The sequence below is a fragment of the Triturus cristatus genome, chromosome 4_1 (genome assembly GCF_964204655.1).
Source record: "Triturus cristatus chromosome 4_1, aTriCri1.1, whole genome shotgun sequence".
NCBI lineage: Eukaryota > Metazoa > Chordata > Amphibia > Caudata > Salamandridae > Triturus > Triturus cristatus.
The window spans coordinates 231,983,177-232,055,265 of record NC_140585.1 but is presented as its reverse complement, the minus strand read 5'-3'; the positions used below and the strand labels follow the sequence as shown (position 1 = coordinate 232,055,265).

At 46.3% G+C, this 72,089-nt stretch overlaps 1 long non-coding RNA gene and 2 other non-coding genes across 3 annotated transcripts; all 3 read right to left on the bottom strand.

Moving 5' to 3' along the window:
- Positions 1-14,393: 14,393 nt before the first annotated feature.
- On the bottom strand, positions 14,394-70,828 carry LOC146854168 (uncharacterized). Its single transcript, XR_014981165.1, has 3 exons — positions 69,780-70,828; positions 17,116-17,175; positions 14,394-15,557 (listed from the first exon to the last, which is right to left on the bottom strand). It is a non-coding gene; the product is annotated as an uncharacterized LOC146854168 (long non-coding RNA).
- Positions 24,081-24,179, bottom strand: LOC146854170 (small nucleolar RNA U13). The gene has a single exon (XR_014959006.1). It is a non-coding gene; the product is annotated as a small nucleolar RNA U13 (small nucleolar RNA).
- On the bottom strand, positions 46,981-47,083 carry LOC146854169 (small nucleolar RNA U13). The gene has a single exon (XR_014959009.1). It is a non-coding gene; the product is annotated as a small nucleolar RNA U13 (small nucleolar RNA).
- Positions 70,829-72,089: the final 1,261 nt, after the last annotated feature.

The following is a 72,089-nucleotide window of genomic DNA, read 5'->3' as shown; positions in this document are numbered from 1 at the left end:
AATCCAGCAATGGCATAGAAGCCTTGCTTGTTTTCCAGTTGTTTCTGCTGTGTGTTGGGGAACATGAGGTACTGGAGTGTGAGGTTTATGATGGCATCCAGGACAGAGGGTAGGAATGCTGAAAAGTATGGCTGTGACATTCCAGCCATCTGGGTGTGGTGGGTTGTAATGATCCAGATTCCATCATTAGTAGTACTGCCATCAGCTTGGCCTGCAGAGGGATGTTGGTGCATCTCTGGGATGTTGTCTGCAGCTTTGGTGCAATCTGGTGCAGTGGTAGAACAATGGACCCCCTCCTAAGCCTGTAATGGGTGATGACCTCATCCTCCCTGAGGTCAATGAGGTTAATCCTCTGCCAGTATATTCACTCCTTTCTCCTGCGCTGCCTCTTTGGTGATAGTGGAGGTGGTGGTGGTGATGGGGATGGGGGGGTCGTCGTCATTGTCTTCCTGCTCCGAGCTGCAGTATGAGTAGCTCCATGGTATAGGTATGCTCTGGGTATGTTCTGCTTATGTACCAATGCCAATGCATCATTTTTACGCCTGATTTGCAGATTCTCAAGGATTTAGTTGCATTTTTAACTCTTCAGGACTTTTGCCAAAGATGTGTCACTTTGCAAAATACTTGTAAATATGGATGTGTCAATTCTTCCTTTGATCTTACGGGAAAACGCCCACCTTGCATGTAATTAACGTAACCTGACTCATCCATTATGCAGGACCCTGAAAAGTGATTATAGGGTCTAATTCCTCATTTTGTAAATATGGAGCAAGGAGTGCACCGTCACTGCGTCAAAAAAAGGTGACAGCGGCGGCGCAAGCTCCTTGTAAATATGCCCCTTACTCCATACATGGAGCGATGGCCCCTTCTACTTACCAAAGCATAATACTAGCCCCTAGTCCTGACATAAAATCTTCTAGGATTATGCATGTTAGCACCTGGCCTTCAGTGTATCAAGCTAATTTAGAAACAAGCATCGCAAGAGCAAAAAGGTCTAGCTTTACCCGTCTTTCAGTTTGACACTCTCTTCATCTAAAACCGAAAGAAATGCAGATTACTGGTATGGATTGTGAATTTGTTGTTTAGCTCTGGGATTGCTCTACAGGTCAGGAGCCTGAATCATGAAAGAATATCTTTGTTTTCACATTTATACACGGTTAAATGTTGCCAGCAAAATTCTATGGCTAAATATTTCCTCTGATATATCCTAGTGAATCATCGCTATACAGAGGACGACACAGCACACTCTGTGGCTGAGATTATTCTCAAAGACAGCGCTATAAGAGCTTGGGGCCAGATGTACCAAGCATTCTTCAGATCGCAAACGACCCATTGGGCCGTCTGCAACCGGTAAAATGCTTTTTGGCATGTACCAACCTCATTTTGCGAGTCGGTGAACTATTACTGACTTGCAAAATAGGGTTTGCAAGTTGCTGCTAGGAAGGGACGTGTTAAGGGCATTCCTTCCTAACAGTTAGTAACACTGGTATATAGGAGTGTTTTGTAACACGGAATGTGGTCACAAAACATTTGCAGTTACCAGCAACTTCAATTTGGGGGTAACCCATTTGCAAATGGGAAGGGGTTCCTTAGGGACCCCTTCCCCTTGCCCTTTCTGAATGTGGGCACCAACATTTTTTAAGAGCAGGCCGTGGTTCCACGGACCACTGCCTACTCCTAAAAAATTAAAAGGTAGCTTTTTATTTTTATTTTGGAAATGTATCCCGTATTCCTTTAAGCAAAATGGGCTGCATTACAAAAAAAGTTGCTTTATTTAAAAAGCAGTCACAGACATGGTGGTCTGCTGACCCCAGCAGCACACCATCCCTGCGAGTGCAGGCCATTCCCAATGAGTTGCAAAGCGAGACCTACCGCATGAACATTAATGAGTTAGGTCTATGTGCGACCCACTTGGGATCACAATATGTATGTAAGACACATATGTACATGGGTGTTTGTGATCTCCGAATTGCGAATCGCAAACGTTCGAAATTAGGAACTTTCAAACCGACTTTTTTGTACATCTGGCCCTTGGACTTGCTAATTTTTTTGGCAATGGGTTATTTGGAACCCATCTCCCAAAATGTGTAAATGGAACTTGAGCATTTCATATGCCGACTAGATGGCATGTTTTTTCGTGCTGGATTTATTCTGAGAACAATATCTTTCCAGCTCTTTTAGGAAATGTTCACACCACATAAGAAATTCTCATTTTGATGACTCAGGGCCATCTAATTTACATTACTCAGTCACCCATTAATCATCCATGTATTCAATAATTCTTTTCTATCCATCCACACACTCGCTCATCCATATAAGCTTTTACCCATTCTTCTGCTCACCCACTCATTCGCACAACCGAACAAAGTTGCCAAAAATATGCAATTTCCTATAAAATGTAAATTTAAAGTGCTGCATTTAGTTAGGTTGGTATATATACAAAATAAACACAGAATTATGATTATTTTTTATAGACACAGTCCAAACCAAACGGTTTTGGGGACTCGATGACTGGTGTCAATTAAACTACACAATCAAAAGAATGAGTTATTAAAACTTGCTAGGATTCAGGCATATCCCTTGCAATTTACGTGGTGGTGTTTGCAGGAGGTACGTAACAGACTCATCCATTTACTGTGCTTGGAGCTTGTGTCTAAAAAACATGCACGAACCCAATCAAATACAATACGGATCTAGCAGGATTTTTACAATCAGTTCTCAGGACATTGCACTACCGCAGTAAACGTATCAACCACCTTAGCTTCTAAACCAGTATTTTAACCTGAGGCTTGCAGATTTTGAACATAAAGCCAAGATCAGAGATCTCTGCGAAGGTTGACAGCGTAGATGACCCGATTACGAGAAATACCACGTTTTTCCAACGTTTACGGCGAAGTCCTGTTTTTATCGCTGCGGTAGCGACGTATTAACAACGCGCCGCTACCCGGCGATAGCTATCAGTTCCGGCGCCAATGGATGGAGATAAAATCTTAGCGGCGGCAAAAAAAAACACACGCTAACGCGAGAAAAGTCGCAATGGGCCAATTATCGCCAAAATTGGCCCGATAATTGCTAACAGCCCTGCATTTTGCATGCTGCAAGTGGGAAAATGCACTATAAAAGGCCTCCAAGCAGGGCAAAAAAAAATAGAAAAACAATATGGAGATCACGGAAGAGAGCAAGAGAGACATGGAGGAAGATGGGACAAGTGCGGTGCCAACAACAAACCCCACAGCCAGCCAGGAGGAGCAGAGTGAGAGCCAGGGGAAGGCCAAGAGGAGGAGGAACCCCAGGTTCAGCCACCAAGAAAATCAGGTCCTGTATGGCCTGGTGGCTGAACATCAGCAGGAGTTGTTCATCAAGCGCACAGTGCCATTGTCAAGAAAAAAATATATATGGGAGGACATCACAGCCAAGGTCAATGCTGTGGGAGAGAGCAAGAGGAGGACAATGGACGAGGTAAAGAAGCGCTGTAATGACAGCAAGAAGAACACCAAAGAAAAGATAGCAGCCAACCGGAAGGCAGCTATGGCGACTGGAGGTGGGAGTCCTGGGCCCCTGCTGGAGCTGGATGAGCAGGAGGAAATGGTGGCGCAAGTCATCACCGAGTAAACGGTGGTTGGAGTGCCGGGTCGGGACACTGCTGAATGTGAGCAGACACAACCACAGGGTGAGTACAAACTATGGAGTGGGTGGACGGGGGTGGATGGGCACAATGGCACACATGTACAATAAAAAGCATTGCATACCCACAATTACTGTGGTTCAGGTCCCAGATAGCCCTATGCATGGTGGCATGGACACACATCACCTGATTCAACATAAACATTGCTAGACACACATTGCCGGACACACTGACATTGAAATCTTCACTGAAAAATCAGAAAAACACAGTCTAGGTACAACATTAGACCACAAAATAAGTGCTAAATCACATAGCAAAATGCCACATCACATAGAGACGCAGCATGCAGCCAAAATGCACCCCTTGCACCATCACAACCCATATCCAAATCATCTTCACAAGGCTGCATCTCCCATGTGCCAAAATGAGTATACAGTGTGAATGTGACTGATCACATGCACGAGTACGCATGCCAACAACAAGACCAGCACACCTGCAAAATAGCACATGTGTCTGACTCGTGTGCAAGATGTGCGTGGCCATCAAGGGTGACTTGGAGGGCCACACACAACCTTGCACACGAGCCAGACACATGTGCAATGTTGCAGGTGTGCTGAGCTTGTTGCTACATGCTTACTCGTACACGTGATCAGTCACATTCACACTGCATACTCATTTTGGCACCTGGGAGATGTGGCCTTGTGAAGAAGATTTGGATATGTGTGGTGATGAGGCAAGGGGGACATTGTGACAACCTCATGCATTTTCTACAAAAATGCCCCCTTGCCTGTACATGCTATGCAGTACTGCATACAGCAAGATGAGAAAGTAAAGAGTGAGTCTGCATACCGACAACACATGCAATGTCACAACAAAAATACAAATTTAATTGTGTGCTCTCCATTGCAAAATGCGATGCAGGGCGCACCATGAAATCCATTCAGTCATCCAAAGTCTACTTACCTGCATTCACACATTCCCCTGTCCATACTACCCACCACACTCCCCCTCCCCACGTCAACGCCTGGCATGTACTATTTCCTCTTGCAAATTAAAAACTCATTAGGTCTGAGAAAGCTAGATCTTGAAATCTACCAATAGCACCAACCTAGTCCCTCTCCCTTTACTATGATGTACAAGTGTCCGAGCATAGGATCCTTGGCTCGTTACTATTTCATTTCCCCTCTACTACCTTGAAGATGAAGAACCATGTAATAAGGGGAATAACAACCAATATTCAACACAGGCCATATAAACAAACATCATTATCACAAATAAATCCATCCTAAAGTCAATTTCACCCTCCCTCAAGGCATGTCACAACCCATGTTACTCTGTACTCTTTGATATCCATTAGCAGTGCATAATCTGTGGTATCCAGAAGGTAAACACTAAAAACCCAATATACAGGCTGCCGCTTTAGATTCACCCATCATGCATGTCTACAATGGTGTTGAATGGTTACATCTACTTACTATAAAGGCTCTACCCTGGTACCAGCTCACCTGGCTCAGTGTTGACATCGCTCTCACTGTCTTGGTCTACTAATAGTCCAAATAAATGTTCCCATGCCCTAGCCGCCTCATGTGATTCCTTGCTCACGGTACCCTTGACCAATAGTAGCCTAACTATCCCATAACACTCTGCCCATTTGGTGAACTCTCACTTCCATTGGTCTAAACTCGTGGCCCCATTTGCCTTCCGGTGCATCGTAATTTCCCTCATGGCCACTAATAATCCCCTATCCATAAACTTGCTGCGATCCCACTTTGAGCTGTGTGTGGGAAGCAATGCAGTATATAAGCCCCCAACGCCAGATCTACCTCCCTGTCCGTCACCACCTTCAATAGTGCCATCACTACGGTCCAATAAGTAGCCCAAAGTGGTCACCCCCAAATCATGTGAGGGAAGTTTGCCCCCTCTCCCCGAACCCTTGGGCATTCGTATGAGTCAGTGTTGAAACATGCATTGACTCTTTGCCGGTGTGAGGTAAGGCGATGTAAAATATTAAAAAGAAGCCATTGAAAGCTGGCGTGCCTGGTGCTCCTCCACACTTACTCTACATTCTCAGCCCAAGCCCTTTCCGGTATCTCTCTCCCTACATCTACCTCCCATTTCAATTAAGTATGTCCAGAGGGGGGCAGGTTCTCAAGAGTCATGCGCATGTACAGGCATGTGCCTGCCTTAAAGTTTCCAGGTGCTGTCAATATGTATTTATATACGAAGAAACAGTGGTTCCAGTGGATAATAAAGAGATGATTTAAGCTATACATCTGCACAATCGCGATGAGTAGGTAAGGACTGATAATGTCAGGGGGCAAAATTAAATCTCTACACAGTGTATTCAAGATGATATTTTATAGAAAAACAGCAATTAGTATATACACTTCTTTAAATCAAAAGCGCAAAACTTTGTGCATGGTGTCCCCAAGTGCAAAATGGAACCAAAAAGTGACTATACATTGTGAAACAAACACATTTTTAGTACAAGGTTTCCATAAATGTATAAAGAACGACCATTCAAATGCATTTTGACAACAGTCCACATGTACAATGATGCAGGCTGGGTAATGGTCCGTCCTATGTACTGGTCGACGGCGTTTCGACCCTTCTGCGAATGTAGGGTGTCTTCAGGACTAACAGTGTAGGGACATCTAAAATAAATTAATATTTCATTTCAGATGGTCACTATTACCAACAGTGTTCTGGCACCAATATGGGAGCAATTTTCGCTCCAAATTTAGCGAATATTTACATGGACCATGTAGAGCACAAATTTGCTCTTAATAATGACAATATGTATCGCTCCAACATTAAATGTTGGAAGCGATACATCGATGATATTTTTATTATTTGGACAGGCACGGTCACAGATTTTAATAACTTTGTTACATTTTTTAACACAGTTCAAACACATCTTACATTCACATCCACCGTTCATTCATCCTCCATAGCATTCTTAGATCTTAATATCAATCAGGAAAACGGGGCAGTTTAAGCCTCCCTTCATAGAAAGATCACGGAAAGGAACACGCTGCTATCATATCGTAGCCACCATCCACGAGCCTTGAGAGACGGTCTGCCATTCGGGCAGTTTCTCAGAATCCGCCGCAATTGTACTCACAAAGCAGACTATATGAGAGAGGCGGAAATACTCAAAACCAAATTAGTCAATAGAGGCTACCCAAACAGACTTGTAAAAAGATCACTTAAACGAGCCTGGTATTGTCCAAGAGAAGAACTACTGAAGACCAAAGAGAAACCAGACATGGACAAAATAGTATGTGTTATCACTTTTGGAACACATACAAATCAATTGCATAACCTCATAATAAGCAACTGGAATATCATCAGAAGTATAGATTCAGCTTTTGACACACCACTTTTTGCCTATAAAAGAGGGAAAAATATAAAAGACCACCTTGTAAGATCTGCCACTGATAAAAAAGTGAACTCACCCAATACTCTCATTAATGCATGGGGTTTACCCATAATTAAAGGACACCATAAATGTGGCAACTGTGAGTCTTGTGAATTCACATTCAGGATGGGGCACCGCTCTCTCCGTCGGTACTCCGGGCCCTGAATTGAGCCTGTGACCGGACACAGGCTCAATTCGGGCCCGGAGAGAGCGGTGCCCCATCCTGAGCTGTTGCCAGGTTGAGGTGAATTGGTTACCCAGCAGACTGCGGGTAATGGTTTTTAGAAGAACAGATGACTGATTTAAGATCCTGTTCAAGTATCCTTTTTTGTTAACATCACACCCACACTTTTTGCAGCAGCATCACCAATGGTCCTGATGAAAGCTTTTCCCAAGACGGGGCTGTAGGCTGAAACATGTCGACCACTATTTTCCACCTCACCAAAGCGGTTTAAATCTATACTGCTGGTGCACTGTTATTTTTAATCCTAGTAGGGCGTGTACTAGAATAAAGTTTGCGTTTCACACACTCTAACTAGTTTTAATCGCACTTCTAGCACATTTAGCTAATTTTTTGTTGCGCTGCGTTCCTCCTCACATATATCATTTACTCATCATCTGTGGATTTAGTAAATTCCATTTAGGCGTATAAATAAAAACATCCCTGCGCTCCTTCCTCTAGGGAGGAGGTTGTAGGCCCCTGAGGAACTAGGCTTTCCTCAGGGAGGAGATTCCCATATGATGAAGCATGTCACCTATGGTGAGTGAGGGAATTCGTCCTGTAAAGGGATATGCCCACAGCTTTATACTGTGAGGTTTAGTCATTTGGTTCAGATCTAAGAGGTTGATACCCACTTTTATATTTAAGTTCTGTTTAAGCTTGTTCATTGACCCCAAGATTTCATACTGTTTTGTGAGGTGATTGATATCGCCTGCCTACCAGAGAGAGGAGGAGATATTACAAACATACTGCAACGTACTGAATGTAGATGGATAGATAGGGTTAATTCAATCGAACAGGGCCTTAATTCCGCTGAGGAATGGAGAGGCTATGTCACTACCTTACACTGAGACTAATGAATGAATAGAGCACCATCTGTTTCATAATCCATCACAGAACGTTACTGTAACCAATGCCCCTACCAACAGTCATATATCACCACTCTGTATATATTCCCAACACAACAGCTCAGACGCCACATATATGCAGCCCATGTTAAAGAAACCGGTTCTTATCTAGGTATCCTTTACATTGATATCTATATTAAAGTATGAATAACATCAATTTCATTATTGTGTGTACTTTGCAGTAATGAGGGTTCATAGAATGTGAGCAAACATCCTCTATAGGAGGGTGTATGACAGACATCCTGTTGAAAACAGAGGTCTATCATGTCCAAAATATAACGTTCCTATTAAGGCGCGTGTAAGCACTGTGTACACACTGTAATTTTGCTCTGATCAGACAGAGCTGTCAAATGCTTATTGTTACGTTTTTTTCCCTTACTATACGCAAAGAGTAACATATTTACTAGAACATTAGTTCACGTTCGAAAATGCAATTATAGCAGTTAGAGCATTGTTCTGCATTATCGCCGTAAAAGCACTAGTCTGTTTTCTGGTTCTATTCCTGTGGCATCCTGAGTAATGGATCGCTCGCAATTTCGGCGTTCCATTGTTCGAACTGCCGACCGATAGGCGGAAAAGGCGGGACTCCGAGTATATTAACACGGCAGCGCATTCACTCGTGGTCATCGCACCAGGAACAAACCCAGATCCAGGGAATAACAAGCGTTACTCGCGGAGACTCGTCCGCTCGCTTTGTCCAAAGTAAGTAATAACGCGATATAGGCGCTGTGTCAGCCATAATTCCCCTCTATTCCAACTGCTTTCCCTCACACAATTCTTTAACTTTTACAGGTACCCTTTTGCGATTCCACTAATTGTGAATATGTGGCAATATTGAGCGGAGCTCATTAATGGAAGACAGAGCGCCACAGCGGTAGCAACAATTTTGAAGATAACATTGACATATACGTATCATCGTAGAGCCAGCCCTCCACCACGTGAGGTATCTTTATTATTTTTATTATTCACATCGAGTATTATGGCTATTGCGTCCAGTAATTCAATTATTTGCCATCAATCATTCACGCGGCAATAACATTCTTTGTTTCCCTCTCCTTGAACACACCATTGAAGAACCCGGCTGGGTCCTCACGTGAGTTCGTTTTCTTCTCTTTCTTCAACTTTCACTAAGACACCACACCTTTACTAAGACAGCGCTCTTTTTTACAATCCAGGTAATTAGTGTACATTTAAGTCCTTTTATAGTTTCTCGCATCTGTGCCGGTATATGGGCCTTTTGCTTATTCCTATTAATTTATTTTAGAGGCCTGTCTCACCATTGGATTCTTCATAACATCATTCCACTGACCTTCCCCTTCCACTGTCTTCCGACGTCCACCAACACTCAGCTTGGACCCACACATGGATCTGCAGAAAATCTTCTTTTCCTTGACAATGGCACTGCAAACTCCGCCTCTTGCCTTGGCTCTGTCACTCCCAATGGACTCTGCCTGCCACTCTAAGGAGCATCCATCCAATTCTGTGTAGTATGGGCTACTTCTGGTCCAGTATAACCCTTGTATTGTAAATAAATTCCCTAAAATCACATAGATGCGTGTTTCCATGACCAATCAAGTATTTAACTAAGGCAATAAGTAAGGGGCTGTGAATACACAAGAAGGTCTAGCAATGGAAATACAATCAATGTACATGTGTCACCTGACACGGATAGGCAGTGAGATGACCGTGTATGTGCAAAAGCAATCAATCAATTTATCAATCAGAACATCTTTAAAGTGCACTACTAACCCGTAAATGTCTCAAGGCGGGAGTCTGCCACTGCTTGAAAAACCCGGTTTTGAGGAGTCTTATTAAGGTGAGCATGTCCTGGGTCTGCCGTAGGAGGGTGGGGAGAGTGTTCCAGTTCTTTGCAGCAAGGTGGCAGAACGATCTTCCACAGGAGGTCGCTCTTCAGATGCGTGGGACTGTGGCGAGTGCGATGTCAGCAGAGCGGATCTGCCGGTTTGGGGTGCAGAAGCTGAGTCGTCTGTTGAGGTATGCAGGTCCGGTGTTCTGGAGTGGCTTGTGTGCGTGGTTCAGGAGCGTAAAGGTGATCCACTTGTTGGCGGTGAGCCAGTGCAGGTCTCCCAGGTAGGGTGTGATGTGCTTGCGGCAAGGGATGTCGAGGACTAGGCGTGTAGAGGCGTTTTGAATGCGTTGAAGTCGTTTCTAGAGTTTGGCCGAGGCTCCTGCATAGAGGGTGTTTCCATAGTCAAACTTGCTGCTGTCGAGTGTCTGTGTGACTGTTCTCCATGTTTCAATGGGAAGCCACCTCTAGAACTTGCCAAGCATCTGGAGGGTGTTGACCTGCTTTGTCATGGAGAGAGTAGAGTTGATGATGAACCCCATGTTGCGTGCGTGGTTGGTTGGTGTTGGACCTATTCCCAGCGCGGACGCACACCAGGAGTTGTCCCAGGTGGAGGGGGTGGATCCGAGGATGAGCATTTCTGTCTTGTCCGAGTTTATCTCCAGTTGGCAGTTCTTCATCCACTCGGCAATGGCTTACATTCCTACATGGTGGTTGGTTGTGTAATTGAGGGTGGCCTTGGTGAGGCAGAAGATCAGCTGGCTGTCGTTGTCATAGAAGATGATGTTGAGGTTGTGCAGTCGGGTAACGTGTGCGAGCGGTGACATGTACAGGTTGAACAATGTTGGGTGAGGGATGAGCCCTGGGGTAAGTCGCTGATGATTTATGTGGATTCGGAGCAGGAAGGGTGGAGGTGGACACCCTGGGTTTTGCCAGGGAGGAAAGAGGTGGTCCAGTCACGAGCCTCGTCTTTGATCTCGGTGTCATGTATGCGTGTGCGTAGTGTGCGGTGTAAGACAGTGTTGAAGGCAAATTACAGGTCCTGGATGATGAATGGCGCTGTTTCTCTGTTGTCCATCCGGGCCATTATGTCATTGGAGGCAGAGATGAGGGCAGTTTTGCTGCAGGAGTTGCGCAGAAGCGTGAATGGGACGGATCCAGGATGCTGTTTCCATAGAGGTAGTGGTCAGTTGTCTGTTGACGGTCTTCGCAATGACTTTTCACAGGAATGGTAGCAGGGAGATTGGACGGAAGTTCATGAGGTCCTTGGGGTCAGTCTTGTGTTTGTGGAGTAAGGGGTTTATCTCGGTGTGCTTCCAGCTCTACGTGAAAGTTGACTTTTCGAAGGAGATGTTGATGGTTTTCTGGATATGGGGTGCAATGGTAGTGCTGCCTTTGTAGTAGATTTGGTGTGGGCATGTGTCTGACGTTGATCCGGAGTGGATGGTGTTCATGATTTTGATTGTGTTTGTGTCATTTATGTTGGTCCAGGAGAGCAGGGGGTTGGGGTGGATGGTGTCCATGGGGATGGAGGTCTCAGTGCTATTCGTGGCGGTCGTGACGTTGGAGCTGTTGTGGATGTCTGCACTAGGGGTGGGTGGAATTCGCGTAATCGCGTTACGCAAATCTCCGCGAAACGGTAAAAAATCTCCGCGAACATGTAGAAATTCCGCCAACACGCGGAATTGCTTGTTCGCGATGCTTTTTTCCTGTTCACAGTTGCTGTTTGCGTGCTCGGGGAGAAATATCTTGCGAACACGCATTTTGAGAACGCGAACAAGAAAAAATTTCGTGAAGTCGCGGAAAGCAGAATTTTGGGCAGTTTCGCGTTCTCCGCGGAACGCAAAATTACCGAAATTCCGCAAATTCCGCGAGCGGAATGGAATTTACCGCCCAGGCCTAGTCTGCACTCTTGCGATGGACGAAAGTGTCAAGGGAGTTGCACAGGTCTTGCAAAGGTGGGAAGTTGTTGGTGTTGGAGCTGGTGTTGGAGAGTTCATTCACTATGTTGAAGAACACTTTGCTGTTGTGTGCGTTGTTGGCTATGCGGTCTTTAAAGGAGGCCTTATTGCGGATCTGATCAGGTGATGGTGTCTGCGGGTGGCGTCTTTGTGGGTTGCTTAGCTGTCCAATGTCTGTTCACGGTGCCATTTCTTCACTAGCTTATGGCAGGTCTGCATTGAGGCCTGGTGGTCTGCAATGACCCAGCTGGCTTACTTGCTGGTGTGTCTACTGGAGCGTGTCTTAATCTGGGCGACGGTGTTGGTGCAGTCGCTGATCCTTTGCTTGAGGTTCTGGGTGGTGTCGGTGGGTGTGCTCCGGGCGAGGCGGGTGGTTAGCTGGGCTTCTGTGACATTGCTCCAGCAGCGCCGGTGGATCTGTTGGGTGTGGTGGTGCTTGGTGTCTTTCTGGAAGGCGAAGTTGATGCATCAATGGTTGTTCCAGTGGAGGTTGGTTGTGTGGTTGGAGTAGACGTGGGAGCTTGCGGAGAATATGTGGTCAAGCGTGTGGCTGGCGGAGTGGGTGGGTGTTGTGACGAGTTGTCTGAACCCGAGGTTGGCCAGGGTGTTGATCAGGGTGGTGGAGCTGGTGCCGTTGTTGTACAAGAGGTGGAAGTTCAGGTCAACGTGAAGGAAGTAGTCTGTGGCTGTGAAGGTGTGTGTACTGACAAAGTCGGCGATAGAGTCGCTGAACTGTGTTTGGGGTCTGGAGGCTCTGTAGATGAGGGTTCTTCTGAGGGTGGTGTTGGGATCGGTGTGGATCTGGAAGTGCAGGTGTTGGGTGTTGCTAAGGATGTTGTCGGTGTTGGTCGAGACTCTGAGAGTGTTCTTGTTGACGATGGCAATTCCTACTCCTACTCCGTTGGTGCGATCCCTGTGGTTGATCTTGTAGCTGCACAGGATGGCTATGGCGAGGTAGTGTTCCGAGGAGGGGTTCATCCAGGTCACCGTCATGAAGGCCATGTCTGGGGAGGTTGAGTCGAGTAGGTCCCAGGGTTCACCGGCAGGTTTCCGTCCGTGGCGGGTGTTGAGGACAATGCATCTGAGGTAGTTGGGTTCCTACCCAGTGGGTGGATTTGCTGATCGGATGCTGGTGATGATGATGTTCCGGCAGGCGAAGGGTCCTTGTGAGCGTTTTGGTCCGGGCAGGAAGCAGGTGTGTGATCGTCCTATGTTGAAGGCGTTGAGGGTGCTGGCATCGTAGCGGCAACGTGTGTAGTTGCGTTTGCAGTGCCAAGATGTTCCTGCACTTTGCGTGGTCCAGGCGTAGACGGACGCCAGAGGAAGGGGAGGTGGGAGGAAGGATCAGCCTGGCGTGTGGGCGGTACGAATGGGCGTGTTGCTGTGCGGGTCAGCAGGGGATACTGCGGCAGGAAGGGAGAGCAGAGATGGGTGGAAAAACACGTGTCCGAATACAGGGTAAAAAAGGTAAATGAGTAATACAACTAAACCAGGCAGAAGGGGGCACAGTGGGCCAAACTAAATTACACTTGCAACGAAGGTACAGATGAAAAAACGGAAGGCAGACAGTGAAGAAGGGGCACAGGGGGTTATACGAGATTACACTGGGGCCAAATTGCACTGCCCACATTGATCAGATAGCACAATCTAGCAATATACCAACTGTGACCCACATCCATGTAGGAAATATGCATGTGTGACAACATGTACAAGTCTGTTGCAGGACACAAGTAGTGTCAACAAGAAGGATAGCAAGCATAATCTCCTGGCATATCGCCTTACACAGGACGTGTTGGTCAAAGATTGTTGCGATGTAGCACATTGCATGTCACATCTCTAGGTGTTCACAACAGATTCACATTGCTGATGAGACCCAAGGGCACAGGTCTAATATACATGGAACTACAAAGTAAGCCACACTGAAGTTGAGTCTACAATAGTGACTGAAGACAAAGTGCAAAGCGTCAGTCAGCCCCTACCGGTGCACAAACAATGCCAAACAAACTTTAGAGCCCTCGCATGAATTGCCCACATATCGGCCATGTGCCCACGGATGTCAGTTGAACTGCACTTAGCATATAGTCTGAATCAGTGGCAAGATTACAAGGGTGTCATCACTATGAGCCAATGCTAAAGTTACAGCTGGGATGAGTGGCTATGACACTGTTGGTACAGGGAGCAATGCAGCATGTCACCACTTGTGTGCAGCAGAACTGTGTGCCTGCAACCAAACATCATCAGGTACAAAAGCATAACACAACTGATTAAGGGTGTCACAAAAGGAAGAAACTCGAAGTTAAGTCAGTATACCGAACCGTGCAAATCCAAAAAGACACCTGTGAATTACCTCTATTCCAAAGTCATGACTCAGTCTCATATAACTCATGTGACTCACTAACACTGTTGTGCCATATGACGTTAACAATGGACACACAAATGACCAACTGCATGCATGGAATGGAGATTTATTGACCATGCCCAGGAACATGTAAGGCAAAGCTATCTGATGCACTGGCACCACGCATCAAGTGTGCAAAGGTCTGTGCAATGGAGTTGTAAATGTGCACCAATGTGCAGTACAACTCTATGCATCACATTTAAGATGTTGTAGGTCACAATAAACTGTCACCAGAGTAGGCCGTAAACCATATTTGCAAATCTATCAGACATGCAAGCTCATTGTGCTCACATCTAAGGTATCTGGACTCCATCCATCCGGCTGAGTAACAGGTCAGGACCATAGTTACACATACAATGATTACTCCAGTGATGGTATGAGTTGTATACAATGGAGCAAGCCCCACTACCCTGCATCAGCCATGATATAAATGCAAGCAGAAATCAAAAATAACAAGATTTATTTCACAAGATAAAAGTTCAAAAAACCCACACTAACACTAATCTATTACCCTAACTCTAAACCTAAACTAACTACAAATATTTATCCTAACAAAAACTATCTACCCTAACTATTTACGAACACACAAAATGAATAAAGACATCAACCCCCCACCCAGCTAAATGAAACCTATCCCCAAATTCTATCACATTGAAGAAGTAAAAATGTCTAAATCTGCAACTAACTTTGCCTATACTAAAACTATTCTAACTAATACACACAACAATGAACTAACACAACATAACACAAAAATAGGGACATTGTGGGAAGGGAGAAGAGGGGGATGGATGAGAACATGGGGAGTCTTTACTGCAGTCCCAGGTGAGTACGTATCTCATGTAGGTGCCGGTTGAGATACAACAGTTCTCTCCGAATGTCCTTCAGAATGACATTGTTCTGTGTTACCATCTGCATGAGTTGGCCAAGGACCGGATCACTTTGTGCAGGTACAGGTGCTGGTGCAGGTTGGACTTGCACCTGTGCGGGTGTGGTAGCAGGGGAATTAACTGTGTGGGACCCCACACTGGCACCTGAGTTCGAGGGGATGGTCTTGCTGCCGGTCAGATCACATTCCGGCAGCGACTTCCAGGTCCCAGCCTTCTTCTCGTCCCAATACCTCCTTGCCATGAGACGATACCCCTTGTGGACCTTCTTCACGTAGAGGTACCAGTCCTTGGCAACCTGGAATGTGTGTTGCTCCTCAGGTGTCATGTTGTCTGTAAAAATAAACTCAATGTCATTTTTCTGTCCCCTACACTATGTAAACGTCCAACATGATATCTGTATTACAAGTTCAAAACAACATTGGAGGCAACACACCCACTTCACTCTGTTAAGTCAAAGACTGACCTGTTAAACCCAATGTCTAAGCATGATTCAATCACCACATGCTGTTGAGACTGACATGACAGTGCATGGCATGGGACATGCACTGACACTACTAAAAGCTAATGACACGCTACAAACATGGCACCATTGGACAACCGGGCTGTGGGTGACATGTACAATTGACTTGAGTCGGGAGGCATAACCCCTACGTACACAGCACCACCCTCTCCTATCCTGTGACAGACAGCTGCATCAAATGTACAATGCACATGTACAGCCATGTGTGTCCCCCAGGAACTGTGTGCAGTACATCAAGTCAGTGCCAAGACAGGCACTCTTGCACAAGCGTACAAGGGTGTATGTGTGCAGGTGTGAATATCAACCTATTGTAATCTCACACTACATGCACAATAACATGATTGGGACTACCCTACTCACACTTTCAATCATGCTGCATCATGCCGCACAGATGGAAACATGCTTGGTGTATGAATGCTGACTTAGGCACTTACACACTCCACCATTACTATGCAATTGGTGATAGTTATTCACTGCGAGGGGGAGACATCATTGAACCACAACTGCCACTCATGCATGTCTTGTAACCACTATTCTCACTCCATAGTAGAGATGAACACGCATGCATCAACTACGCAAACTGTTACAATGGATTACACATTGTAATGGCACACTGGGGTCATGAGGGTTGTGTAATTGTTATGGCTAATGCGTACCCACGGATATTGTTGGTGCAGGCAGGATTGTCAAATCTATGTGACATTAAAGGATGCATAGCTAATTCCTGTGTATGAAATGTGTGTTGAGTAATGTCACCAATTGTGTCAGCTGAGTTGGTACACATGATCCTGAGTCCAGCATGGACTGTCCCCACGGACACAGCCTTACAACACCATTGCAGTGCACAAAGATTCAATTTCAATTAACGTGCACATCTATTGAATGTGCTTGTGTAACATGCCATTGACAATTTTGGCTCTGAGCTACCTTAGAAATCACTGTGCCAACATGTCTGTCCTTGGACGGACATAAATGTACTGCCTCCTTGTGCTCAATGCAACACCCACTGCACGCCTCTTGGACGATGTACACAGCATGTAAGTGTGCCTTCTTGACTAGGCTGCGCAAATGAACATGGGATAAAATGCAAGTGGCCTATTATCAACACTACTTCAGTGTAAATGCCTAGTTGGCACATAAATTGACATGTCTACCACTGACTGTTGATGGACAAAGTCACAACTCTGAATAAGATGCATTGTACCCCTTCAAACTACCATTTTACACAAATATGAAATGCAGAATACCTCTGCACATCGTAGGCAATTGACATGCGATACACACCCATACTGCTAATCAACAACGTGTTGCATTTGGCACAGACACTCATGACCCCGCAACATGCCAATATTTGTTGTCACTACTCACCAGTGGCGGGTGGGTCCCGGAATCTGTCAATGTCCCCCTGGGTGATAGGTTGACGTCTATCTGTGAGAGGACAAATGTAAATATGTGTTGTTAGCAAACTTTAACAAATCTGGCATTCTCACAATGTAAATTATTACAGTGACAGACAATGCTACATCCCTGTGGTGTTGACTTCATTTTGGCCACATAACTGGGTCTACTTTGAATGGCATTCACACACGACCTGTGGAAGCAGAGGCTGCCCAGCCAAAACATCACTGCTGGCAGATCTGCACATATGAGTTGTGTTCCGCAATCTCAAGGCACCTTCTCCACAAGGACAGAGGTTGCACTCATCAACCTTGACCTATCGCTGCGGCGTTCACCACTGTCTCTCAAAGCACACCAATATGCAGACTCCACAACGCAGGGATCCAAGACAAGGCCCTCAACTGGACCTCACTCAGCCCTACACTCTTCAACATCTACATGGCTCCGCACGCCACAATTGTGATTACCTATGGACTCAACATTGTATCATATGCATACGACTGACAACTCCTCCTCGACACATCCAAATAACACAACTCCTCCAAACACAAGTATTGAGAAGCCATGGAAGACCTTGCTAAATGGATTTCAAACAGCTGCATACAAGTAAACAACAACAAAACATCAGTACCCATCATGCTCCAAAACCTCCACGCATGGAATTACACAGGGCCCTCCCATGGCATAGGGAACCCACACCCCATCACGAACAAGGCACGAAACCTGGAATCCATCATGGACTCCGATGTCGAAAATAATCGCAAGATCTAGCCGGTCTCATCATCCTGCTTCCACACACTCTGCCTCCTATGTCAAACCATCAAATGACTCCCACTCAAACACACATAGACAGTCACTCATGCCCTGTGCAACAGCTCACCCCACTACGGCACCACAGTCCATGCCGGAATTTAAATAAACCACATCCGCAAGCTGCAGGACATCTCAAATGCAACCGCAGGACTGATCCTCACACTGTCAGGACACTGTCACACCTCCCACCATCTGCGAACACTCCACTGTCTCCACATCAAAGCTAGAGTCACCTTCAAGATGTTCACCCAGGATCACACAGCCATCCACAACACTGGGCCAACATACCTTAACGTCCAACTCACTTTCCACGCACATCAAAGGTCCCGACGATCAGACCAATTAGCCTATGCCGTGTTCCCCTGCACCAGAGAGACCAGATCGTGAGTCGGCTCCTTTTCCTATCTTGCAGACATAGCCTGTGACAACCTTCCGCTCCACCTCTGACAGGCTTCGTTGCTCCTCATCTTCAAGCAGTAACTCTGAACATTGCTCTTCAACAGACACGCCCCTTGATATACTTCAACATGCAAACACCGCCATGCACCCTGCAACCCTTCCTGCTGAGTAGACGCTCACAATAAGTATTTGTATTTTTGGATGGTTAACACCGGGGATTTTCATTTCAATGTGGTATTTACAGTGGCAAACTTAATCTACGCGGTCATTACAACGCCAATCTTCACTACAACTTGCACTGCATGGTGCTCATCAATAATGGATATTAGACTTGATTATTCCAACACCTTGCCTAGTGTTGTTGCACACACTGTAGTGGGAAGAGTAAGTCATACAAGTCAAGTCCATCATGCGCAAGTATTTTTTGCAAGTAGCATTGTATTAACCATGTTATTACAGTGTCACGGTCATGAGACCGCATAAAGACGTCATACCTTCTTGTCACACACGTCACTTATATATGTACGTAACATTAGTCATGGACAAAAAGGGGATAGGTACTTACCACAGGGATGCCAGGCATGACCCCTGTGTAATCCAGCAGGTCGGCCTCCCACGCCAGCATGTCCTGCCAGCGGTGCTTACACTGGCACACGGCCTGTTCGACTTTGAAGCAGCGGAGCATCTGCGCCCGCACATGTTCCTACTGCACCTTCCGCACTGAAACATTGAAGCCCTGGAGGATACGTCCTCCCCTCTCCAGGTAACAACACACCAGCCAGAGAAAGCCCCCCAATGCCCCCTCCGACATCCGCACTGACCTTCCCACAGTCGGCATCTCCCTTCACCCCAGTTCTCACCCAAGCCTAACAAAAGAAAACCCTCTAATGACTCTAAAATAAAATAACTCACCACAAACACAAGACTGAGGACAGTAGACAGTAAAAACTAATAAAAGTGTAAAAAAAAAATTAAAAGACTCTTTAGACAGGACACAGCAACACAGCACCACTCCCAAATTCATTCTCCAGAACCACAATCCACCAGACACCTCCTTCACTCAGCAAAATCAACATCAAGATGCTCAAAAGAGAAACTGAAAGTGAATGCCACTCCCCTGGGAGACAGGAAGCATGCATACATCACTTCCTGTGTGTTAGCGGCACGTTTTATGGAATGCGATAAAAATCTGCACGCTAAGAGACCGCTAATGTCCTCAGAATGATACTGTAATGTGTATGCGGCCCGTTTTAGGATATGCAATCATAATCTGCACACTAAGATACGGCACATGTCCTTAGGCTTACCGTAATGTGTATGCGGCCGGTTTCATTGAATGCAATGTGTTTCTTCACGCTAAGAGGCCACTAATGTCCTGATGATGATACAGTATTGTAGAGTGTGTCCAGCGATGTTCTCAAATGAGACCTGCACAAAAACCACAGACACCAAAAGCCAGCCTGGCTCGCCTAACATCTAGCCTTGGCAATGATCCACACTCCTCGCAGTCACTGCAATTTGAATGTTCAAATGACATAGGGCACGCATGACACAGATCACATTCAGACATGCATCTCATGCTGATGGCAGACCTGTGACACCACACAAGCCATGCAATTGTATGTCCAGAGCTAAACCAAAGGAACAGACAGCAGCCACCTCACCTGCAGGGCCCACTGGGGACAGTTTGCACACACCATCAACAATAACTTGTGACACAACGTAAACTTACTGGCCTGTGTCATCTGTCACTAGCAGAGCATCAAACTCACATGACACAACTTCTCAGAATCATTTACACTATGTGGTTTATCTGACAAGATCAGACTGTCCACACACTTCACCACGCTGATACACATGGCATGGCTCACCTTTGCACACTTCTTTGCATTTGTAATGGATTAGCATTTAACAGATCAATTTCAACACACAAGTGGTGACCGAATACACATACAATTACTCCTCGGGCAACTACATGACACACCATATCACAGGTGTGAGAATGAGAAATATGTGTAGCTGAGTCAGAGAGGAGATGCTACTAAACTCCATCAACAGCAGCACCCACAACAATGCAGTCAACACCAATGGTGCGAGATGGTGGTTTCATAACACATTTTTCTGCCAATCCATGCACATTTGCCCCACAATGCACTTGCTACAATCAAAGTGCACTGTTACAACCTTGGTCACAACAAACCGCTGATTTGACCCACTTCTTTTACATGTGTGAGTACTTATGCAACGTTGGGTCACCCGAATAGGTCACCAGCAACAAGAACTTCCACATAATCATATTCCTCAACAATGCGACCACACACTGGACAGGGATACCAGTAAGAATGACTTTGATTATCTACATAGATGGTCAGGTGATGGTGGTTACTCTATGCCATGCGTACTCACATACTTTCTCTCTGGGCCCAACTTTACAGTGTGGTTTGTGGCAAAGTGCTGCACCGGTGGGGGCGGGGTCAGTGGGGATAGGGGTTCAGCTAGTAAAAAAAAGGAAACTGACCATGTCGTTGAACACAGGCCCCTGCAGCGGACGCTCTCGTTCACTGAGCCACAAGACCCGACATACACGCATCTTTAACTTTCTCTCTCCCTCACTCTCCCTCACTCCCTCCCTCCCTCTCTCTCTCTCTCTTCCTCCCTCCCTCTCTCTGTCTTTGTCCCTCGCTCTATCTCTCCCTCCCTCACTCTATCTCTCCCTCCCTCTGTCTCTTTCCCTCTCTCTCCCTCTGTCAACCTCTGTCACCTCCCCCCCCGGCAGCCTGGGCTGAGACAGCTTACTGGGCACTCACACACAGCTGCACCCCAGTACTTCATAGGTCTATAATGGACCATTTACTTGTTAACGAGGTTTTGTCATGTTTCACCTCTTAGCGCACCTGCGTCTTCACTCTGACTATCGCTGGAATCGCCTGGCACCCATTGAGCAGAGTCTGTCAGAGTCCGCACTGCTGCAGCGGTGTTTGGTGCCATTCTTATGAAAAATTTAAAAAAATGAGACACATGTACAATGTCTGCAAGGTCCACGGGCCACCAAGAAAGGTTTGCCGGGCCGCTGGCAGCACGCGGGCCGTACTATGAGTACCTGTGCTCTACGCAGTGGAGCCTGTATACCTCAGCCTCGTAAACAATACATCAGCATGTGGCACGAAGTGATGAGCCCATGCCTTTTGTGCCCCCCATCAGTACCTAGGCAACGTATTTACATCCTCCCTCTTGATGGGTCAACATGATTGTGTTTTTTGGGCATGTGGTGTGTTCAGTTGGTACTTACCGACAAGCAATGCATTTCCATATGTGCCATCCTGGAAGCACTGGTTTATGATGCAGTGTCGGAAGATGAATGCATCATGCAAACTCCCTGGGAATTTGGCAATGACATTTGTGAACAGCCCGCGGTGGTCCACTATTGCCTGCACATTCATAGAATAGGTGTGCTTCCTGTTGCAGTATATGTGTGCGCTCTCTGCAGGGGGCACAAATGATACATGTGTGCAGTCAATTGCGCCCACCGCCTGTGGTAAGCCAGCAATGGCATGGAATCCTTGCTTGATGGCAATCTGCTCTTGCACAGTGTTGGGGAAGTGAAGGTGCTGGGGAATCAGGCTGAGTATGCCATCCAAGACAGTCAATCAATCAATCAAAGCATTTATATAGCGCACTACTCACCCAGAGGGTCTCAAGGCGCTAGGGGAGGGGGATCCGCTACTGCTCGAACAGCCAGGTCTTGAGTTGCTTCCTGAAGGCGAGGTGGTCCTGGGTCAGGCGGAGGTGGGTCGGGAGGGAGTTCCACGTCCTGGTGGCGAGGAAGGAGAAGGACCGTCCCCCTGTGGTAGCTCTTCGGATGCGGGGGACGGTGGCGAGGGTGTGGCCGGTCGATCGAAGCTAGCGTTTGGGAGCGTAGAAGTTGAGGCGGCTGTTGAGGTATCCTGGGCCTTAGTTGTGTAGGGCTTTGTGTGCGTGGGTGAGGAGACGGAAGGTGATTCTCTTGGTGACCGGGAGCCAGTGCAGGTCTCTCAGGTGTCCGGAGATGTGGCTGCGACGGGGGATGTCCAGGATGAGTCGTGCTGAGGCGTTCTGGATCCGCTGAAGTCTTTTCTGGAGTTTGGCGGTGGTTCCGGCGTAGAGGGAGTTGCCGTAGTCCAGACGGCAGGTGACGAGGGCCTGGGTGACCGTCTTCCTGGTCTCGGTGGGGATCCACCGGAAGATCTTTCGTAGCATGCGCAGGATGTTGAAGCACGACGAGGAGACTGCGTTGACTTGTCTGGTCATGGAGAGGGTGGAGTCCAGGATGAAGCCCAGCTTGCGTGCGTGGTCTGTTGGTTTGGGTGTGCTGCCTAGGGCGGGGGGCCACCAGGAGTCGTCCCAGGCGGAGGGTGAGGATCCCAGGATGAGGACTTCCGTCTTGTCCGAGTTCAGTTTCAGGCGGCTGTTCTTCATCCATTCGGCTACCTCTTTCATCCCTTCGTGGAGGTTGGCTCTGGCGGTGGCGGGGTCGTTGGTGAGGGAGAGAATCAGCTGGGTGTCGTCGGCGTAGGAGATGATGATGAGGTTGTGCTGGCGTGCGATGTCTGCGAGGGGGCTCATGTACACGTTGAAGAGGGTTGGACTGAGCGAGGAGCCTTGAGGAACGCCGCAGATGACTTCGGTGGCTTCAGATCTGAACGGGGGGAGGCGGACTCTCTGTGTCCTTCCTGCCTTCTCCTGGATTCCGACGTTGCGGAGTCACTGCACTAGTGTACGGTGGCAGACAGTGTCGAAGGCCGCGGAGAGGTCTAGGAGGATGAGGGCCGCTGTTTCTCCGTTGTCAAGCAGAGCTCGGATGTCATCGGTGGCTGCGATCAGGGCGGTCAGTGGGGAGGAAGGTTGAGAAGGCTGCCCGTGATACTCCACCAACTCTGGCTGTTGTCTGGAATGTCCCAGAGGCCAAAAAGTGCAGCACAGTGAGCAGTTTTGTCTGCGGAGGGATGTTGGTTGTCCGCTGTGTTGGTGGCGTCAGCCTGTGCGCAGTCAGGGTCAGGATATGCTGGATGTATGTCATTATGAGCCTGTAGTGGGCTATGACTTCCTCTGGCCTTAAGTCTGCAAGGTAGACACGTCTGCGCAGTGCCCGCTGTCTTCTTCGTCACTGCATCGGTGGTGGTGGTCCTGGAGGTGGTGGCATTGGCGGTGGTTGTTGTTGTTGCTGCCTTGGTGGGACTCCAATCTGCATGATGACTACCTCCATGGCTTCTGTGGCTGTTCTGGGGAAGCTCGGGCCTAATCTCCCTTATATACACCCAGTTATCTCCAGTGTGAGTCAGGTTTTTATCAGGTGTTAATAACTGGAGTTAGCATGAGTTTTTTTGTAGCTAAGCGGGTTGGTGATATCCTTGATAATAGTGAGAAGCTGTGTTAGCACCTTTTTTTTCGTGAAATTTCAGTCAGGAATGCCTACTTTGCATGTCATTAGCGTTGAATATTGGTGCCTTGCAAGGCGATAAATTTCCGGTCGCTATCGCCAGAAAAATAACGCTAAAGGGGGTTAGCGACACCTTGTTGATAGGGCGATAAAATTATCGCCACTTTATTGTCAAAAACCGACGCTAACGTGGCGATAAGTCCCTTGATGATATGCCCCTTAACGATTACACAAAACAACTACACTTGTTTTATTCCTTTCATTAACTCAAAGGATGCCTCTAAAATACAAGGAACCTCCCGTTCAGGCTCAGAAGGGTAATGTGCTCAGTCGTGACAAGAATGAGAGGGCACATGTCACGCATGCATATGAAATCCCACTGATCACTTGCAAAAACCAGAAGCATCACTGTCAAAAGGTGTCCGAGGAACACCGAAGAATCCAATTCCCTCATGAATGTGAGGGCGAGAATATTTTGCCACTCGTGTCTGTCCACATCCACCCGTGTCAAATTCAGAGCTTATAATGAGTTGTCTACGATGTTTGATAAGAAAAGAGAGTCCACTACAGAAAAAGTTGTACTATTCACATGACTGCATTAATATGCTAATTTCTATGCAGCATTGTAGCCAATCCGTGTCCGGTTTGTAGATTCCCACCCACAATAGGTTCTATTTTTTTAATGCAGATTTATATAGCGGGAACTGCACCCTAAGGTATTGGAGCGCATTACGTGAACACCGGTTAAGCTACACAAGGACACATTCTGGTACGTGGAGATTAAGGGGCATATCATCAAGGCGGCAAAAAGCGGCGATAATTTAATCGCCTTATTAGCAAAGACACGCTATCGCGTGTTTTGCTGACTTAGCGCCCTTTTTCCCAACGCCCAGCTTTGCATCGCTAATGAGATGCAAAGTGGGCGTTCCTTCCCAAAATAACTGGAGACATGTCGCTAACCAACATTTCTCCAATTATCAATGGGCACGCTAACAAGCATAGCGATAAGAAAAATAGCGCTAACCGTGGTTATCGCTACTTTCCTTATGCCTGCTTTTAGTTTGACTTAGCCATGATATCCAATGGAAGGTGGATATCATGGCTGAGTCTGCCCTGCCCTATCAGCAAGCTATCGCCAAACGTGCGATTATTGCTGGATTTCCAGCGATAATCGCACATTTGGCAGCTTGCGCCTGGAATTTTATTGCTTTTGAGATAAGCGTTGCTGATAGCACGCTATCTCAGCGATAAAATTCAGCGTTATCCAGCAATAATCATCCTTGCGCTAAGTGCGCTTAGCGATAATTATCACCGGTTGTTGCTGATATGCCCCTAAGTGATTTACCCAGAATCACAGGATGTGGACGCGACCCCGTGGATCGAACCTTGGTTTCCATCACCAAAGTCGACTAGATTGGCAATCTAGCAGTCAGACCACATCCTCTCCTCTCTGTAATTACAACATAAAGAACAGACTACATTGTATCCTCAGCAGACATCATGAAATGGTAACATTTATGAAAAAGCATTTACAATGCAATAGGTCTTGCATTTGTGAGAGTTTGAGTTATTGGCATTGTAAATGACAATACCTTTCATTTATGTGTTTAGGAGTTTGTGATGTACATGGGACCTCCGAAACGCGCATCGGCGCTTCTTTCTTTTCTGCTTTAGTATTTGTTGACTATGTCTGGTGTACTTCTGTTGTTTTAAAATGTATTTCAGTCCTGTGTTGGGTTTTGTTTTTGTATTTATTGTCTTTATGTGGTGATTGGGGTGGTAACATGTATAGTTACAAATAGACCTTTTGATTATATTACTGTGCTAGGCTTGTGGTCATAATTGTTTTATTGATCTCCTATCTCAATATTAATCAGATATAGAAAAAAAATGAAAAATGATATGATTTGATAAATAAACTAAGTAAAAATCTTTGCTTGTTTTGCGCCCTTCAAAGGAAAAGAATAATAGGTCCTTACTTGCTCCGCGCTAACTTTACTCATTATAGGCTGTCACTGTTACATTTCCAACAGCTTGAGAATCTTTTGGTGTGCTATGTACTTGCGGCTTTGCTTTGGTCCCCAGTGAAATGCAGAAAAGAACTTTAGACCTGTGGAATGGGGAATGTGCGTCCTAAGATTGCAACTTTTAACGAGTTCCTGGGAAGTCAAAATGGACTGTTTCCGATTCATTATAATTAAGCCTGGGCAAAGCACTACGTTACGCTCGCGTAGTTTGCGAAGTTCGCGCTACTTCGTACTACGCGAATTGCACGTAGCACAGTGCGAACACGCGTAGCGTAGTGTTGCGTAGTGCTGTGGTCATTTTTTGCTTGCTCGCGGTCCTCAACGTCAAGTTGGGTCCCGCGAGCAAGCAAAATGACATCCCGGCGAGACTTTTTCCTTGTTCGCGATCAGCAGCATCAAGTTGGCGATCGCGAGCATGGAAAATAAACCTCCCGGCGAGATTCCCAACGCGAGGAGGTCAGGTTTCTCATTGCAAGTGGTCGCGTATGATCGCGACCGCTCGCGATGAGAAACTACCAGTTCGCGTTGAGAAAGCTGCCGCTTGAGTAAAAATCTACTCGAGCAGCAGAAAACTACAGCTCGCACTGTGCAAGATGCCATTTTCAACGATTGCACAGTGCCGGTTGCTTGTCCGCACTGTGCAATCATTGAAAACGACATCTGGCACAGTGCGAACAAGGTACTACGCAGTTCGCGAAGTGCTACGCGTCGCTCGCGTAGTGCGAACTGCACTTTGCGTAGCTTCGCGAAGTGCTACTTCGCGAACTACGCCCAGGGTTAATTATAATTCCCTCTCTTGCATTATGGTTAAATAAAAACAAAATGTACAAAGTAGCCAGGACAGATGACTACAGATTGCTGAGCCAAAATATTTTAATGTAACTTATAGAGTTGTTGGCTATTAGCCCCTGAACACTAGATCGAGGTTTTATGAGGATTAATAAATTACACATTGCGATGTACACCGTTTTTATGCAGCAGAAACAACGCGAAGTAAAGTTTGTAAAAAAAAAAGTACTGAGACATGGATGAACACAATTTTTCCTTAATGAAGTATGATGTTGTTTTGTAAAACCCTAATCATTTTTTGGGGGGGGGGAAATGATTTGTTAGGTTTACACATTAAAATGTTACAACCAGTATACAGTATATTGCTCACATCTTATTGCATTTAAGCTCTGGAATAGATCTACTTAAAGGAGCATGGAAGGCTGGCTGTTAAGGTCTGTGATTCGTCACATCTTTTCCTAAATAGTTCATACCTGAGCTGTCTAAAATAGTGCCCTGTGAGCTGGATTCACACCAGTTTTTCATAACAATCGCCAAGTATGTCAATGATTTTCATAGAGACTCATTAAGTGTAAATTTACTTTCTGTGGGTTTTCGAACAATCGGACATGGATCTGGCCCTCCAGAGCCTACGCTGGACACTCTGGAGACATTGTCCACCTTCATGTGATAGGTTCAACACTCCGTGTGTCCTTGTACTGTGAATGCACTTTAGAACACATTACAAGAGGGCTCTTAATATCGATTTTGGGGAAACAAAAGTTTCTCCCCAAATTAGTATTACTGGCTTTGCAGTAATTGCGCATGTGATATTACCACATTCAAAAGTACAACAAATGATAATAAGAGCAAACTCACCAGGTCAATCTGGGTGGAATTTGCCCCTGCAAAAAGGTCAGAAATTCGGGAATGACATGCATAAATCGTGAGGTAAATTACCAATAAATATGGTATCAGAAATACCGGTTCCAGTATTACCACACTGCATTGTCACGACACAAGTTATTCAGGCATCTGAACAGGAAGCTCTGTGCTGCTCCTGTATGCCTAAGGCTTGCTATTTCTCTATAGTAGATGGGATAACAATCCAATCCCTTTCTTTGTGGATCATATGCTCCTGGTAGATCACAGCCCAAGTGGGTTACAATGGAGATTTGCCAATGCCCTCGGGCTTTAGTGCAGAAATTAACAGTTATGCACCAATCTACAAAAACAAATAAAAATGTTTGGTATGGGCTTGAGTAGATTTTACATGTCATTAGGTCGAGAAATATTAGAGCATTCTAAAAAAAAGTCATTGAATGTATGAAACCACCATAATTTAACATAAACTATGGAAAACGTTCCTTCATATATGAAAATGTGCATTCTTGCTGAAAATGAAAGTGTGTTAAGGCCGCTGAAATGTGGTACCCCTCTGAATGTCTTAAGGGAGGCTGGCACCGACTCCAGCATTGTGCCTTCTTTTCATACTGCAAGCACAGTAGGCTCGGCAACTGGTCTCAAACCCGAACTGTGTCCTGCTAAACACAGACTTCCAGTACATCCAGAGGCTTTGTTAACTGGACTTGCGTGAGATCTATGTTCCAGTTTTTCTTGGTGGATTTTTGAGCTGTGTTTTCTTGGGATCTGAACTGAGTTGGAGCTCCAGTCATATTAGGGAATGACTCGGAGCCAGGGGAGCCGCTTCGTACCCTGAGACTTTGCTGGGGAGCCGCTTCGTACCCTGAGACTTTGCTGCTGACTTTCCCACCTACCTGCGAGGACTACATTGCCCAGGGGGCCCAGCGGGACTCATCACTCGTTGCACCTGTGTCCAGGGTCTCAAGGCATTCAAAAACAGCTTGCCGCTCCCGCTGTGCGGGAGCCGCTTCGTACCCTGAGACTTTGCTGCTGACTTTCCCACCAACCTGCGAGGACTACATTACCCAGGGGGCCCAGCGGGACTCATCACTCGTTGCACCTGTGTCCAGGGTCTCAAGGCATTCAAAAACAGCTCGCCGCTCCCGCTGCGCAGGAGCCGCTTCGTACCCTGAGACTTTGCTGCTGACTTTCCCACCTACCTGTGAGGACTACATTGCCCAGGGGGCCCAGCAGGACTCATCACTCGTTGCACCTGTGTCCAGGGTCTCAAGGCATTCAAAATCAGCTCGCCGCTCCCGCTGTGCGGGAGCCGCTTCGTACCCTGAGACTTTGCTGCTGACTTTCCCACCTACCTGCGAGGACTACATTGCCCAGGGGGCCCAGCGGGACTCATCACTCGTTGCACCTGTGTCCAGGGTCTCAAGGCATTCAAAAACAGCTCGCCACTCCCGCTGCGTGGGAGCCGCTTCGTACCCTGAGACTTTGCTGCTGACTTTCCCACCTACCTGCGAGGACTACATTGCCCAGGGGGCCCAGCGGGACTCATCACTCGTTGCACCTGTGTCCAGGGTCTCAAGGCATTCAAAAACAGCTCGCCGCTCCCGCTGCGCGGGAGCCGCTTCGGACCCTGAGACTTTGCTGCTGACTTTCCCACCTACCTACGAGGACTACATTGCCCAGGGGGCCCAGCGGGACTCATCACTCGTTGCACCTGTGTAAATGGTGGTAGGACATAAATTCATCTCATAGGTCACGCATCGCGGAACGCGCGCGGGCGCGTGCCGGGCGAAGCCCGGGCCAAGGGCAGGCCCGTTTGAGCCCGTTAGAGGCTGTGTGAGGCTGGGCTGGGCAAACCCTCTTTCCCGCACCCCGCGGCGGCCTCGCTGCCTATGGTCCGACATCGCCCCTACCTGTATATTAATTCCATTTCGGTTTCGACCTGATTGTGATACACGTAGTTTGTGAGTGTTGCTCTTGGCATAGGCATTATGGCTACTGGATCTACGAGACTGCCTTCTAAGGGTTGCAACGTTGCTGGGACTCTGGAAAATTTCATCACCCGTTCTAGTAACGTCCTTGCCTACGAGGTTGCTGCCACAGAACGCCGTTTATCATTGGACCCACTATCAGGAAAGCGTTCCTCACTGGGAGACCTTATGCTAGTACCTTCCCCCGAAAAGTCTATGACTTTGCATTCTGATGGTCCATTAGACGAACCACTGCTAACAAATTTAGGCTCCGTTCCTGGCCCTAATCTATTCACTTCCTCTGACGCAAAGCCCACAGAGTCCAACCTATTAGGTCCCGAGCCCCTTCCATCCGCCCCCATCTTTACTAATTTTGCTACAACTAGGTCAATGTCGGACCCGAGTGCAAGAAGTAAGTGCTCAGGCACGAACCCACCAGTTTCAAAGGGGAAGAAACGAGAAGGGGGCCCTACGAGAAATTCTACTAGGAAAAAACAAAAAAGCTCCCCTAGTATAAATTTTGGTCCTAACACTTTGACACAGGAAAATGGCTCGCCCAGATGCCCTATGCTGGACCTCGCGGTCCCTACCACACTTCTACCGATAGGGGAAGAGGATCCACGGGGCCCCACTAATGATGCCTTGTGGGCAAAAATTGAATCCGTAATTGCTGGGAGCCTGTCCCCTTTAATTAAGCGTTTATCCATACTGGAAGATAAAATAACGTCGATAACCAATGCCACTAATTTGAACTCTGCGGCAATGGCGCAGTTGGGACAGAAGGCCCTTTTTTCACAAACTGTCCCCCCATGTTTCGACAAACCAAGTGAGCTAGCTCAAGTCCCTAATCCTTCTTGTAATTCACCTCCAACTGGAAGGGACATATTATCCAATAAAGATGGAAAAACTGTTCTTCCACTCCCCCCCCCCCAAAATGTGCAGGCCCCACGAGACATGAGTCGAATAGGGCGGCCTTTACAACAACTCGTACCACCTTTTCCTAAGGATTCTTGCAAAAATATACCCACAAGTCATAGGGATCTGTCGAGAATTGATTTGCCCCCAGAGTGCAGCCCCTATGTTGTGGTTCTAACAGGCGTCCCTGAACTGCCCCCCGATAGAGCTGAATCTTACTTGTCCCTGAAGCATAAGGTAATCCACTGGTTCAACACAAATAGACCCCTCCCGCCTAAACTTAATGGAGAGATAATGATGGTACGCAGAGTGGCGTGGGTAGGCCGGGGTGTGAAAGCCACAAGGGGAGATTGCATGGTTGTTAACTTTAGGGACAAAAAGGTGGTTAAGTACCTGGGGGGTGGGGGGTGGCCAAGAATAGTCGATGGAATCCAAACTTCCTTTCTACCACACTTTTACCCGTTGGAAGTATTTAATTATAGGATGGGCCCAGTGAAGCCATATGAGGTCACAGGTGGGATGGGTTCAGGACCGCAAGGAATCCCAGAGGCATTCCAACATGATTTACGTTTTAATATACCATGTCACAATAGATTCAGCCTGCTTGATTGTGTCGATTGACTGTTGCCAGCAGTCGATGCTGGACCAAGCGATCCTGTGCACCCAGGTGAAGCCCTCACCTGGGTGAGTGTGCAGGAACCCCCTCTCTGTCAGGTTAGTCCAAGGATTGAAGGTGTGACATCACGGAAGGACAGGAATGTCAGGAGTTTAGAACGGGGTGACTGCAGTCTCCTCGTATCCGCCCTGAGCTAGATGATAGTTGTACCAAAGGGGTAAACCACCAAACAAGGGTGAACAAATTGGAGTTACGTTACCCAAAGATAACGGAGATCTACCCCGTCTCTTCTTCCAACTATTCGACACTTCCTAGGCTTTCCACTCCTCCAGGGCTAACCGACAACACTAGGGAAAATATAAGAATTCCATCTGGAGATATTCCCCCCAACCCATACATTCTGATATCCATTGCTCAAATCATGCTAAGGGGCTAAAAATGTTATGGAATGTGGCGGGCTTATCCTCCTTGATGGACTCCGACGATTGGGGGGAGTTCATTGATGAGCACGACATCTGTCTTTTTCAGGAAACATGGGCATTGAAGGCCTACCACCGCCTAGGGTACGTTACCTATTGGGAATCGGCAGTGAGGTCCAGAAGGGGGAGGCCATCTGGTGGGCTGACTATATGGGTGCGAACGCACCTGGGCTGCGTAATCAGGAAGATCAACACTGATTCGGCTGATATTATGTGCCTAGCAATGACCTTTCAGGACAATCACGAGCTGAGTTTGATTAACATCTACTCTCGCTCAGTGAATTATGGCCAGGTTTCCAGTACCCTCACTAACCTAGAGGAATTCCTGAGCTCATCTACCAACCTAGGACACCTGATTATCGGTGGCGACTTTAATTGCCACTATGAACCCTTAAATGGGCTGTCCATTCCAGTGTCACAGGAAGAGGACCAAGTATGGGCTATTCCCTTATGTACACTACGAGGGGTTGGACACCTTTGGTTCTCCAACTCACTTCGTTAACCCTCACTTTTTCATTAAGAGCATGCAATGGTAGATTTCCGGCAGATAATCCAGGCAAGTTTACATTTGAGAGGAATGGACACGCTTCCATCATCAACTACATAATGTTTAGTATGGGATTGTGGTCTAGGATCCTGGAATTCGAAGTAAAACAACGCTGTGAAAGTGATCATAGCCCCATTGTCGCAATTATGGAGGGTTGTAGAAATAGTTCTCAACTGGGCAGAGACTTGGTTCCTCTAACGGCCATGGTTACAAGTTGTGGTGCTCGAAGAGTTAGATGGGAGAAGATCGCCCAATCCCATACGGAGTTAAAAGATACGTATAGGGAGATCTACCTCCTTCTGGAGAGGGTGCTGGGTGATGCTGCTTTGGGAGAGGGATCCTCAGCTCAGGCAACGATAGGATCTACACATGCAGATCTCTGTGGCATCCTGGCGACCCATTTTTATCGGGAAACTAGGAGGAAACCGGAAGCAGCCACGCGGGGGAAAAACGCATGGTACAATAAATCCTGTAGGTAAGCCAAGTTAGTTCTCCTAACAAATCTAAAAAAGGGAAATAAGATACTGATCAAGGAGGCGAGGATACATTTTAAGAAAGTCACTGAGGAAGCTAAAAAAGATTGGGAATTTAATAGATGGGAGGAGATCTCTATCGCGTTAAAGAAAAGGGACTCAAGGTCATTTTGGAATTTGGTTAAAACAGGGTCATCAGGTTCCCAACAAGCAGTACAACCTAACTTAGGGGAGGAAATATGGCGTCATCATTTTGAAGACCTTTATGCTTTTAAAACAATAGAACTAGACGTCCCTGCTTCCCTGCCTAATGAAATCTTACCCCCTAATCTGGGTGCGGTTCAAATGTGTACGCTTGCTGAAGTCAAAACGGCTCTGAGTAAAGTACTCCCAAATAAAGCCCCAGGCCTAGATAGGATCCCAGGTGATCTATACAAGAGTGAGCCGGACATCTGGGTTCCCTATCAATTGGCTCTTTTTAATGCAATTTTGGCTGGAATGCCGCTACCCCCGACTTGGGCCGGCGCCGAGATCATACCCATCCACAAAAAGGGCTCCCCTCTTGATCCGGCAAACTATAGACCAATCAGCTTAATTGATGTGGCCCAGAAGATTTTTGCGCGCATTTTATTACGGAGACTCCAAGAATGGATGGATGAATCCAACATTTTAACACCACTGCAGGTGGGCTTTAGAGCTAAAATGTCAACAATAGATCAACTGTTTAGATTACAGATGATCCATTGGAAATCTATTATTCTAGAAGGAGGCAGCCTTTATCTCTCTTTTGTAGACCTAAAGTCTGCCTTCGACATGGTAGATCGCCGACAGCTGTGGGAGTTGTTAAAAGGGATGGGAGTGCCCCCCCCACCTATGTTACCTTCTAGAGCATTTACATAAAGACACCTTTGCCAGAGTCAGGTTCGGCCTAAATGGGGAACTAACTTCCCCTTTTCGAGTTGAGAAGGGAGTTAGGCAGGGCTGCGTATTAGCACCAACCCTTTTTTCTCTTTTCCTAAATGGGCTGGTAGATGAACTCTTGGATTTAAGAGATGTAGATGCACCAAGGTTGGCGGGCAGGAAAATACCAGCATTAATGTTCGCAGATGACACCATGCTCCTGTCCAGGACCCCTATGGGGATGGAAAGAGTCCTGGATGGATTTGCTTCATTCTGCAGGAAAAGGAACCTGGTCATAAATGTCAGCAAGACCAAATATTTGGTTCTTCACACGGACACTACAAACTGCCCCATCCCAAAACTGGATGGTCTATATCTGGAACGGGTGAGCATTTTCGACTACTTGGGCTTAACACTTAATAATAAAATGAATTGGGGCCCCAGATATCAAAAGCTAATTTAAAATTTACACAGATAACAGGGGGCATCCTAAAGATGTACAAAGAAAGCCCACTAAAGTTAATTAGCCCACTAGTAGAGGTATACAAAACTCAGGCGAGAGGGGTGGTGGTATACGGTGCTGAACTCTGGGGTCATAACTCAGCCCAGATATTAACCAAGTCAGCAAACCATTTTATGAGACAACTACTGGCACTACTTACGAGTACCCCCATCCACCCTCTCAGGATGGATTTGGGCATATACCCAATCGCTGATCTGGTAGCCACACGCCCGGTCATGTATTGGCGCCGATTATGGAGCACTCCCGAACTTGCAAACTTTCGGGAGGAACTGAAATCTATCTTGATGCTCCCAAAGGCAGGCGACATTCCGTGGCTAGCCCATGTAAAAAAATCTTTGAGGGCAATCGGGAGAGAAGAACTCTGGCATACACCTGAGGAGTTATGCCCTGCTCTACCAAAAAAGATTTTGGCCAAAGCTCTGGAGGAATATAATTTAATGCAGATCCTGCGGACAGAAAATAGAACCAAGCTGACCTCGGTATTCCTCGAGGTGAAGATTGGATACAGCTTTGAGCCTGCATTAGATCTGATCCATCCATTAATTGCTAAGAAACTTTACATGCAATTTAGACATGGATCACTTCCTCTTTTTTGTAGAACGAATAAGTGGGCTGGTTCCTGTAGACAGCCTTGTCCCGGGTGTGATGTTGATGAAGAGACAGAGGTACACGTCATATTTTTCTGTACAGCCTATACAAACCCCCGTAGAAAATGGATTATACAGCTCGCCAAAAATTTGGGGGTAAGAAACTATAGAGATTTGTTTAGGCTGTTCAAATACAATCCATCGCCTGTATTTGTTACAGTGATTGCTAAATTTTTATTTTCAATGTGGTTGATTAGAAGACGTTCAATATCATGATAAGGTATCCCCTTGTACCATCCTCTTAATATACTGTAAAACTTATTGTTTTGGTCTTAGTGTATACCCATATGTCTACCCAACCACACTTTTAATGTTGTTCCTTTTATTACTTTTATTGTTTTAAAAATATTCTGATGTATGAACTTTTATGGCTGATAGCCGAAATAAAGTTTTCTGACTGACTGACTGATATTAGGGCACTGACCAGATCTATCTGGATGGATACATTGCTTCTCATCATCTGGTCCTCTCGCCCATCCTCTTTCCAGCTGACCACTTGAGAGTTAGCAAACAAGACCCAGGAATTCCTGCTGGCTTCTATAACACCAAAAAGCTTCACTGTGATTAAACACTGCCGATATGCAGGGACAGTTTTTTCTAAAGCAGTGGAGGGCAAAATTATCTGGCAGGGATGCCTAAGTACAGCAACAAAGCAAATTTATACAGAATAATGAGGCGGCTGTATTATTTTGCTATTTTGTCATTTTCACATATTGTCCGGTCAAATGCTTTATTCACCTTCTTAGCACGTGTTCGATACCGGAATGCGTCAATCAGCAACTGAAAGGGGACCAGTTAACTTTTCTAAATAATCTTCCAGTGCACTCCAGCATGCGTGACACTTTTTAAAGTAACATTTAATATTCATGAGCTAGACAATGATTCGCAGAAGTCGGCAATTTACGCAATAGATACTACATCTTTGGATATATGTCACATGCCCTTATTCCATAATTTTACGGGACACACAATGGTAGCCGAAGAAAATGCCTTTCACATTGTGCCAGGAAAAATATGCCATGAGAATGCTGTGCAGAGAGAAAAGATGCGCTGTTGATTACTGTGCCAAGATACATGTGAGCTGGGATATTATGCCCAGAGAACTAGGGCCCCAAAATGTAATGGAAACTGACTAATCACCAAACAGAGTCTGCCTCTTCCACCTCCCATTCCTCAGCAGTGGGACAGGTTCAAGACCAATGCCAGATCTAAGATGAACAACTTGCCTGCAATTTTATATAGCGCGAACTCGACCCGAAGGTTTCAGAGCGCTTTACATGAGCACCAGATCCATTACAGACTGACACATTCATTTCAGTAGGCACGGGAAAGGTAAGTAATTTGCTCAGCACCTCATGTTGTTGAACTGAGATTTGAACCTGGTTCCCCAGCTCCAAAGTCAGAAGCTCTGGCCATTATGCCACTTGCCTAGCACTGGAGAAAGCTTTTATACTGTTTTCTTCCAAAGTGCTGAAACCCTGGGAATTCAGCTGCTCTACTAACCCATCTCTTTCCTGTATTAACTATGACCCCCCTGAGGCGTATGGACACACCCTGAATAGTCAAAGACTTCTGTGAACCCACAGGCGACATTTATGCTCAGGATCTCACCGAGGCACTAGAACGACTCCCGCTTCCTTGCAAGTCCATTTAGGGCACACGGATCCAGAAACACATTGGGGGATATTCACAAGGAGCTATCACCGAGTTAATGTCACTTTATCGCAGTCAAAGTTGCGATAAATCGATCGCCCCATTCACAAGCTGGTGTTAACAGCCCACAGCACCAGTTTACCCGCGATAGCAGCCGCAAAAAACATCGCCACTGAAGACCCCCGCAACTATCGCTAACGAGATGCAGAGTAGGCCTTCCCTTGCCCAAAGCAGCGACAACACCACTCCACAACATTCACAACGACCAGACAGAACTACGATAAGAACACGAAGCAGACGATAAGGAGCGTTAGCAGCAGGAAAATAACACCTGCTCCGACCTGGTTCTAAGTCGGACCATAGCCTGGACCACAAAAGGGAGACCAGCCCAGAGTCACACCTGAAGAACAACAGATGCACCCGAGCAACTGAACATACAGCCCAGTGGGCTGAAAGGGAAACAACACCCGCCGCAACCACTCCAAGAACCCCCCCTCCCCAGCACCCCCACGACCAAAGACATGCCACACCAGCCACACCCAATCACGGACAAAATTATACGCATAATGTCGCAGAATCACAACTGGTGACATGCATGTGTCATATGCAAAAATAACAGTTGATGGACAGAATGCAGAATAACGTCATACATTCACCCCAGTATCGAGATCTGGGCCTAAATCCATCGTTTTTTTGCTCACCATGCCATTCTAGTTTGAACCCAGCCATATGCAAATCAGTCTTGACCCTGTGCCTCATGGGAACAGTCCAGCCCGAACTGCCAAGCCAGGTCCTCCCTGGACTGGAAATAAGCATCTTAGGACCAGTTTCAAGGTTTCAACCCTCTTCAGCCAGGATAGCTTGATTCCAGTGGCATGGAGAGCACGGGACTCACGTCTGAGCATACCCGTCCCACTCGGGGTGACAAATGCAAAAATAACAGTTGATGGGCAGAATGCAGAACAATGTCATACATTCACCCCAGTGCAGAGATCTGGGCCTAAATCCATAATTTTTTTGCTCGCCAATCCAGTTTGAACCCAGCCATATGCAAATCAGTCTTGACCCTGTGCCTCATGGGAACAGTCCAGCCCGAACTGCCAAGCCAGGTCCTCCCTGGACTGGAAACAAGCATCCTAGGACCGGTTTCGGGGTTTCACCACTCTTCAGCCAGGATAGCTTGATTCCAGTGGCATGGAGGCATGGCATGGAGACATGGCTTGGCAGTTCGGGCTGAACTGTTCCCATGAGGCACAGGGTCAAGACTGATTTGCATATGGCCATGTCTGAACTGGGGTGGCGTGGTGAGCAAAATAACGATGGATTAAGCCCAGATCTGTGACTGGGGGTGAATGTTTTGCCAATGTGCAACATTCCGTACATCATGTTGTGTGTTTTGCTATTTGCCCTATGTGGGAAGGGTATGCCCAGACGTGGGTCCCGTGCTCACTACGCCACTGGAGTCAAGCTATCCTGGCTGAAGAGTGGTGAAACCCTGAAACCGGTCCTAGGATGCTTGATTCCGGTCCAGGGAAGACATGGCTTGGCAGTTCAGGCTGGACTGTTCCCATGAGGCACAGGGTCAAGACTGATTTGCATATGGCCATGTCTGAACTGGGGTGGCGTGGTGAGCAAAATAACGATGGATTAAACCCAGATCTGTGACTAGGGGTGAATGTATTGCCAATGTGCAACATTCCGTATATCATGTTGTGTGTTTTGCTGTTTGCTCTATGTGGGAAGGGTATGCCCAGACGTGGGTCCCGTGATCACTACGCCACTGGAGTCAAGCTATCCTGGCTGAAGGTGGGTGAAACCCTGAAACCGGTCCTAGGATGCTTGATTCCGGTCCAGGGAAGACATGGCTTGGCAGTTCGGGCAGGACTGTTCCCATGAGGCACAGGGTCAAAACTGATTTGCATATGGCCCTGTCTGAACTGGGGTGGCGTGGTGAACAAAATAACGATGGATTAAACCTAGATCTGTGACTGGGGATGAATGTTTTGCCAATGTGCAACATTCCGTCCCTCATGTTGTGTGTTTTGACATGCATGTGTCGTCACAAAAATGAGCATCACACATTCATTTCCAAAGCAACAAATCAAACTTTATTAAAATGAACACTGAAATGAAATGGAGACACATTGCGGCTCCCCTCGGGCCAATCCGTAGGTCACAGCCTACAAGACAAAAAACATGATGAGAAGGTGTGTCCTGCCCACATTAAGAGAGAGAGCAAAGAGAGGGGGGAGAGAGAGAGAGAAGAAGAGAGGGGAGAGAGAGAGAGAGAAGAAGAGGAGGGAAGAGAGAGGAAGAAGAAAGGGAGAGAGAGAAGGAGAGAGAGAGAAGAAAAAGAGAGGGGGAGAGAGAGAGCCCGGGGCCCACGGACATGGCACACGCCACACCATGCCCCCCCACTCCATAGGCCACCAGGTCCTACGTTTGGTGCTGGGTCTTGATTACTCCATGGCAGAGGACATACCAGGGCACCCGGCCTCATTGCAGGCTGCACACCCGCTCAGCCCAATAGGTGCCACCAACTCTGTGATCCTCAAAGCGACGCCACGTGGTGGTAGGCCCGTGCTGCCCACTGGCTCTGGTCTACACTGCAGTCCAGCAGGGCACACAAAACCTGATCTGTCCGGACCGCCAGGACAGGCCATTATCGCAGGCTGCACACCCGCTCAGCAGCTCAAGGTGCCCCTAACTCAGTGCACCCAAAGTCACCGTCCCGTGACGGGGTGCCTGTGCCGGCCCCAATGCTCCAGGTGCCACTAACCCTGTGCAAGCCCAGTCAGCGCCACGTGGTGGCAGGCCCATGACAGCCGCAAGGCCTCGGGAGCCACCAACCCTGTGCAACCCCAGTCAGCGCTACGTGGTGGCAAGTCTGTGACGGCCGCAAGGCCTTGGGTGCCACTTACTCTGTGCACAACAACTCATGGGCCCTTTATGATTGAGAACCGTGGAGCGTTGTCATCCAGTCACCACCGGCGGAGGGGAATGTGACGTTGTCAGCCCCTTATGTTGGCGGAGTCACATGGCCTGTGACTCCTGTGCCGGACGGGTGTGGTGTGCGTGCAAAGCTGCCCTCAGGGAGTGGCTGTGACAGGATGACAACTAGACCAGTGACCTGCAGACCACCAGCGAGTACGCCTGCGATGGGTAGCAATGAGGGCCCCCCCTTGGAGCGTAAGAGGAGTGGTCTGGCCTGCTGTACACTGGACCAGTGCAGGGCTTGCAACAATGACTCGTGGGATCTGGGCGTGGTTCAGTCCTTGTCCGCACATGGAACTGACTGATGCGTGTGTCCCTGTTGTAGTGTTCACGGGACCCGGTACACAATATGCAATGTAGCACCCTCTGACTGGCATCCCACAGGATGAGCATCATTGACGTAAGGGACATCCCTGTCCCTACATTCACTCACACATTCATACATGAATGATGAACGATATAACACAGCAGTGCGTCACTGGATGTTTATTGCACATCCAATGCAGTGTTGCAGCTGGAGCGGTACAGGGCAATGCCGAGCACACTACACAATATGGGCCCGTGGAGGGCCAGCCAGAGTCCATCTGGCGATGACAAGTACTGCGGAAGAGGTAGGGTACAGTCCGCAGTCTTGTCGCCATGTCATTGGTCATCAAACAGGATATGGCAGTCCATGTCGCTGTCCAAGGTGAGTGCATCGGAGTGTAATGGGGGTCTGAGGAAGGTCATTGGGCCATGAGTGGCACCAAGCAGGAACAGGCCAGGTGGCGGAAATGAAAGCTAGTGCCTCCTGACCACAAACCCATCTACGTCCTCGTCCCCTGATGTGTGCGCTGCCCCACCTGTGGGTGTTGCAGTACCAGCTGGGGCACTGTGTGCCACTGACACATCAGGGGCCGAAGGAGGGTTGTCGGCCGCACTGTGTGGGCAAGGATTCCTTTCAGCTAAACCCACTGACATATCAATGGATTTACCGTTTTCCACTTTCTGAGGTGAACAACATTGCTGCTACGAATGTTTTTTCCTTTTTTCCAGTCGGGAGGGTCATTGCATTTTATAGACCCGGTGGATTTACACTCCTATAGATATGGCTATGTTGTATGTTTTGTCATAATTTTTCTCTCCTTTTGTCATAATCCTTCTTTCTCTTTGCACACATAAAAATGTTGATTTTGACTGGGAAGCTTATATATATATGTTTGATGTGCAACTGTTTAGTCTTTATTGTTATGTACCAATTCTGTTTTGTAATCTTGAGTTTTGTTGATGTTTTACAGATGTTGGTTCTATGTATGTAATATCCATGTGAGGTTTTGTCAAATGAGTTTGTGGGTCATTTATAATTATTAATGTTCTTTTGATGTATGTTTGGTATTATTGATGTTATGTTTTGTCCATAATTGTTACAGCCCTGACGTAGTTCCCTCTGGCAAAATCGGGAACGAAACGCGTTGGCTGTGTGCCAGTTTTAAAGATTGACTGAATAAACGAAGTAAATTTGGGAACAAAAAATTTTGCTCGCATGATTGACTTCGCAACAAGTGCACCTTCCATTTTTCTTGAAAATCTGACTACTATTCAATCAATCAATCCAAACATTTGTAAAACGCACTACTCACCCGTGAGGGTCTCAAGGAGCTGGGGGGGGGAGGGGTGCTGCTATTGCTCGAACAGCCAGGTCTTGAGTAGCCTCCTGAAGGTAAGTAGTTTCTGGGTCTGCCGTAGGAGGATGGGGAGGATGTTCCAGGTCTTGGCGGAGAGGTGGGAGAACGATCTTCTGCCGGTGTTCGTTCTTCGGATGCGGAGGACAGTGGCGAGGGCGAGGTCGGCAGAGCGGAGCTGGCAGTTCGGGGTGTAGAAGGAGAGTCGTCTGTTGAGGTATGTTGGTCCGGTGTTGTGGAGTGCTTTGTGTGTGTGGGTGAGGAGCTTGAAGGTTATCCTCTTGTTGACGGGGAGCCACTGCAGGTATCTCAGATGGGGTGTGATGTGGCTGTGGCGAGGGATGTCGAGGACGAGGCATGCAGAATGTTGTAATCTAGGAAGTTTATAATGCATCTACTCTCTGTTCCTGTCCTTGCCTTGCTGCTCAGTCTGTGTGATGTCATCGGAATGTTGAGTGTGTTTGAGTGGAAGGAAAGATCAGTTGGAGATGGGCTGAGCAGCAGGGAGGCTGCTCCTGGTGGGGCATCTATGGATATTACTTAAAGCTTAAACTGAACTTGTTGTGGATCCTGCTTGAGAAATAAATCTAAGATCTTGGACCACATCTTCTGGACTACCTAGCATTCTTTTAATTACAACACTGGCGACGAGTTTCAAAGAACCTGCGTGTTGCTGATGGACAACCCTACTACTACTACTGAAACTAAGGATCTGACTAAGAAATTTAAGAAAAAGAATTCCCAAGAAGATGGATTACGACAGATACGCTCTGGTCAGCCCCACCAGTGTCTCTTGTCAACTAGACAGCCTGTGGACTAGAGCGTTTGACTTTTGTTTAATTTTCGTTTGACTTTCATTTGACTTTCTTCTGTCCTGTGATTTGAAGTACTGGTTTTTCCTGCCTGGCACGCTGCTTGCCTCACACACTTATGGCTGCTCTGCCCGTGCACTGCTAGTGACTGTCTTAACAGTGATCTCATTTCAAAGAGACGCAGTTGGCCTGATCACCCTGCTGTGTCTCTCTGCTGTGTTTGGACTCTATCAGCACGCTTTGGCTGCATCCTTGGTAGGTCTGTACTTTCAGCAGCGTGATCAGTTTCTTTCGTGGAAGAGCACTTTTTGTGTCTGTATTTGAAAAGGTGTTCTGAGCGCAAGCAGTGCACCGTACGTCATGAGAGCCTCCACCCCTGTTTTTATTACGGTGTATCGTTCAACAAGTTGGAGCCAATGTGTATTCTCTTGACTGTGTTCATACATGAGGATTTTGATAGTAAAAGTGGCCATACTATCATAAGTAAGTGTTTTGCCTATATTTCAGTTAGAAGGAAACCGCCTTGCAACCATTTGAAATTTCATACTGAGCACGCGTGCCTCTTACCTCTTCACATGCATCAACCTGCGAGTCTTCTATGACGTTTTTTTTGTTGCTGTACTGTCTCCAGACGATTTGGTGCAAAAGCGTGCCCAGAGCCATCCGGCAGACGCAAGATCAACGTGCCGCCATTTGCTATGTTTACTCTCTGCCGGAAAGACAATGTTTGCACTGTTTACGTGCTTTGCTTTTACCTTTCGTGTTTGATGAGGAGTGATGTTATTATGAGGTACGCTCCACCGAGGGTTTTTTCGAAATTCGGAGATATGGTGGCAACTCACGGAGATACAGTGTGGTGAATCAATTTTTTTTATTTTCAAGCATAGAGTTCACTTGTGTTGCCTATCACCTGTGACCATTTTGTTCTATTGACGGTTGCACTGTGTCTGTGGAAGCTAAAATACATTTCTTGCAAAACACTGAATTTCGGGGTGGTCGATTCAAGGGTTCATGCTCTGAAATCCATGGATGTCACTGGACTTTGGACACTGGTTTCACTTTGGGTGGAGAGCTCGGGTGAGATATCGCTCACCGGTTGATGTGTCTATTTACTTATTCGAATGTCTCTTTTAGGTTTTGTTATGATGAGAATGTCTTCCTTTTGAGTTGTGGTTTGTCTCTGGTTTTGTTATTGTATGGAAAAGGGGAGGTGAGTGTGTAGTGTTTCAGGTTATTTTTACGTGTGTAGCAGTCAATATATTTTGTGTGAGTGTAAAGGTCACTCTCACGATTTGTATGTCATATCACCAGTATATGGTGTTAGGTGTGTGTAGGTGAGAGATTACGTATGTCCTAAGTCCTGGGCTTTTGCTGAAGTGGAGGGTGTTTGTGTCACTTTCTTCTTGTGTCACCTTCTAAGTCCTGCGGGTGTAGCTGCACTTAAGTGCGTAAAGGGGTGTTTTAGGGGAGGTGTTTCGTGTGAGGTGTTTCGTGTTTCCAGTCCTAGGAGCTGGTGTTCATGAGTGTTGTTCTTGTGTGTGTTTGTATGAAAAGAGGGAGAAAGAGAGTATTGTGTCTCTGGTTTTGTGTGTCTCTGGTTTTGTTAGTGTGTGTTTTTATATAAATTTTGCCTTGTGCAAGGTGTTGGTCTGTGTGTCACGAGTACGCACGTTAGAAGACTCTTGATCTTGAGACTTCTCAGACTTACCTGTCTGGTTTTTACCATTTAGTTTGTGTTACCTCGTGTGAGGTGTTGGACTGTGCGTTACGGGTGCGCACATGAGAAGATCCCTTCTTTTGAAGCTTCTCTGATTTGCTAGTTTGGTTTTACCCTATGAATTGCTTGTTACCTCGTGTGAGGTGTTGGACTGTGCGTTACGGGTGCGCACATGAGAAGACTCCTTCTTTTGAAGCTTCTCTGATTTGCCTGTTGGTTTTACCCTTTGAATTGGTTGTTACCTCGAGTGAGGTGTTGGACTGTGCGTTACGGGTGCGCACAAGTGTATTTGTATCATCCTGTTGTTAGGGGTTGCTAAATTACCCTTTAGTGTTATGTTTTGTGGCTTTGTGTTATTCTTGAAGCTCATTGGTTTTTGGGTGTGTGTCTTTCTATCATCGCACAATTTATTATTTAGTCTTGTTGCATAAATGTACATTGTTCTGGCATTTTACTATCTTCATATAATGCTTGAGAGTACATTGTTATTGCATTTTACTATCTTCATGATTTGCAAAAAGGATATTGTTTTTGCATGTTCATATTTCCACTAATTTGATGAGGGGGGGATGTGTTGTAATCTAGGAAGTTTATAATGCATCTACTCTCTGTTCCTGTCCTTGCCTTGCTGCTCAGTCTGTGTGATGTCATCGGAATGTTGAGTGTGTTTGAGTGGAAGGAAAGATCAGTTGGAGATGGGCTGAGCAGCAGGGAGGCTGCTCCTGGTGGGGCATCTATGGATATTACTTAAAGCTTAAACTGAACTTGTTGTGGATCCTGCTTGAGAAATAAAGCTAAGATCTTGGACCACATCTTCTGGACTACCTAGCATTCTTTTAATTACAACACAGAGGTATTCTGTATGTGTTGCAGACGTTTCAGGAGTTTGGCTGAGGCTCCAGCGTAGAGGGCGTTTCCGTAGTCCAGCCTGCTACTGACGAGAGCCTGGGTGACCATTCTTCTTGTTTCGGTGGGGATCCACCTGTAGATCTTGCGGAGCATGCGGAGGGTGTTGAAGCAGGAGGATGAGACAGCGTTGACCTGCTTGGTCATGGAGAGTGTTGAGTCGAGGATGACCCCCAGGTTGCGTGCGTGGTTGGTGGGTGCCGGTGCTGCTCCCAGTGTGGTAGGCCACCAGGAGTCGTCTCAGGCTGAGGGGATGGAGCCGAAGATGAGGACCTCCGTCTTGTCTGAGTTCAGCTTCAGCGACGGCCTTCATTCCTTTGTGTAGGTTGGTTTTGGCGGTGAGGGGGTCCTTGGCGAGGGAGAGGATCAGCTGGGTTTCGTTGGCGTAGGAGATGATGTTGAGGTCATGCAGTCGGGCAACGTGGGCGAGCAGTGCCATGTAGATGTTGAACAATGTCGGGCTGAGGGATGATCCTTGGGATACGCTGCAGATGATCTTGGAGGCTTCGGAGTGGAATGGGGGGGAGGCGGATGCTCTGGGTTCTGCTGGAGAGGAAGGAGGTGGTCCATTCCAGATCCTTGTCTCAGATCCCTGCGTTGTGGCAGCGTGTGTGTAGGGTGCGGTGGCAGACAGTGTTGAAGGTGGCTAAGAGGTCCAGGAGGATGAGGGCCGCGGTTTCACCGTTGTTCAGCAGGGTCCTGATGTCATCGGTGGCAGCGATGAGGGCAGTTTCGGTACTGTGGTTGCTGCAGAACCCAGACTGGGACGGGTCCAGGATGTTGTTCTCCTCGAGGTACCGGGTCAGTTATTTTTTGATGATCTTCTCGATGACCTTCGCCGGGAACGGGAGCAGGGAGATGGGCCATAAGTTCTTGAGGTCTCTTGGATCAGCCTTGTGTTTCTTGAGTAAGGCGTTGATCTCGGCATGCTTCCAGCTCTCCGGGAAGGTCGCGGTCTCGAAGGAGATGTTGATGACCTTGCGGAGATAGGCTGCGATGGTAGCGCTAGCTTTGTTGAAGATGTGGTGCGGGCATGGGTCAGACGGAGAGCCGGAGTGGATGGTGTTCATGATTTTGATGGTGTCGTTGTCATTCACGTTGGTCCAGGTGAGTAGGGGGTCAGTGTGGATGGTGGCCGGGAGGTCCGAGGTGTCAGTGGCTATCAAGGCGGTTAGGTTGTTGAAGCTGTCATGGATGTCTGCGATCTTGCGATAGAAGAAGGTGGCAAGGGAGTCGCACAGATCTTGCGATGGTGGGATGTCGTTGGTGTTGGAGCCGGGGTTGGAGCGTTCCTTCACAATGTTGAAAAGCTCTTTGCTGTTGTGTGAATTGTTGTCGAGGCGGTCCTTGAAGGAGGCCCTTTTTGCGGTTCTGATGAGGTGATGGTGTCTGCGGTCGGCGTTCTTGTGGGCCGCATAGCTGTCCGGTGTCTGTTCGCGGTGCCATTTCTTCTCTAGTTTCCGGCAGGTTTGTTTGGAGGCCTGGAGGTCCATGATGAACCATCCAGCCTTCTTGTTGGTGTATCTGTTGGAGGGTTTTTTGATCGGGCGAGAGTGTTGGCGCAGTCATTGATCCATAGCCTGAGGTTGCACCTCCGGACGGCGGGTGCAGGAAGTGATTGCACCACTCTCTAATATATTGAACATGTGGATTGAATGTGCTTGACCTTGGTCTGCCGTTTGTTCTTTTACTGTTAAATAAGAGATTCGGCCTTCTTAGGTCTTCTCCACATTAGCAAACAAAAAAAATGTGCACGCAATTGCAGAAAAGCAAGAGCAAGAAGATAAAGGCACGCAAGGAGCGTGCGCCTCCCTGCTCGCTCCCGAGGCAATACACCATGGGAGTGAACTTGCCAGAAAAGGTGGGACATGCAGCCACCGTTAACCATTTGCCAGGCTACGATTTTCAAATGACACGCCCAAAAGCCTATCCAAAACGTGGGAGGAGTCATACCCCACAAAGTAGAGCTTGGGAGAGGAGTTGACCTAACGGCTAGGGGGATCGACCTCGAATTCGGGGAACTGGGTTCGAGTCTTGGCAATGACGCTGAACATCCTGTGATTCTGGGCAAATCACTTAATCTCCCTGTGTCTAACCCCAAAAAAAATGAATGTGTGTCCTCATGTAACGTAACTGGTGCTATGTAAAGCGCTCTGATACCCGAATCGGGTCAAGTTCATGCTATATAAAACTCTGCAAAAAAAACAAAAAACAGATTGCCTACAGCGTTTAAGCTCGACCTAATAAAAAAACATGGGTTGCCGTTTATATATACAAAATAAGCACAGAATTATGATTATTTTTTATAGAACATAGTCCAAACCAAATGGTTTTGGGACTTGATAATTGGTGTTAATTAACCTACAAGATCAAAAGAATGAGTTAAAACTTGCTAGGATTCAGGCACATCCCTTGCAATTTAGCTGGTGGTGTTTGCAGCAGGTGCATTACCGACTCATCTATATTACTGTGCTTGAAGCTTGTGTCTTAAAAACCCAGTCAAACACGAAAGGGATCTAGCAGGATTTTTTCAATTAGTTCTCACGACATTGCACTACTGCAACAATTGTTATTAACCACCTAAACTACTACCAGTATTCTGAAGTGAGATTAAACCAATACATCAAGAAGCCTATTTTAAAGACATGTTAATTCTCTTCCGTGAACGTCAAATATTACCCTGGACAAAACCGATCGATAAAGAACCTCTAGCTCTGGATCAGAAGAATTATGTGCCCAGTCGTAACAAGGATAGGACGTCACACGTCACGCACGAGTGTGCGTGCTAACCCACTCATCATTTGAAAGAACCAGAAAGATCGCTCAACGCAGTGTACGGAGGAACCCCGCAGAATGCGATTCTCTCATGAATGTGAGGGTAAGGATGTTGGGGGCGAAGGTGTCTGTCCACATCTCCCCGGGTCTCAGTCAAAACTTATCACGAGTTATCTACGATGTTCTTTAAGAAAAAGGAGTCCACTATACAAAAAGTTATACTGTTAACACGACCGTATTATTATGCTAATTTGTATGCAGCAGTGTAGCCAATCTGTTTCCCGGTTTGTAGTTTCTCCCTTAAAATGACCGCCCACAATAGGTTCTATTTAGTTACAACATAAAGAACGGACTACATTGTATCCTCTGCAAACCTCTTGAAAAGGCAACATTTATGAACAAGCATTGGCATAGCCAATAGGTCTCGCTTTTGGGACCTTATAAGTATTTAGAGGCATATCTACAACACGGCGATAGAAATTTATCGCCGCTTTTGCGTCAGTTTACGGCCGAAAAGCGGCGTTAATTTTATCGCCTAATTAGCAAGGTCACACTAACGCGTGAAACCTTGCTTTAGCGCACAAAATCTTAACGCCCAGTTTTCCATCTCTAATGAGATGCAAAGTGTGCGTTCCTGACCTAACATGACAGGAGAAATGTCGCTAAGTGACATTTCTCCTATCATCAAGCCCCACGCTATAAAGCATAGCAGCAAGAAAAGTAGCGACAACCCCTGTTATCGCTACTTTCCTTACGCCTGCTTCAGGACTGACTTAGCCATGATATCCTATGGAAGGTGGTATCATGGCTAAGTTTGTGAGGCCCTATCAACAAGCTAACGCCACATTTAGTGAGATTATCGCTGGGTTTCCAGCGATAATCTCACGTTAGGCAGTTAGCGCTAGGATTTTTATCGCTTTTGAGATAAGTGTTGCTAATAGCACGCTATCTCAGCGATAAAAATCCACGCTAGCCGGCGATAATTATCCTAGCGCTAAGTGCGCTTAGTGATAATTATCGCCGGTTGTTGCTGATATGTCCCTTAGTTATGCATCACAAAATCCTTGGTGCAATAACATCAACTGTTGCATGGCTAAAAACGTATAAGGTCCCAAAAGCGAGACCTATTGGCTATGCCAATGCTTGTTTAATTTATTATAATTAACTGAGGTTCCCTGTGTTTTTAGTTCTGGCCTCCAGGAGACACCTTTTGCATTAGCTATCTCTCCATGCTCCTGTTACCAAATAATCATAAATTAGAAATTAAAACATATATATAGAGGTGTGTTGGGTCAGCCCTCTTCATCCTGTGGTGTGTTCCGATGTTATTCACATTGTGATTCTGCTGACCACACCATACAGTAATGAGCAGTGGGTCTGCCCACATCACCCTTTGGCTTTGTCATAAATTTGACTAACAGCATTTTGTCTGATCACATGTGCATATCCGCCTACAAAGGAGTGCGCTTGAGTGTCAGGACTGTCAAATCAAAACCAATAGTGCCATTTCTTTGTGCCAATTAAAATTGCAGGTTTTCTTTTGATGTGCATAAAGACAAAAAAATGGTTCTTTACTTGCTCCAAGTGCACCTCCCTGCTAGGATTCATTCCTCTTTGTCCTATTGAAATTCAATGGAGAAGTATTTTAAAAAAATGTAAATATCTCTGAAGAGGAGACATACAAACTGAGAAGCTTAAACAGCGAAAAGTGGAAGAGAAGAAATATGGACAAATATGTAAGAGAATAATAAAAGGGGCAGAGAGAGAGCAAGTAGAGAGCACAAAGAGGGAGGAAAAGAACATGAAGAGGAAGAATGAAGCATGAAGAGATAATGAAAGAAAGACAAAGGGAGAAGTTAAGCAGTGGGAGCAGTATAGTGAAATATAGGGGAAGTTCATGAAGCTTGTGTGTTGAAACAGAAATGCAAGTAAGTGTGAGGGGTGGAAATGTAGAGTGTGTGACAGAAATAATATGTAAGTGCAAAGCATAAAGAGAAAGATTAGTGGAGAGAGGTAGATTGAGCATCAGAGTGAGAGAAAGATAGATTGACAGGTAGCCAGAGAAAGATGAAGAAGCTGAGAGAGAGCTATCGGGAGAGCAAGAGAAATCGAGAGAGAGGATACACATAGAGATAGAGCTAATGAGAGAGAAATGAACGTTGGGAAGAAGTACAGAGTAAAAAAAGGAGAGCAAGAAAAAGGAGCGAGGAAACCTTCAAATAATGCTAACCACATCGCCTCACAGCGCTTCATGGCTGAGTGGTAATGTCAGCGTGTTTCTAATACTACTATTGCTATGGCTGCTTCAATGAGCTTTTGTTGTTTATTGGATATGTGACCTGCGACGTAGGGGGAGAGTGTTTTCTATTCCGGTTGAGGGAAGTTGGTGGTATCTTCGATGCTGCGTCCACTGCGGTTTTTCTGTTAATGACGCTGAAGACTTAAATTAAAGGAAACAACGCGATGGCCTTTGGAGGCAACTGTTTTTGTGGGCGTTGGTCAGAAATATGTTCAATACCAGCCAAGTTTACATAGCTACAGAAAACATGCGTGTGCGCTAAAAGTTTAAAAAAGTAATTGCGATCGCGGTGAAAGCGAAAGTAATCGCGATGATGCGCTAAAGCACGTGAGGGATGCGCGTACAGCAGTTAATGGAGAGGCGGAGAGTGGCGCGTGCGCTTGTGCGCGTGACCGCAAGCTAGTGGCCGCTTTGGTAGCACTGCGAAAAGCCGTGTGTTGCCGGGGATGAAGCTGCGTTCATGGGATATATTGTGAAGATGAATGAACACTTGAAAGTTTAATGTAAACTGACACTGTTTCAGTGCCATCTTTGAGTGTGAGTACGCTACGCTGATCGCATGCAATTCCAATGATACAACTTTAAAAACTGTTATAACTTCGAATATTAAACTGTCGCCAAACCGTTGTCCTAAAAGAGAAAGTCTTTGCAGCTCACTGCGGATATACAATAGACTTGGTGAAAAAGTGCAGCATCACGATATCACCACGTTTATTTCTTAAGCAAGGTTTATGAAAACAAAAAGCAGACACACGTTAGACAAACACTGTCTATATGAATGCAAAGGGTACAAGAGCGACAGCAACTAAAATATATTGGGGTTTATTAACAAGCCTCTTGCGCCGCAGGTAAAAAAAATAAAAAGGGACACACCCTTGGAGCAAAGGGTTTGTAAATAAGCCCAATCAGGTGTTGTCATAGAAGTAAAGGCTGTCATCTTCTTCTAAATGGATGCCCCCTTCTGCATATACAATGTTTGTTATTTCTGCAGAACGCAGTCAAGCAGAGTCATGTTTGTTTATTTCAATTGACGTTGTTCTTTCTGTACTCGATGAAAACTTTCCAGCATGGTCACAATAATCTTTCTTTTCCCAAGGACCTTCTGCTACCTCACTGCACCCCTTTCATTCATAATAGTTTGCTGTTGTTCATGTAACTAGCATAGTGCGGGCAGAATCAGAATTCATGTTATGGTATGTTATCTAGATTTCTAAAGCGCACATTCAGTCAGAGGTCTCATGGTGCTAAATCTACAGAAACAGACCTACAGTTAATCATACTAGTTAATCATATGCCACCCTGAACAACCAGGTCTTCAAGAGTTTCCTAAACTTGAAGGACCAGGAGGCAAATGCAAAATCAGATGGTAGGGTGTTCCAGATACGGGGGGGAGGGGGGGGGGGGGCAGTGTAAAGAAACTGGAACCACCCAACATCTTTTAATTAAAGGAGTGGATGGACAAAAAGTTAAAATTTGAAGATCTTAACTTACTGCCAGCTGTATATTTGTGGATGCGAGACGAGATTAAGGGCAGGCTGCAGTTCTGTAAGGATTTATAAACAATGCCACAGGCCTAAAAGACTGAGCGTTGCTCAACTGGTAGCCAATGCAATTTCAAGCAGAGGTGAGATATGACACTCCCGGGGTAATTGATACAAGAGCCTGGCAGCTTGATTCTATATCAATTGCAGTCTACCAGCTAGACCCTTAGGAAGCCCCAGCGAAAGAGATCGTAATCAACTCTAGAAATAACCAGTGCAATGACAGCTTGTTTGATAGCCTCGAAGGAAAGCAATCTCCTAATCTTTCTAATTTTGCGAAGTTGAAAGCAGCAAGCTGAGACTTTACCTCCACATGAGTTTTCATTGACAGCTTAGAGTCAATCTCGACCCCAAGACTTTTTAACTGACTTCTTGGGCTGGGGAGGAGAGCCCATAGAAGGGGACCAAAGCCAGAATTCTACAGATCTCGCTGATTACCAAGGATAACCATTCCATTCTTGTCTGAATTCAACTTCAGATGATTATTATTTATCCAATCACGGATGAATACCAATTATATTCATGTAGTGGGATAGGGTTTGGGTGCTAAGTTAAACAACGGATTCAGGAGTGAGCCAGAGCTTTCCTCAATGCTACTAGGAATGCTTCCCGTTTCTCTATTAATTTTGCTCCTCACATGGGAATTAGTTAATTTGCCCATTATTCTGTAATGCCCTATTCTGAGAGCCTTCATGGTTCTGCATTTTTGATCTCTGTATCACACCTTTTCTTTGATCTAGAACTCAATTATTGAGTGGGCTCTTACTAATTGACTGTATTTAGATATGTTGTAGGGTGCCTTATCGCAGGGACACATTGCCTCATGAAATTGAGGTTAAACAGCGTCTCCAATACATCAACATGTGGGGGAGTCACTGAGGTAATATTTGGGGGTGCAGAGATTTGGGGGTTCCCCCTCAGCCACATGATTAAGTGGCTACATTGCAGAATACAAAACTGTGAGATCTGCATTTGAATACTGATTTCATTACTTGACCGATATTTATGATTCTGTGCAAATTACCCTGTTTCTGCACCAATCAAGCCAACACTCCTGGTTTAGGTAATAGACTCACATTTAAAACTAAAACATGAATTTATTTATTTTTCTAATGCTTAAAACCTCTACACTTAATTCAAGTTAAACATGAAATTAAATTTCCCTGATTGTTCCTAAATGTTGGCATTTGGCATTTGTTGGGTTTAGGATTTTCACTTTTCTAATTGAAAAAATATCGGTTACTTGTGCGGGCTTTGACATTCGGGAAGGTGCATGAGCCAGGACTGGAGTAACAATTTGAGCAAAATACAATGCATTCTTTTTAAACACAGCATTTCTGCCTTGATTCGCCTAGAACATTTAGGAATCGTTAGACTTGGCATCTTTTGGCGTGTTTCCCCAGTCTTTTTGCTTTCTGACCTCCTGGTATTGACTCTGTTTTTGCTGCTTTAGTGTCTCTGCACACTTTCTCACTGCTGTTCAGTATTAAAGTGCAAGTGCTCCTGTTGTAAATTGTTATTATGGATTGGTGTCTCCATGATTGGCTGATTTGATTTACTAGTCAGTCCCTAGTACAGTGCACCGTGTGTGCCCAGGGCCTGTAAATCAAATGCTGCGAATAGGCTTGCAGCACGAATTGTGCCACCCACACAAGCAGCCTGTAAATGTAACTCTGGCCTGCCATTGCAGAGCCTATGTGTAGTCTGGTACTGGCACGTCGACTTTGCAAGTGTACCCACTCACCAGGCCCTAACCTTCCCTTTTCTTACATATCAGTCACCCTTAAGTTAGGCCCAAGGTACTCCTGTGGGCAGGGTGCAGTGTATGTGAAAGGTAGGACACGCACTGATGTGACATGTCCTGGTAGTGAATTACAGTACATTTCCTTTTTCACTCTTGAAAGGCTATCTGGCCCATAGGAAAGTATGGGGGTTAATTTATAACATCTTATACATATAACTTCCCATTGGGACCAGATAGGAAAATAAAGTTTAGTATTCCTGAACTCAGATTGTTAAAATTCATCTTTTAGTGACAGTGATTTTTACATTCTGTGTTTGAAAATACCACTTTTAGAAAGTAGGTATTTTCTTGCATAGCCATCCACTGTGCTTCTGCTAGAATGTGTATTGACTGTCTGGCTTTGGAGTGACAGAGACTGGGGAAGTGCTGTGGCTCCAGAGAGTCTAGATGGGTCAGTGGTGGACTAAATAGACCTGGGCTGTATTTAGAGTAGGGGGAGGAGATTTCCCTTCACCTGAATGGGCTTGGTCTGCCTCTGACAATGCTGCCTCCACCTCCTGCCAGGAAACTGCACCAGAGAGGATAGGACTGGTTCTGGCTGGGCACAGACATTCTCAGCCTGAGAGGACAAAGGATTTTGGGCTATAAAAAAGTGGGGGCCAAACCCCTGAACTCTATAACTCTTTCGGAACCAAGAAGACTGCCAAGCAGAACAGCTGGAGAAGCTGTGTGGAGGGACTACTACTTTGCTGTGTGCTCTGCTGTGTTGGCCTGCAGTGGCTGCTTCTGTCTTGGGCAGTGAAAGGACTGGACTGAACTTTCTGCAACTTCCTTTTTTTCAATTTCTTCAAGGGCTTGAGGTAGAGCTTGCCCCCCTGTTCAAGAAGTCTCAGGAACAGCAAAGATTTTGAGTTCTTCTGCCATCGTCACTGGGGACTGTGTGTTTTGTGCTGCAACAGAAGAAAAAGCAATCCAACGGCATCTACGATGCCACTGCCGATTCCGTGTCCTGAAGGCATTATATACGGCACCGCCGCAACGCCGCACCGCAACCCTGGTCTCACTGACGAGGCCACCTGATGCCGCCACCGAGCAGCTGCTTTCACCGGGACTTGTGGGCAATGCATTCTGCACCACCTCGCTTTGCGCTGTCGCCCTGGTATCCCCGTCGACGACGCTCCACGCTGACATCGACGCCACTGCTTGCACCATGGTTTGAGGGCACCGCTCGTAAGTTCACGACACACCATCCTCATCCCGCACCGCAGCCTTGGCCTACCGATGCCGGCGCCATCGACTCCAGCCAACGATAGCGCTTCCGCAACGACAACGCTGCTGCTTGCACCTCATCCTGCCAGCGCCGCGACGAGCACCGCATCACATCGCACCGCAGCCCTGGTCTCACCGATGCCACTGGACAAACATCACCGAGCTGCTGCCTGCACAGTGACCTGTGGGCACCGCACACTGCACTGCTGTACTTTGCACCGCAGCCCCAATGCCTGCCGACGCTGGCGCTCCCGACTTCAACCGGAGTTCGATCTGCAACGCGTGTGACTTCAAGGGCCCGACGACTCCTGCACTGACCTCCGGAACCGATGCCTGCGGACGCTGGGCTTTGGGGCTCAACGAGAGATCGCTCACAGCTTGGATTTCTAAAGGTAGTGTTTTGCGTGTCTTCCCGACATTGCAGCTGCCCCGCGACGCCGCGGTCAGCCAGAACTGTTTGGATTTGTTGTTCACGACACCGTGATAGCCCCAGACGGAGCTTTCGACTTGAAGGAACTTTATTTCAAGTTTATTTTGATTACTGAAGATTTTTAAGTACTGTATTGTGGATTTTTTACATTTTTGGTCTTGTCTTAAGTATTTCAAAATATTGAATATTTTTCTAAAATGGCTGGGTCAGGACCAGCATCAAAGAGGAGGTCTCTAAGATGTTGGTGTTAGGGGTGGTATAGCCCTCCACCAGTCCTTGGGCCAGCTCAGTGGTCTTGGTCCCAAAGGCTGCTACACCCGGTGCCTCTCCAAAACTGCTCTTTTATGTGGACTACCGTGGGCTCAATGCTGTCACCAGGACAGACGCACACCCCATCCCCAGAGCTGATGAGCTCATTGATCGGTTGGGAGCTGCCAGGTTCCTCAGTATGTTTGATTTGAAGACTGGGTACTGGCAGATTGCATTAACTGATGGAGCCAAGGAGATGTCAGCATTCTCAACCTCAGAAGGACATTACCAGTTCCGGGTGATGCCCTTTGGGTTGAAGAATGCTCCTGCCATCTTTCAGAAGTTGGTCAACCAGGTGCTGGCTGGACTGGAGGATTTGAGTGCCGCATACCCGGATGACATTGCAGTGTTCAGTTCCAGCTGGGAAGAACACTTGCAGCACCTTGGGGAAGTGTTGAGGGTCTGCAGAGGGCAGGCCTCACGATCAAGGCCAGTAACTGCCAGATCGGGCAGGGTTCTGTGGTGTACTTGGGACACCAGGTAAGAAGCGGCCAGGTGGTGCACCTACAGCCCAAGAGTGACACCATTCTGGCTTAGGAGCCCCCCAGACCCAGACAGAGGTGAGAGCCTTTTTAGGTCTCACCGGCTACTACAGGAGATTTGTTAAGCACTACGGCACCGTTGTTGCCCCCTTAACAGAGCTGACTTCCGGAAAGCAGCCCAAGAAGGAGATCTTTGACTTAATCCTGGCACAAAGCTTTTGATCGACTGAAGGCTGCCATGTGTACGGCCCCCATGCTCAAGGCACCCGACTTCTCCAAGGAATTCTTCGTGCAGACCGACGCTTCAGAGCATGGTGTGGGAGCGGTGCTCTCACAACTGAATAAAGAGTGCCTAGACAAGCCTGTAGTCTTACTTAGCAGGAGACTACTCCCCAGGGAACAGAGGTGGAGTGCCATAGAAAGGGAAGCTTTTGCTGTGATCTGGGCACTGAAGAAGCTGATACCCTACCAGTTTGGGGCTCACTTCCGAGTTCAGACAGACCATAGGCCCACCAGATGGTTGAAGGAAATGAGGGGTGAGAACCCGAAACTGTTGAGTTAGTCCATTTCCCTGCAGTGAATTGACTTTACGGTGGAACACCGCCCTGGCACAGAACACACCAACGCAGATGGTCTGTCCAGGTTCTTCCACCTTAGTGAAAAGAACTCCTAGGAGGTTGGGTAGTTCTCCCTACTTTCAGCTGGAGGGGACATGTGTTAGACTTGGCATCTTTCGGCGGGATTCCCCTGTCTTTTTGCTTTCTGACCTCCCGGTTTTGACTCTATTTTTGCTGGTTTAGTGTCTCTGCGCACTTTCTCACTGCGGTTCAGTGTTAAAGTGCAAGTGCTTCTGTTGTAAAATGTTATTATGGATTGGTGTCTCCATGATTGGCTGGTTTGATTTACTAGTCAGTCCCTAGTACTGTGCACTGTGTGAACTCAGGATCATCATTAGATCCAACCCAGGGGAACTTTCTATTGAATGGAAGGGATACTATATTAGCTGCTCTGATGACCATGTATAACAACTCTTTAGAGGAAGTATGTATCCCAGAGGCATGAGAACATGGCATTATTAGGTCTCTGTGAAAAAAAGGCTTTGTTGGAGTCTGAGAACTATACGCCCATCTCACTGCTGCCGGGATAAGCAAAATTCTTGAAAAATTACTGAATGGCTTTCTCGCCAACTTTCTGGACACCAACTATTTGCTACACCAAATGCAGACTGATTTCAGACCAGGTTATAGCACTGAGACAGCACTTTTGCTGGCTACCTAAGATATGCGAATAACGTTAGACCAAGGAGGATCGGCTACCCTCATTCTTCTTGACTTGAGCGCAGTATTTGACACTGTCTCCCATGCACTTCTTAGAGACAGGCTGAAGGCAATAGGAGTTACAGGGAAGGTACTAAAATGGTTAACTGCCTTTCTATCCGACAGAAGCTCCCAAATCACTAAAGATCCTTTTCCATCAGATACCTGCAAGTGTGTGTGGGGAGCCTCTAGCAGAAATCGTCTGTGCCTGTGGTTTCACCATGGTAGCCTATGCTGACGACACTCAAATCGTTGTCTTCATGTCCCCAGACACCAAATCCACTTCCAATGTAGGTCCAACAACAATCTACTAAGCTTCAGGAAACATCTAAAAACTAATATTTCAGCTTATCCTACATAGTCTGTCACCACGTCCTGTCAGTGATGGGAATCCAGTACTTGGGTATCTGTTGCACTTTACAAAATCAACTAACATAACAACAACATAACATAACATAACATGGTCTAAGAGTAGAGCTGCACAAGGATCAGGCTTTGCATTTGAAATACAGTGGGACCAATTCAGATGCCAGTAATGATGGGAAAGTGCCAGATGAACCTGTATAAAGGCCAGATGTGCCTCAGAGCAGCTTTTCTGTGTCTCGCACACCATGCAATGTATCATTATTATAATGCACTATAGGGGCTACTACTTTTAGCAGGATTCAAAACCAATATTCAGAAATTGTATAGACTGTAGCGTCCTCCCCAGCCCGGGAGCTTGAAAATGCCACACACGGAACTCTGTGACAGACATCTTTACTCCTCAGCATACGATCACACACTGTACACTCATTACGTCATAATTGTTAATAACCACACCTTAACACCTCCCGGCAAGTTACGTAATTTGTTTGTTGAGTCCACCCAAAACTGCAAGTGTCCTAGTGCACATAGCTTCCTGACACTACACTGACACTTTGTTAAATAAAAAGTACAAACAATAGTCACATCATATTATTTCAATCTGTTTTTGAGGTGCTCTCATTAGTCGGCTAGATCGAGTGTTCTTGAATGGTTGAGATACACTCTGATTGTGCACCGATGGCCTATGTTCTGGTGCTTGATCTGGACTTTTAGGCGGGTTCGCCTCATTCATGATTGCAGAAGCTGACAGATGTCGAGGTAGGTGCTTAAAATGTGACGAGTGCCATTTGATGGACTTTTTGGGGTGATGTGCCATCACCATGTGTCCTTTGCATGTCACAACCCTCAGAGGATGGACAGCAAACAGAGTGTCTGTTTTCGTCTTTTGTTTCCGTTTGACCAGGACCCAGTCACCTCCACCAAAGACTGTTTCCTGATCTTGTCGATGCCGATCTGCAAATGTTTTCATCTTGCACTTTTGAGAACCTTATCAGTATTCAAGGCTTGTTCTCCTGTCCACTGTGACATATTGGTTCCGATGGCTCTCCCAAATAGCAAGGTGGCAAGACTCTCACCAGTTGTGGAGTAAGGAGTTGAATGAAATGCACGTCGGGCTTGCCACAGAGCCTGGTTTGAGTTGATTCCATTGATCAATGCTCATTTAATTACCCTTTTGAGGGTACCCATGAACCGTTTCTCAACACCATTGACTTGGGGCCACAGAGGTCTGCTTCCTTGATGCTTGACATTTAGTCTGCCTAGAAATTCCTTTCATTCTTTACTATTGAATGAAGGAGAACCATTGTCAGATGTGAGAATGGCAGAGAGTTCCCATGCTGCAAAAACTTCATCCATCACACTCAATAACCTTGTCACGGGCGACTGATGATCGCTCCTCTACTGAAGGAAAGTGTGAATACTCATCAGTGACTATCATGGGATTATTTGATTTTCCCAGAGACCCAAATAAATCAACTGCAGCTCTTTTCCAAGCATGTGCAGGAATGTCAGACTGCTGCGTTACTTTGGGGGAAAGGCAGTTGAAAAGATGACACTCTTTTAATTCCCTCTCAATTCGCTCTTCTAGGCATGGGAACCACACTCGGTCTATTAGGGCTCTTTTGGTGGCTGCAATCGCACATTGTGCTTCTTGGGCTAGTTCAATGACTTGTTGTCTTAGGCTCTCATTTATGATGTTTTTTGAGTCTCTCAATACAACACCTTCTCTGGTTCATTCTGTACATTTTTGAATTTGAAATTCACCATCATCAGCAACAGATCGAGCAATCTTCTTCCACAATTGTGTTGAAATAATGGTTTGAGGATAAGCATGTCTTTATCAGTGTTAGTAACAGCAATAATCTGTTCAATGGATAGGGCTGCTGGCATCCTGGACCTCACAATGAAATTAATGTACTCCTCAGCTGTTTTTGATGTCCAACTGCGATGATGTAGCCGTACCTGTGAAAAGTAATCTGCAGGGTTCTGGTCCTTACCCGGCTAGCGCTCAATTACATAGTCATGCTCTTGTAGTCGCAACCCCCACCATTCAATGCAAGGGGGCATCTTGGCTTTCGGGTTTTCAAAAAGGGTGAGCAGTGCTTGGTGGTCTGTGATGATAGTGAAATGTTTTCTGTATAAAAACACATGAAAATGTTTGCAGGCACACACTGCAGGCAGACTCTCCTTCTTTAGCTGAGAATAGGTACGTCCTGTGTCAGACAGGCTTTGACTGGCATTGGACATAATTTGTCTCTCAGCATTTGGATGGCCATTATGTTGATCAAGGATTGCCCCCCACTCCTCGCTTCTACTGTGATCTCAGTATGTAACTTGGGGTCAAAATAGGCCATCTCAGTTGCATTCTCAATGGCATGTTTTATTCTTCTGAAGCTCTGATCACATTCAGCAGACCACTGGAAAGGGACATTTCGTTTTGTCAAGTCTCTCAATGGGGCAATCACAGTATCAAAGTCACAAATGTACCTTGAGCATAACTGCCTGTGCCTAAGAAGGACCGCAGCATGGTGATTTCTTGTGGGGTGAAAGTAGCTGACAGGGCCTGTGCTTTATCTGACTCAGGGGTCATTTCCCCATCAGAGAATATGTACCCAAAGAATTTGAGTTTGGTCTTGTGAAACTCCCACTTTGCTGCATTCAGAATGAAACCTGTATCATCAAGTAACTGGCACACCTGTGTCAGAGACTGGTCATGCTCCTTTTGCATTGCCCCAAATACCAGTATATCATCACTGTAAGTAAAGCATGCATCATAGGTTGAATTGTTCGACCTATAACATCCTGAACTATTTCTGCAGCTGACAACCCCCCAAAACTCAACATTTTGTACCTGAAGAACGCTTCCTTGATTTGACGGTATGATACTGCATCAGCTTGTGATATTTTCTTCAGCACTTCTTTTACTCCTTCACTGACAAGTTTCTTTAAATATGTAATGATTTTCTTATCATTTACTTCTTCTAGGGCATCTATGAAGTCATTAAATGTCTCTATCCATCCAGTCCACCTGGTGCCAATATTCTGCTTCTTGGCAGTGTCGAATTGCGGTGGTGGTTTTAGGAGCACAGCTACATCATACTTTGTGTTCCATTCTGCAGCCATTAAAAAATTTCCCCCTCTTCCTATGGCTTTTGTTGGCCTGGATGCCACTTGCCGCCGTGCACGTTCCAGCCCCTAACCCAGTCCTGGGTGGTCACACTCGATTCTAGATCATGTGACACTTCCCTCACTCGTGCTGGTAAGTACATTTGTACTTTTGTACCTGGTTATCACCGCCTTTAGTGTTTGTTTTGCATGGTTAATGGCTGTGTGTTATGGCACAGTGTAATATCTCTTTTTTCAGCTTTAACAGCAGATTGTAGTGGAATTTTCGAATCTGCTCCTTTGTAGGGTCTTAAACTTCAACTGCTGTGTCTAGGCTGGAGAGGGGCTTCGACTCCACATACACCAACCCTCAGATTTCTTTGCATCGTTTTGGGGTGCACGTGGCACGCACAAGCAATTTGCTGTACCATTGCAGTCTTATTTTGTCAGGGCATGTATCCCGTACTCGTCGCCAGATGTAGAGGCCTCCCCAGCCCAGGATTATGAAAATTGTTAGACCTGGCATCTTTTGACATGATTTCCTGTCTTTTTGCTTCTGAACTCCTGTTTTTTACTGTGTGCTTAATTGTACTTTTTTGCTGGTTTTAGAAATCTGGGCACTTTACCACTGCTGACTAATGCTAATGTGCAAGCGCTCCCTGCATAAAATGTAATGGTAATTGGGTTCTCCATAATTGGCATATTTCATTTACTAGTACGGCCCTACTGCAGTGCACTGTTTGAGCCCAGGGCCTGTAAATCAAATGCTACTAGTGGGCCAGCAGCACTGATTGTGCCACCCACAGGAGTAGCCTTGCAAACGGGCCACAGACCTACCACTGCAGTGTCTCGGTGTGCTGATTTAAACTGCCATTTTGACCTGACAAGTGCACCCACTTGCCAGACCCAAATCTACCCTTTTGGTATATGTAAGGCCCCCTTAAGGTAGGCCCAAGGTAGCCCCATCAGAAGAGTGCAGTGTATTTAAAAGGTAGGGCTTGCACTGCTGTGTTTTACATGCCCCAGTAGTGAAATATTGCTAATTTTGTTTTTTACTACAGCAAGGCCTATCTCTCTCATAGGTCAGCATTGGAGCTGCCTTGTAACATATTACAAGTGTATCTTCCAATTGGGTGCTGATAGAACATTGAAGTTTGGCGTCTCTGGACTTTAAAAATAAACATTTTAGTAAAGTTGGGTTTTGAATTGAAGGTCTGAAAATGCCACTTTTAGAAAGCTGGCATTTTTTTTACTTTAAGCATTCTGTGCCTCTGTCTGTCTCCTGAATACACCTCTGGGTTAGGATGACAGTTGGGCTGTCTGTGCATTCACTCTGGACTGTCACACAAAGAGAGCTGAGGTGTGCCGTGAATATCCTGATGGCCCATCACCAGGCTGTTGGCTCTTCTTGAGCTAGAATGGTGGGAGGAGTTGACACTGACACCTGAATAGGGCTGTGCCTGTCCTCAAACAAAGAAGTCTCCATCCCCTGAAGTGTGTCTGGAACAAGGGCAGGGAAAGGCAGGATCTTGTGCACTACAAAGACTGTCCTTTCAAGTTGCCTACTTCAAAGACTAACATGGGTATAAATACTGGACCTGTGACCCCTTAACTTTAGAACACTTCTGGAATGAGGACATTCTGCCAGGAAGAAGAGCTGAATATGTTGTCAGAAGGGATTGCCACTTTGCTGTTTGCTTTGCTGTGTTGGCCTGCTGCTTGCTGTTTCTGTCCTGGGAGTGAGAGGACTGAACTTTGCTTTCTGTATCCTGCTTCCAAGGTGCTCCAAGGGCTTGAGTTCAGCTTGCCTCCTGTTAAGAAGTCTCTGGACCATCAAAGAATTCTTTTATAAACAATATAAGGTCTGACCCGGAGAGCAGTGAAACACACTTCTTTTCAAGACTCCTGGGGGTTGTTTAATGCTTCTAAAAAAAACTCCCAGTACAGTTCCGGTTAACAATCCATGAACTGATTAGTCATTGCTGCTCAATTAAAAAAATAGATTCATCAATAACCACATCAAATACACATCCCACCCTGGTCGAAATTAATGTATATACACAACTCAAAATATGAGAAGAATTTAGGAAAAATGTGTGAAAAGGCTAGAAAGCACCTTACATGCGCAAACCCACAGGGATGCTGGATGGTACTCCACAACAAGAAAGTAAATAGAACAAAAGAGGCGTGTGTGAAAATTCTTGAGAGGTGAAAAGTCAAACAACATAAATAAGTGTGTGACAGACAACACTGAAATTCTGTTACTCTCTCAGTGTTTTCTCAACCCCAACCGTGCAAAGAGAAGACGGTTCTCAAGATAAAAATGAGGTTTCACTCACCTACAGCACATCCTTTATTAATTGTTGTGAGCGTCCTCAGTTTAAAAAGCAGGCATGTCACTGGCCACTTTTAACTGCAAAAGGCCAACCTGTTTCGTTTGCCATACACTCTTGGCAACTTCGTCATGGCTGTTGGGGATTCAATCTTCACCTCAGTCCATTACCCACACCCAATCTGTGGTTATTGATAAAGATAAAAGGAACGTACCGATCATGAACCAACTCTATGTACAATGGGAGTGAAACACCCATTTCGCCCCACCTTACATCTACCTAATGGCTGCTTATGTCCAGCGTACCAGTAACCACCATCATTACAAGAACCAGGGTAAGAGCAGTAATGACTAATCAGTTCATGGATTGCTAACCGGAACTGTACTGGGAGTGTTTTTTGAGAAACATTAAACAGCCCCCAGGAGTCTTGAAAAGAAGTGTGTTTCACTGCTTATATTGTTTATAATTGATTGAGTGGGGGAGGTCTGACTTTTGGTTCCCCCTACTGCTCCCATTGTGAATGTGGAATGCCATAAAAGACTTCACCTGTCAGTACCTGAGCTCTTTTACTGAGAGTCCTGAGTTGCCAAGTAGGGCTAAATCCAGTTCCTGATCCCTTGGAAGTGGATTCTGGTGATTTAAAGGAACAAATCTACAGATCGACTCCCAGCGTCATTCAGAACCGACGCATCACTGCAGAACTCAACGTATCATCACTGCCAGCACCCGAGCCTGGTCCTTGCTTGATGCAACTACCACGGCTTCCAACGTAGGTCCCAGCTTTCCATATCAGCATGTCATACGAACTGCAGCTGCATGAGTCTCGAGCACCGCATCACTGAAGTCTTTGACGCATCACCCAACTCCGAAGCAGCGCCTACTTCAGTACTATGGAATCGACGCAGCATGACTTGACCTTTGACGCATCATCAACGCATCGTCCCTTGGTGCCATTTTCTTCATCGACACCGCACTACAGTAAGGAACCAGGGCTGCATGTCCAAAAATGGCGCATAACTTTAACATCTTGCTGCTGAAAATACTTGCCAGACACAGTGACACTGAGAACGATTTTTTACTTTTAGGAGACTTCAATGTGCACAGTGACCTGAAAGATAATGCTGAGGCACAGTCTTTACTAACTGACATGTCTTTGTTTGGATTAACCTTAATGAACACTGGTCCCACTCATCTGGCAGGACATACTTTGGACCTCATCTTTTCAAATAAACCTAACACCCTGCTATGTGCCTCTTCCACTCAGGTCAATTGGACAGATCACTTTATCCTGGAATTTATTACCTTCCATTTAGGTAAAATCCCCTCTCAGGCACAAGCCTTTCCTACTAGGCGTAGACCATGGCACAAGATTACTCCGGAAATATTTCAGGAGCATTTTGCTGGATTCCCCATTGGCTCTGGTGAGAATGTTGACAAGGCATTGGACCCCTATAATCGAGTGATACTCCAGGTGGTAAATAGGATTGCCCCTATGAAAACCTACAAACCTCGTTTAGCTCGTAAACAGGAGGTATGGTTTACGGAGCACCTGAGATCTCTTAAACAGCAGGCGAGGAAATTAGAAAAGGTGTGGAGAGCGACCCACGATTGCATGGATAAGAATCATTTCTGGGTAGCTCTAACTAAATATCACAAAGAAATTCGTAATGCCCGGAAATCCCACAAACATGCTCTTCTTTTAGCTGCAGGAAATACCCCCAGGATCTTATATCAAACCTTACAGTCATTTGTGAAACCAGCAGCTTGTGAAACTCTTGATCTAGCTTCACAACAACTTTGCAATGAAGTTGCTCAGCTTTTCACAAATAAAATAAATAAGATTCATGAAGATATTGTAAAATCCAATTTACCCATCATTGGAGACAAACCACTATTTTTGGAAAAGGAAAAAGAGATAGGAATAACGCACTTACAATCCTTTTCCCCTATCTCCTTGATCGATACCGAATGTTATCTTGGTCAGATTAAAAGCGGAAGTCCCTCAGATATCATCCCAGCCAGAATTATCACGATAGTAGGAAAAAGTCTGAGCCCACAGATTCAAAGTCTCATCAACCTTTCCCTGACTGAGGGGCAAGTCCCTGGAGAATGGAAAAAAGCGTTGGTAAGACCCATTAGAAAAAACTCTTCCATCCCCTGGACTGACTTATCCAATCTAAGGCCCATCTTGCTACTCCCTTTTTTAGGGAAGGTTATAGAGAAACATGTTAACAAGCAGGTTTCACAGTACATTGAACAGTTTGGTAAGCTGGATAGTTCCCAGTTTGGCTTCAGACCCAAACATAGTACTGAATCCGCTCTGCTATCTGTGACAGATGACCTTCACATGTATCAGGATCGAGGGTACTCGGCGATCTTGGTACTGTTGGATTTATCGGCGGCGTTCGATACGATATCTCATAAAATCTTAATCGAACGTCTGACCGCAATTGGGATTGAGAGCACAGCGTTAACCTGGCTAAAGAGTTTTCTGTCTGACCGTACCCAAACGGTTAGCATGGGCTCATTTTGGTCGACAGAAACTTATATATCCAAGGGGGTGCCACAGGGCTCTTGTCTAAGCCCTACTCTTTTCAACATCTATGTGGCACCCCTGGCCAGCATATTGAGAGACTTTGGGTTTGTCCCTGTCTCCTATGCTGATGACACGCAGCTCTTATTCCCTTTCAAACATCTTACCGACGAAGTGAGGGTGGCCTTCTCAGATGGCATGAAAGCTGTAGCGAATTGGATGAAGTCTAACTACCTCCAATGCAACGTGAACAAGACCGAAGTAATGCTCTTTGGAGAGGTTAGAAATCTGTGGACTCCAGAGTGGTGGCCATGTGAGCTTGGCCAAGTACCTGAGCCTAAACTGGTCGTAAAAAACCTAGGGGTTCGTCTTGATCGGGAGCTCACCTTTAAACAACATGGCAACTGGGTGATCTGCCAATGTTTTCATGTTATTGGACTCCTACGCAAAGTGTTTCCACTATTACCTGATTCCATTAGAAAAACCTTGGTACAGGCACTAGTGTTGAGTCGCCTGGATTATTGCAATGGACTCCTGCTGTCAGCTAACCAGGGAGTCCTAGCAAAACTCCAGGTGATACAAAACACTGCGGCTAGACTTGTGCTGAATGCCCCCCCAAGAACACCTTCTAAACCACTCCTCGACAAATGACACTGGCTCCCAGTCCGTAAGAGGATTACTTTTAAGACATGCTGTCTTATTCATAGAACCATACATGGATCCGGACCCTCCCACTAGGCTTCTTAGGTCCAGTAGCCAACTTCGACTTAAAGTACCTACCATTAAGAGGAGCAAACAAGGTGGGAAAGCCTTGTCTGTGGTAGGCCCAACACTATGGAATAATCTCCCTCTTGAGCTCAGTCAATGCTCGGAACTCTTGGTTTTTAGGAAAAAACTCAAAACGTTTCTATTCTAGTAATTCATCAACCGTTTCAGCTTTATAAGCTGTATTGTGCTGAGTTGTGCCTTTCGTCTCCTGTAGCTGCCAAATTTTCTTTCCCTCCTCCTCTTTTTCTGTGCGCAGAGATACTCTTGTTTAAAGAGTCGATTCTAGCGCGATATAAATCCATAAATAAATAAATAAATAAATAAATAAAATAACCTCCCCTGCGACAGTAAGGAACCAACCATGACTAGAGAAAAGGCAGAAGCACTCTACATGGCAGTCAAAGAATACATTTAGATAACGAACAAAGTATCAGTATCTTCCCATAAGATCTGTGTAGGAGTCAAAACTTTGTGTAGATGCCACACCCAAATGTAATTAAAAAATGTGTTCTTTATTTCATGCTTGGAAGCAGCAGAGATGTGGAGCCAGCCAACGCGTTCCGTCCCATAGCAGTGGAGCTTCTTCAGTGCAAGCGACTTGTTAAAAAGAAATGTGCCCTTTTCTGTAGCATCCGTAAGTACTGGAAAACCAGTCTCATCTGATTCAAAATGAACACATTTGTTAAAGAAATCTAATTTCTTGAAAACAGTGAATATTTCAGAGTCCTAAGGTCAAGAGTCCCAAGATGTCATTGAAAAGGCCTGATGTTAACAACTTTTGCTTCCAAGCATGAAATAAAGAACACATTTTTCAATTACTTTGTTTTGCGGCATCTACACAAAGTTGAAACTCTTACCCAGAAGTTATGGGGAGACACTTATACCCTGGCAGTTATATAATTGTATACTTTGCCACTTAGATTGCTTCTCCCTTTTCTTTTGTACATCATTTTGGGGCATTATGTGGAATGGTTGTCTCTGGGTGTGGAGAACCTTTTGGAAATGTTACGGTGTGTGGAAATTTGTGACCATAACCGTTCAACGTCCTGTTATTGAATAGGGAACTAACGCATCATCTCCCCTGTCTAGCAGTAAGGAGCCAACACCTCAACTCCCCTGTAGCAATAAGGGACTGACGCATCGCCTGCTTTTTCTACGCCTCACCTCCCCTGCACTTCTCATCGTCTTTGATTTTTGACGCATCTAAGGTACTTTGTCCTTATCAAGCGCAACTATTGTTTTTTAAGAACCAAACTTTATTTAATCTTTGAAAATTCATATCTTGACTTGTGCATATTGGTCTTGTTGTATTGAGATAAATATTGGCTATGTTTCTAAACTGGTGTGAAGTCCTTTTTCACTGTGTTACTGTGTTTGTAAAAATACTTTACACATTGCGTCTGGGAAAGCCTAACTGCTCTGTGCCACACTACGAAGGGGGTGAGCAGGGGTTATCTTAGCTGTGTGACTCCATTACCCTGACTAGAGTTAGGGTCCCTACTTAGACAGGGTGTAAACCACTGCCAACTAGAGACCCCATTTCTAACACAAATAAATATGCTACACACAGAGCCCGGTGACAGACATCTTCATTCCCCAGCATACGATCACACACTGCACACTTATTTTGTCATAACAGTTAATAACTGCACCTCAGCACCACCCAGCAAGTTACATAATTCCTCTTTTGAGCCAACCCAGAACCGCAAGGGTCCTAGTGCAAATAATCTCACAACACTACATATACCACTCACTATAACATAGTTCTTGCTTTAAGCAGCACTGATTTTATTCACCTGGGTGCTCTGCTTCACATGTGCAAGCCTCATCACAGTGAAGGAGCGTTACTGTCAGAAAAACGTAATCGAAGAAACAAATTTTTGAAAATGGAAGGAATGAAGCACATTGTGTCAATTTTATATTGGTTTCATAACACTCCTGTATATATGTCTATATAGGAGTGGTATTGGCGGAAATTCATACAGGAGTCTAGAGTTAGTCTCTGAACTAGAGATGCCTTCTTTATGATGGTGAACAGATCGAGCCAAGGTTCTTCCCATTCACAGAAGAGAACTTGTGCCACCTCTGGATGTAACTGCCACTCTTGATCTGCTGAGCGCTGACAGCTGAGCTCATCTGTACTGCCATTCAACGATCCTGCCAGATGGTTCACCACAAGGAATGTTCCTTGTTGGTCCAGCCAGTTACAGAGGTGCAGAGCCTCCTGACACAGGGTCCACGATCCTGCCCTGCTTGTTGCAGTACCACATGGCAGGGGTGTTATCCATGAGCACCTATACCAGCCTCCCCTTCATGGATAGAAGGAAGGCATTCAACGTCATTTGGACGGCCCTCAGCTGCAGAAGGTTGATAGGGTGCCAGGACTCCACCGGACCCCAGAGACCACTGATCTTCATCTCTCCTAGATGGCCACGTCAACCCCGAAGTGGTGATTTGGTCACCACTGTTAGCTCTGAGTGTGGAAAGGAGAGGGCTGTGCCGATGATTCAATGACTGTCTAGTAACCTGTACTGCACATGTTTTGCAGTGTCCTACAAAATCTGAACATGGCTAGAGAGGCTCTTGATGTTGGGCCCACTGATACTTCAGATCCCACTGCAGAGCCCACATATGTCACCTGGTATGGTCGACAAACAAGATGCAGGAGGCCATCTGTCCCAGCAGCCTCAAAGTCGACCTTATTGAGATCCAGGTCAGAGGCTGGAAGATCTGGACCATAGCCTGAATGTCCTGGACTCTCTTTCTTGGAGGATAGGCATGAGATCGAACCATGTCCAGGGTGGCTTCAATGGAGGGGAGCGTCTGAGTAGGAATTCGGTGTAACTTTGAGATGACATGAGGTTCAGAGTAGTCTGGAGGTGGTTGACGACTGCCGAGGGCAAGCCCACCTTCAATAGCCTGTCGTTGAGGTGGGGGAAGACTGGGACCCCTAATTTCTGAGGATGCGCTGCTACCATGACCATCACATTTGTGATCACCTGAGGGGCACTGGGGAAACCAAAGGGGAGCACAGAAAACGAAAAATGTTCTTGTCCTACCACGAACCGCAGGTAGCGCTAATGGCCCAGCAGGACAGGTATATGGATGTAGGCATCCTGCAGGTCCAATGCCACCATCCAGTCTCCACTTAAAGATGTCTGCTATACGACCACTGGGGGAGTTGTGATTTGTTATCTTGTGATTTGATAAAGATGGTGCTCAAGGCAAATGCGTGTGTTTATCTGAGCTGCAGCGTCGATAGTGTGAAGGATACGGTAAGTTCAATTGAGCAGGATTTTTGATGTGTTTTTTTAGCTCAGCCCGTGTACTGATTGTTAGTTTAGTACTTTTCTCCCAATGACACTTGGAAATATGGCCCGCACTATGGTCGGAGCATACTATTGGGAACACCAAAGATAAAGAGATCCACACCTGGGGGATTCATTGTGATTTAACTCTTGAATAGGGCTGGGCAGAACTTGTGGAATTATGCGGAGTTGCATAAAAACTCTACGGAATTCTGCAGAGTTCGGCCCACCACTAATTGATATTCATGAGGCTTCAAAGTGCTCTCCCGTGGCTGGTGCACGTGTGAAAGGCTTTCATGTGCTCTCTGACATACTTTTTCCATTTCCCTAAGTACAACAAGGCTTACAGATAAACGCTTTTACTATGGTTACCCTACCAGGCAGTGCTGGCACCCGTGAATAATTTACCATATTTATTTAAATGTATAGGCTGAAGTAATGCTGTACAATTGCAAAATGACAAGTTATTTGAGAGTGTTTTTTCAGCTTTGACAATATTTGAGACTCCTATTGAGTTTCTGTATCAGGAGGCGATTGTTGGGCCAATCGTCGATAACATCTACATTATTAATGCATTTGACAAATCAGCAGCGAGAGTTTGTCTGGTAATTAGAAAATAAGGCAACACATTTTGGCATACTGCTAGGAAACCATTATATCTAACACATGCATGGACTGGGAGGGGGAAGAGAGTGCAAGCCGTGATTTAGTACCAACTACGTACAAAATCGCCCAGCTCTCGGATCACACTGTCTACCAACAACAGCAACTTGGTGAATGTGCCCAAATTTAATAGATCAAAATAAAGCATCTGTGCACTGCTCCAATTTGTGTTACAAGTGATATCAATTGAACAACAGAAGCCTAATTTTTTCTGTCTGCTTACAGGGAATGATGTTTCCATTCACAAAGTGTGTTTATTTATCCATGCCACTTACCCCAACTAAAAATCAAAATCAAATGTCTCCGGGCTTCGGGTGTAAGCAGGGCATCAGGATCTGCTTACTGTGCGAGCCACTGAAGGAAGGCGGTGGAGGGCAGCTGAGCTCCGCAGAGCAGGTACTGAAAGAAGAGAGGCTGAGTTATGTGGCACACTAGCAGAGGCAGCTGTAAACGATAGAAAATAATCCGGCAGAAGCCATGCTGGGTGTAGGAAACCCATTGCTGTTCTACATTTAATAAATGGTGGGCGTTAAACTCCGCTCCCTGGCGGTGATGGAGTTTTTGATGAACTCCACGCTCCAAGTGGAACATGTAGTCTCAAAACTCTGTGAACTCCGCCAGCAGAGCGCAGTTTACCACCCACTGATACTCTTGAAGGGAATTGAATTTATTTTTCTCCTCTTGGTCACGGTGGTGTGAAGTGTTTTGTAAATGGGGTGTAGGAGAGTAGGATCTGCTTCATATGTTTACCCCCACTTTTTGCTGGGGTTTTACTGTTTTTCGACTTTAGTCTGGCTGGGACCCTGCTATTCAAGGCCCCAGCCTAGCTGCTTCCTCTGTAAATTCAGATCCACAGATTGGATCCTGAGGTACCCTTGTGAGTCCCTAGTATATGGTATACTATGTACCCAGGGCATAGGTACCACAGAGGCCTACTCGGGGCTGAAGCATGTATTATGCCACCTCTGGAAAGCCACCCAAAATGACACCACAGGTCTGCTACTGCAGCCTGGGTAAGGTGGTGCATGCATGCCTTACTGAGGTATAGGTTCACTATACCTCACCTATCACTGCACATAGTAACCTATCAGTCACCCCTATGGCAGGCATTATCAGTCCTGAAAGCAGGGTGCTTGGTTATATGTGAGAGGGTGCCTAGGCATGAGCTGAGCCCCTCTGCAGCCTTCGGAATCTCTTCTCCGGGGTTGTCAGTGGTGCAGCCTGACCATATACTCTTAAGTGCATTATATTTTAAACGGTTAATGCTAACTTTGGACTGGCTGCACGGAAACATGTCGTGTTTGGTGTCAAACACCTTGGAATCATACCCCCACATCAGTTCTTGATGTGAGGATATGAGCTCACTCGTCTAGAGGGAAAGACATGGCAGTACTGGTATACCCGTAGAAATCTAATAGCGCCCTGGCATCACAAAATTTGATGCTGCAGCCACAGACACAAGTCTGGCCTCCTACTGCTGACCGTAACTCCGGCAGGGGAGGCCTGGACAATATGTTTCCTGTCACAGGGAGGTGTAACCACCTCCCAGACAGGATTATGTGTATTGGGGCTGGGTGGGAGCACTCTCAGAGTGCTTTGAAGTCCTGCACTGGGGGAACATTTGGTGTCCCTGTGCATAATCCAGCTCAAACCAGTTGAGGGGCTTCCAGCCTCTGCTCTGGCGCGAAACTGAACAAAGGAGTAGCCACCCCTCTTTCCAAACCCTCCCATAGGTGGGTCCCCAGAGCTAGTCCAACCCTTTCCTTAGGTATAAGTAAGGAACCTCTGTAACCAGAACTTTAGATATCCCTGGACGAAACTCTGAAGCTGAATCCTGGAACTTCGACGCTCTGCTAAAGACCAGAGGACTGAAGAAATGTCCATTAGGGTCAAGGAGTGACTTCCCTGCTTGGCAGGCACCAACGAAGCAATTTGCCGGTCTGCGTTTTTCGAAGCTCCCGCCAGACTCTGGAGTATTTACAGCCCAGGAAGAGGATTTCCAGACATCTCAGAGGCCGACCGAGTCCCCAGCAAATCTGAGTCCCGCAGCCCTCGTGAGTAGCGTGGAACCGGAACTCCTGGTCACCGGGCACTTTTGCACGTTTCTTGAAGTTGTGCTTGGGGTTACTTTTAGCCCCTACTTTGAGCAGCAGATCCACCGAAGATTGTCGGCCTAGTCACCCTGAGTGACCCGTGGGCTGCCATTTTGTGTTTCCTCTTGAGGTCCCTTCGCGATCCCTGGACCATTGATTGGTGGGTCCCTTAGGGGGTAACTTTGGTTTTCCTTGGGCTTCCCTAGTTGCTCCAGATGTGCCCTGACTCCCAATCAAGTGGGGAGTCCCACAGACCTTGCTGGTCTGCACTGCAGCATCTTTCTCGTTTCTGAGTGGGTTGCTGTTGCCAAGGTTTGTCGTGTTCAATCCGGGCACCAATGCTGCAGCACTCGACATCCTTTGTGAGACAGCTGGAATCCAGCTCCTGGTTGTCCTCGATGCCTCCTGGTCCTCGTGGCTGAAGAGTCAAGCTTCACCTTCTTCACCTGAAATCACCAGACATCGGTGGGCATCTGCCTATCGCCTTCCTGG